At 40.8% G+C, this 72,089-nt stretch overlaps 1 protein-coding gene and 3 long non-coding RNA genes across 4 annotated transcripts; 1 reads left to right on the top strand and 3 right to left on the bottom strand.

The window, feature by feature from the left end:
* The first annotated feature begins 4,855 nt into the window (after window positions 1-4,855).
* LOC141612754 (uncharacterized) lies at window positions 4,856-9,640 on the top strand. The gene is made up of 2 exons (XR_012529187.1): window positions 4,856-4,976; window positions 8,515-9,640. It is a non-coding gene; the product is annotated as an uncharacterized LOC141612754 (long non-coding RNA).
* LOC141612753 (uncharacterized) lies at window positions 8,354-12,088 on the bottom strand. Its single transcript, XM_074431524.1, has 12 exons — window positions 11,690-12,088; window positions 11,089-11,226; window positions 10,852-10,933; window positions 10,504-10,580; window positions 10,189-10,289; window positions 9,953-10,076; window positions 9,652-9,768; window positions 9,487-9,569; window positions 9,335-9,401; window positions 9,055-9,225; window positions 8,837-8,980; window positions 8,354-8,716 (listed from the first exon to the last, which is right to left on the bottom strand). The coding sequence occupies exons 1-12, from the start codon at window positions 11,849-11,851 to the stop codon at window positions 8,681-8,683; spliced, it is 1,302 nt and encodes a 433-aa protein (XP_074287625.1). The 5' UTR covers window positions 11,852-12,088; the 3' UTR covers window positions 8,354-8,680.
* Window positions 12,089-51,033: 38,945 nt separating this feature from the next.
* Window positions 51,034-54,393, bottom strand: LOC141612752 (uncharacterized). The gene is made up of 4 exons (XR_012529186.1): window positions 54,217-54,393; window positions 54,051-54,118; window positions 52,865-52,951; window positions 51,034-51,442 (listed from the first exon to the last, which is right to left on the bottom strand). It is a non-coding gene; the product is annotated as an uncharacterized LOC141612752 (long non-coding RNA).
* Window positions 54,394-55,667: 1,274 nt separating this feature from the next.
* Window positions 55,668-60,257, bottom strand: LOC141612751 (uncharacterized). The gene is made up of 4 exons (XR_012529185.1): window positions 60,081-60,257; window positions 59,915-59,982; window positions 58,733-58,819; window positions 55,668-57,308 (listed from the first exon to the last, which is right to left on the bottom strand). It is a non-coding gene; the product is annotated as an uncharacterized LOC141612751 (long non-coding RNA).
* Window positions 60,258-72,089: the final 11,832 nt, after the last annotated feature.

Raw genomic sequence — 72,089 nt, 5'->3', positions numbered from 1 at the left:
GGTTATCTGAGCTCTAATGGCAATGGTTCTCGAAGCAGAGAAATACTTCTTATAAAACGCCAATGCTAGCGAATTCCAATCTGTTATGCCGTGAGCAGCTTTGTCTAAATCCCTGTACCACTCCCTCGCAAAGATCGCGGAGTGAGAAGATGAACATAGTTTCTTTGATCGATCAGCTGTCACGCCAGTGGGAGGAGGTATGGAGCAGCGATGAGTCAATAAAAGTCTCCATATCCGAGTGCATCTTCCTTCGCACTCCCGAACCGATTTTTCTCGACCATGCTAATGTAAGAAGGCTTAGGCTCGAACTTCCTAGCATCTCCCTGCATTCGAACCCTTTATAAAGATTGTCAGTGGGCTCGGAGTGACTAGCAATGGTAGCTTCCTCGGCCATTTCGGGAAAATCTGGGAAAGTGATAGATTCAACGGATGAATTGGAAACTGGAGAAGATGGTGGGTTGTCTTCGACAAGCTCGTTCTCGTAAAAGTTACCACGAGAACTAGGCTCTTCCTCTGCCTGTTGTTCGAATAAAAGTCTCCTTTTTACGCGTAGAGATCTCTCAATCTCGGGATCAAAAGGTAGTAGTGGACCACCTTGCGACCTGCGCATAAGAAGAAACTATAGACAAGAATGAGAATAGTCCAAGGAACTGATGTCCCTTAGACCGAAAAAAGGAATTAAAACTAAACAGCTAGTAAATTGAACAATTGCCTCCCCGGCAACGGCGCCAAAATTTGACACGTCTGTCGCGTACCTGTCAAAAATAAAACCTAACGGTCTCAACTAAAAATGTAGCAGAGGCAGTCGAGTATCGAATCCTCAGGGAGGTAATGCAACTACAGCTGTCTATTCTAATCCTACGGTAACAATGGGGGTTGATTGAATTTTTGGTTTCTAAACTACGGAGTTGAAAGGAAAGAGAAATAAAACAGAGAGCAGTAAAGGCAATGAAAATGATTTTAAACTATCAATGAGAGAGGAACATGCCGGGAATTCGGTTCACTACGGTAGTTCAACAACTTAGCAAATAAATGACTCGCACGTAACTAACGCGAGACGGATATTAGAAGGTCCTTTCGGTCCACTTCCCACCCTAAAATACCACTAACTTAACTTTCGTCCTCATTAGGGTAGTCTACTGTTTATAGCAGGCCTATTTAGTCCAATCTTTCGATCCAGGATTAATTGTAGCCAGATTAATGGGTGACATAGAAGCGTGCACTCAACTAGGTCGGTGATTACAGTTATATTGCTATAGTGATGTGGTCTCTTAGTCAATTCGTCTAATTCATTTACTACGTCGTCATTATTCTACCGCAGATCCCCTAATCCCAACATGAAGGGGTTTAGCTACTCATACTCATAACTAATCTAACAGCAAATAATTTCCCAGCAGATATCATGACGAAATAACAATAAAATGCAATAATAGAAATTAGGGCAGGAAGAATAATAACAAAAACAAGAATTAAAAAGCAATAGAAGGTTAATTATTATTAAAGAAGGAAGAAGATTACAATCTAAGCAATTCCGGCGTAAAGAACTCGAAATCCGACCAACCAATCCGAAACGAAAGTGTAAGAGAAGGTTTAAGCAACGTAACTAGTTCTCCAGTGAAGGGAGGTAAAAAGATAGGTAAAAAGATTAAGTAAAAGATGATCCCTAATTAACCTAGTAAACACAGGTTAAATAGCCAAAACCCCTAAGTGTTTATGCGGAAATACTAAAACACGGACTAATTAAGCCCACGAAGTCAAAAGCCTCTCGATCGAGTAGATTAGACTACTCGATCGACCATCAGCTCAGCAGAAATTCCTCGATCGACCTTCAGGGGACTCGATCGAGGACTGGTCATGTGTGGATCACTCGATCGAGTAAGCAGTAGCTCGATCGAGTCTTGGGAAGCTTAGGAATCACTCGATAGACCACAAAACAACTCGATGGACCACTTGACAGCTCGATAGACCACCTGGGTCTTCAATTCAGCTCGCGTCTTCACCAAAATACCTCGTAATGCGTGCACGACACTTCTAAGTGCAACATCTCACTCTGGGACAATCCCGTCTCCTCTAAATGCATGCAAAAAGGGTGGAAAAGAGTATGGTTCCGCTACTTTCGCGATCATTCCTACAAAAAGGACAAAATACACCAAAGTAGCCAATTCGGGGCAAAATACTATAAAAACAGTATAGATAAGCATAGAAATACGTGCTGAAATAGGCTAAAAAGACTATACATTAGGCACGTATCAGAACTGTTGCTCCAACAGGACGGCCCGAGAGTGTTTGTTATCATTGAATATATCCTTGAGACGATCCCACGCGGCTTGAGTAGTGAAGCCGGGTTCAAGGATCGTGTGAAGGAGATCCACCGATATCGTGCTATAAATCCATTGCTTAACAATGGCGTCGAGACGGGTCCAAGTGGCATCCTTGTTGATCACCGTGTCTTTGGGAGGGACAAGGTGATCGAGGACAGCGAAAGCGCTAGCCGTGTTCAAGAACAACTCGGCCCAAGATGCGTAGTGGACATTTTCCGTCTCAAGGGTAATTTGCATGAAGTTTTTGATATTTGAAACGGAATAGGCAGAGGGTGAAAAGAGGATTTGGAAGAGGTGGGTATGTTGTCATGATTGCAAATAGAGGCAATGAAGAAGACGAGTAAGATAGCGGAAGAGAAGAGATCAAAATGTGGCTGATACCATATAAGAATTGATAATGATTGAAATATATTGTCTGCCTTACGTCAATTACAATTAGCCTATATATACAAAACTAACCCTAAGATATTAACCATATACATAGGATATTAGTTACTAGAATTAAGGAACTATGACTAGGTAAATTATACACATGACTAAATAAGGCTAACTAATTACAACAAATAAGGAGAGAATATTGGCATATTCTAATAGTTATCATTCACTTATGCAACATTTTTAATTTTACGCAAGTTAAGCTATTTAGTCTGTATCGTTTTAATGTTCTACGAGGTATAACTTATAATAAGTTTAGTTCAGACAAATAGACAACAAGAAGAAGATTAGTTTAATAATAAACTATTTAATGTGTATTCTGTATCGTTCTAATGTTCACTCCCTTCTATTTTCTATGTTTTCTACTTTTGTTTTTGGGTAGAATTTAGTGGGATCCTGATATGTGGATGTAAATAAAAGTATGAAAGAGAATGTGAGGTCAAAAGTCATTATAACCACAAAAGAAAAACAAATCGGGACTCTTGCCCTTGTTATGCACCAAAAAAAAAAAAAAGATAAACAAATAAGGAAAGTGGAAAATCTTTATAAATTTACTGTTTTAAGAAAAAAGAAATGTGGAAGATGTTAGAGAATAGGAGGAAATACTGTATAACTTACGATAAGTTTAGTTCAGACAAGAATTGAAATAGTGAAAGTGGTAGTTAACTTGAGACTGTAATCCATAATGTTCACTAATCACAACTCAATACAAAATTTGGTGTCCTCCCACCGGCCAAAATTTATAAAAAAGTTTCATCCTTTTTCTAGTTGTCCTATCTTCACCCCCAAAAAAACACATCCCTATTTGGTAATAAAAGAATTACTTAGCTTAGTGACTTTGTTATTAAATTTTCTTAATTTGGTAACCTAAAACATAACTAATAAAAAAGATAATCACCAAATTATTGACTTTTTAAAGCATAACAAGTAAACAATGTATGAAAACTATTAAATAAATAGACCGCTATACCAAAAAGATATTAGGCTAGTGGTTGAGACGGATGTATTGTCACAGGTTCGAATCCCTCTTCCCATATATTGTACTGACCTTGCGCCTCATTTGACACCTAGAAAAAATAAATTAAAGATACCTCTATTATACCTAAAAAAAAAAAAGATTTCATTATATAAATTTCAGGAAAGTCAAGTGAGACATACATTTATTGAACTTAATATACGTATTTAATTTCACAGACACACATATATTAAAGCTTAATATACACATTTAATTTCACATACATACATTTATTAAAGCTTAATATACACATTTAATTTCACAACTTGATTCAAAATATTGCTTACAAAAGTAGTCAAAATTTTAAGAACGCAGTAAGATAACATACAATATAACGATTGACAGTATTTAATATTGGGAAAATATTTATATATCTTCATTTACAGTAGTAAAATTTTAAATAAGTTGTATAATCTACTACTCCCTCCACTTTTTTATATATGACGTTTTGCATTTATGAGGTAAGCCTTTGACTTTAATATTTACAAAAATATATTTGTTCAAAAAATATAAAAATGGTACCATTAAATTCCTTACGAAAAACTCTTTCATATGAGTATACATATCATAATATTTAGTCTTATATTTTAAGAGATATTGAAGAGAGAAGGGAGTGTCTCGAAATGTGAGAAAGTCATATATAAAAAAATAGAGGGAGTATAAACTATAATTAGTGCATGATAGTAGTCATAATATAGACAATTATGTCAGTTGATCAAAATAAATTAATGAGATTAATAAGCACGCATATTGAGATACATATTAGTAATATATATTTATGAACTTTTATATCTATTTTAAGCAACTTAAAACAGGTCATTACAAAAGGATAACCCGACAATCTGTGTCATTCCTGATTTTATGGATCAGCTAATCAGCCAATGCATGGCATTATTTTCCGTCCAGCCAGTTCCTTGCGACAACCACTGAAATATTACAGAACGATCGGAAGAGGGTCATAACTTATTCAACTTGTAGTCAATTAGGCATTTCGTTGAAAGGGCTTTTTTTGGATCTAAAAGAAGTTATAAGGGTAATTTTAATACGGATGTAATTTAAATCCATGGCATGAGCACCACCACCTATAATCAACTCTGTTGAAAGAGTTGAAAAGTTATTGTTTGAAATTGGGTATGGTTAAATTAACTTGGCCTTAGACGAAAGCTAAGGCCAATTACTATGCAAGGATTTGCCGGCAGAGTAAGGTAACATTGGGCATTATCCAGTTCATTTATTTACCTATTTCAGTTTTGATCGAGTGTCTCATTCATTTAGTTACCTTTCTATATTAGACATCATTGTTGTCAGAATCAATGTTGTTAGGATCGGGATTCTACTTTGGATCGATCGATGGAAGGGGTAGGATCAATTCGGTAGAATCGGATCGTAGAATATTAAAATTCTACAAACCCGCTAAATACCTTTTTTTATTTGGTAAAAACATATAATTGAATATCAAAATACTTATTTATCCACAAAATATTGATAATAATGATTTTATATCATTTCATGAACATGTTTTTACAAATTACACGAAATTTGGGTTTTATGATGTCGTTATATAAAAATATATAAATATTAAAATTTTTAACATGGAATCGGATCGTAGGATCGTAAGATCGCGGGATCGTATTATGATCCTACCTTTAGAAATTTTTAAATGAATAGGATCGTAAAGTCATAGAATCATACGATCGAATCGGGATTCTAACCGTCAGAATCCCGATTCGATCCTACGATTTTACGATCTAAAAATGCCTGACCGATCCCAGATCTTACGATTCTATCATGGTTGTAGAATCTTACGATCCTATTTATAGGAAAATTTCTAGAGATGGGATCATAATATGATCCTACGATTTTTCGATCCTACGATCCGATTCCATATTAAAAATATTAATATATATTCTTATAAAATGATATCGTAAAACCCAAATTTTGGTGCAAGTTGTTGAATCATGTTCATACAACGATACTAAAATCATTAATTATTAATATTTCATGGATAAATTATTAATAAATAAGTTTTTTGATATTCGATTATATGTTTTTACTAAATATAACTATACTTAGTGAGTTTGTAGAATCTTACGATTCTACAATCCGATTCTACCGATTCGATCCTACCCTCTTCATCGATCCAAAGTAGAATCCCGATCCTAACAACATTGTTCGACATGTTCCGGTAATTTGATCTTGCACATCCATTATTGTCAATTTGTCATCTAATAACAATAACCTCAATGGTTGTCTCATCTCGCCTTGATCTGTGTACCAAAAGTAAAGATAAATAAATAATCGAGATGTAGACAATACTAATCAAGTAATCATTGAGATATCATAAAACAATAGTGGTCCAATTTCGTACTGTTAAATAAAGCATATCCCATTTGTGTTGGTCTATACTCCCTCCATTCAACTCCACACTACCACTTTCTTTTTTCACGTTTGCCAACGCATTTTTTACGCGCTAAATATCGTTAGCTACGTATTTTCAAAAAATATAAAAGTTAGATATTTTTAATGTCTCGTAACGATTTAATAAAACAAGATCTCACATGAATATATTTTCATTTATGTATTGAGAGAAAATTGAAATTGAATGTTTAACTATGAATAGTGTGCAAAATAGATAATGGTAGTGTGGAGTTGAATGGAGGGAGTATATTCAAGTTGTCACCCAACAATTACGGAGTATTTGGTTAAACCAAGAACGACATTTAATTATAACCAATTTTAGCAGATTATAATCATTCAAGAGTCGTTGTAATTAACCCAAAATGGATGTAGATTGTCCAGGACGTTATAAGGTGGGGATCACAGTGTCGAGAGAACGTTTTCAACCTAATTTAAAATTCACAAATTCTCATTTGTGAATGGTCAAATAAAATTCATATGGTGATATTTGACCCGTCAGAAGCTTGTGACGGTCTGACGGATATATCCATCACAAAGAAGACTTACCAAATTTAGTAATTACTTCGTAATAGCGATTTTTGGATAAGAAAACTGAGTAGAACAAGGCCGGTCTATACCAGCCCGTCTTCAATACATGTAAAGTGAGAATTGGAGAAACGGGCTCGCGCCCAATGATGGGACTTGGACAATATTGTGCGCTTGAGGCCAAGCTCTAATAGAACTCCTTACGTAACAATGTGTGGCTCTGGTCGAAACTTCGAACTTATAGAAAGTATCTTAAAACATGTGATTATAATCTTTTAGAAGATACGGAGTATGTCACAAAGTCATCTCCCAATGTAAACGTTAGTTCCACAGAAGATGGACGGTGGTTCATAATCCCCCTACTACTAAGAGAATAAGGAATTCTCAAAGTTTTCCCGCCTAAAACACTACCTCTATTTTGATATAATCTTTTATACTTTCCTATTTTGATATAATCTCCTATTTAAGATTTGTCTCCAAGATTTCTGGTGATAAAAAATCCATTCTTTGTAGGATAAATCGTAGTTAAAACATACTCTCTTCTATTATTATGATGTTCCACATTGGTTTTTGAGGAGTTTTTAAGAGGAATGAGATTTGTGGGGGGAAATGGAGGAAATGGAAAGTATGAGTGAAAATGTGGGATCACAAGTCTTAAGAATCACAAATTATGTACTAATAAGGAAAGTGGAAGATCTTAGTGAATTTGTCGTTTTAGGAAATGTGGAAGATGTTAGAGAATAGGAGAAAGTATTCTATTAAAAAATTATAAAACAATGTCATTAACTTTTTGTAAAAAAAATATTTTTATTAAGATACACACTTTAAATCATTACTTAAATCTATTTGTTATTTTTTTACTCAAATCTAAATATAATATAAGAATCGTTAAAATAATGAAATGTTACAATCTATAAATAATATACTAGAAGGTACAACTCTATAAATACCGTGCATCCATTGCACGGGATCTATACTAGTTGTATTCAACAATAGAATATTTGTGTTGTTCTACATTCGTTTACTGCCAGACTGCCGCAAGATATACTATCTCCAAATAAATGACAGGGTAATCTTTGTTGTAACTGTAGGGCCGAGCACGGGTCCAAAACCGGACCGGACCGGAATCGGGATCGTCAAAAATCTCAGACCGGATTATAAAAATTCCGGACTGGACCTGAAAAATTCCGGTCTAAGACCGGACCGAAAACCGGAATCTTAAAAAATGATGGCCTGGGGACCGGACCGGTCTATTTTTCCGGTCCGATCGGATGTTGCCCACCCCTACTTGTAAGCATGTCTACTAGAGTACTAGCCTTGGTCAACATTAGGACCAATCCAGCCTGCCCGAACCCGACCCGCATGATCACCCTGACCGGCACAACCCTGTCCGTCAAAAACTATGGCCAACTCCGGCCGAACAAATCCAACCCGACCCGCCCCTCGACCCGAAATGGGCTAGTTCCATCTCCATCAGGCGCGGCCCGATCCGTGCTGGCCCACCCTCAACCGGGCCGCTTCCGGGTTCGCTTAGCCAATCCCGGCCCAGCCCGAATGTTTGACCACCCCTAACATGTTGCGTAACAGTCAATTGAGTAGATTAAGAAGGTAACAAATAACGAGTGAATGTAAAATCGGATGATGGCAGAGCGAACTGTGAAAGCTATATTCACGCGTGTTATGCGTAGTTGATTACATATATGATATACCGAGTATATACATACAAATAAATAACTACAGAGTAATTAACTACTATATACAGATACAGATAAATAATATACCTGTCTATAACCATACCAGATGGCCTCAACGGACTGTACACACTCTGCCGCGACAGGTTCATATAATGCCTGATTGGCTGATTCGGACCTCAAAAAACATGAGTAGAGCTCAAAACTGCATTCCTCTTTAGTTTTCAGTGTTGCATTATGATCGAGAATGAGGATGTTGACTGTCGAAACAATTGTCATTGATGTATGAAACAGCTTATAATACCGTGGATCTGTTCAGCATCAAAGTAGACAGTCATACATACAACAGTAGGCTTCCTACTGAGAAACTTGGAAACACAAAATGACTGCTTTTGATGACCCTAAGAAGCGGAGGACCTAGCGAAGCTTACAATATTATTGTTAGGTGCTTGTAAATAGAACCCTTGGAGTAGAACAATAGCAATATTTGAGGTCACGAGGATGAAAATGCTGAGCGAATGAACTCCCATCCACTCCAATATCGACATTAGCCGTCTGTAATCCCATACGTCTACCTACAGAGGTGTAGCAGTCAAGAATGTCATTGATTGTTAAAGTAACTCGTACTGATTGACAATATCCAACTTACCAATAAATATAAAGCGCTAAACGTGAATCCGGCACTGCCTGATGTAACTAGCGCGTAACTGATTGTATACAGCGATTTATTCAAAGGCACCCCTAAAATAGCGAGGAGCACCCCAGGCAAGGAACAATAGATTGAAAGCATCAACCACCAGTGCAGCCGCTCCTTGTGATCCTAAATATTAGGGAATAAAGCGATATACAACAAATGAATACACAAATATTCGACAGACAGAAAGCTTTACAAAAAATCAAAGAGAATATAAGGCGTAAAGAGTCCAGACCTGCATGTGTACAAGAATATGACCAAACTGAAGTCCAATGATGCAAGTCACTGCAGCTGTAAGTGACCTGCAGTCACAGATATATTACAGCATCAAGAACTCGCAAGTCACAACACTTTGGTATGCAAGAAACATAAAAAAATTCATGTTACCCCAAAATTCCTTCCGGATCAAACGGAGCATGACACCATGAAGGTGAACTCTCAGGAATTCCGATCTTGGTTTTATTGCATTCCTGTGATGTAGACAATTATTATGTTTGTAGATACATCTAGTTCCGATATATTCAAAGAATCCTGGAGATCTTGAAAAGATACCTTCAAGTTTCCGTAAGCAGGTTTGGTATAGAGGTGACTAACACCAAGCACATAACGATCAATCATTCCCGCTGCATTGCAGGCAGGGCTAAGGTCACCTCTCGATCCACATTTTACCTAAAATTCAAATTGCTATAACTGTAAAATAAAACTGAATTAAGAGAACGACATACAAGACATCAGTCTGCAAGAGTTATTGTCTTATTGATACGGAGTACTTGTTATAACTCATTCTAAGGTTTCGCTGAAAGTTCAGGATCAACATATAATTATTTGTAAAGAAGTCGTTAGCAGTATTCACCTTGAGCAACACGGTACTATTTGATGAGGAAAAAGATGAACTTGAGTTTGATATATGCCAATCAGGAACAAATAAGCCATAAATAAGTCCACTGTATACGGCACAAAGGATCCCAACTACACACCTACATAACAACATTGCATCAGCATACACTGCACACATGGAAGAAAATTTCAGTCTTTAATAGTGAACAAATTCTATAACGCTGCAATTCATGTGTCGGAGTCAAAACTCACCAGTGCATGAAGTTGAATCTCATAATTCCGAATCTTTTCCATTTCCGACAAGGAAGCCAAATCTCACATAATGCAGCCGCTAAGTATGCAATCGATATCCTCTGGACATATGAAAGAAAATCTTAGTCTATATATGCAACTTATGTACAACTTCCGACCTCAGACTCAGGGAAAGCATCAAATACTGTAACAAAGTCGGAGTTAGATCTCAAACTGCTAAGGAGTCTTATAGATTTGAATTAAAGTTTCCACAGACCACAGCTAACGCTGATACGGTGTGATCTATACACTGATAGTCTGATGCAGTAGACATACCTGCAAAATGCCCATCCAACGTATTCGTAAAATATCAACACCATAGGTCAATGACTTGGCCCCATGAAGATAACCACCTGTATGTGATGCATCCAGCAAGACGTGATTTGTAAGAAATACATAATTGTGACATACATTAACCATGAGTATGCACCTTAAAAGTAACAAGCAAGAAAATGACTCGGATAAAGGTAACAACTTGTCAAGTCGAAGTCATAGGATACAATTCTCCGCGCAAATTTCATTATGTTGACATAAATGAATCATAAAGAGCAACAGAATGAACAAATGATTGAGACGGATTGAGTAATAAACCCGTAACAAAAAAGTTAAAATTAAAAACCTAACCTTGAAGAAAAACACCAAGGAGAAATAATTTGACTGCTCTTACAATTGCCTTCTTTGTTGCATCCCTTCTGTTTCCGATTTTCTGCATAATTTCCAAAAAAACACAACTTTACCTATTAAAAACGCGCTATTTGTTAAATTTGTTTTTTCCGCATTCCATTTGATTGTGTATGTGTTTAGAAAACGTATACAATCAAATGCAACGGAGAAAGTAGTACAAAACAATTCAATGAAAACCTTGTAAGCGATGGCTAGAGAAAGTCCGGCAATGAAGAGAAAAAACGGCATGACAAAATCAGCCAAGTGTAGTCCATTCCATGGCGCATGCGCAATCGTCGGAAAAATCGAGCCTCCATAATCCACAACCATCATTAACTTCAACATCATATATAGCAACACATGACTTAGTCATGACACGAAGTAACACGTCGCAACTCGCAAGCTGTTTCATTTGATTGTTTACGTTTTTCAAAATCTCTCACGTAATTTAAAAGAAACTTGTGCTCTCGTTGCATTGAGAGCTACTTATACAATTTATGTGACTTTAAACATGGATTATAATAGCAACATAAGCTATAATGTAACTTCAGGAAATTAAGTTACACAATTAAGTGTCAAATCCAAACCGTGCGTCTTAGGGCACAAGTTAGAAAAATTCATTATTTTAAAGAATTGCATATAATCAATTCAAAATAAGTGATTTAGATTTTGAAAAACGTATACAATTAATTGAAATAGATACAGTAAATAACAACAAAATCGCAATACTTCTGAAACGACGATCAAACAATAATAGTTGTATTGGAATTAAACAAAGTGTGATACGTAGGGGACTTACGAAGACACAGAGACCGCGGAAAACATCAAGGGAGACGACACGATTAGTTTTAGTTGTTTCTCCCTCGATGTTCATAGGAGAAATCAACGGTGGCGGCGGTGAAGGTAGTGGAGGGAGAGGAGGTTGTTCTTCGTCGATGTGGAGAGGGGTGTATGCCGCCATTGTTGGTGATGGTGGGATAATGGAGGGAAGTTTTTTTTTTTTGTTTTTGAAGTGTTCAACTAAGGGATATATATATGAAAAAAACAGAGAATTGGTTAAGTATATGTAACACGAATATTCTCATTGTTTAATCTTGGTTTCGTTTGTTTTTTAATTTTTCAAATAATAACCTCCTATAGGTTTATCTTAGTGGTTCCTTCATGGATGTTTGGAATGTTATGTCCTCTTATCTATGGGTTGTCTGTTTTAGTTAATTTGCTTTTAGTTATAATAAATCTCAATTATGAGACTTTAGTGAAAGATTTGTGTCTGGTCTGGGTTGGATTTGTCACAAGACGGTGCTTCGTAGCAAAAATGGACAGAAGATTGGTTGACAGTGGTCCTTTGATATGGTCTTTGTGCTCGCTGAATGTTTTGATCCGTCGTCGAATGTGTGACTGTAGAGTTCCATTACCAAGGTGTAGGAGTTCATTCTCCTTTGGATGCAAGCCGTTGAAATGGTCTACAATCCACCTTTCCTTTCTACGCTCTTGTTGCATAAGTACACCTGGTCTTTGCCTCTCCGCAACTCACATGTATCGACGACATTCTGAAGATGCTAGCTGTGTGCAAGATGTTGACAACGATGACTGCAACTTCTATTTCGTACTCCACCAACTTGATTATACTATCCGACATTATCTTTCTCCAGTGTTTAGTTATTAGATCCGTTGTGAAGTTAAATTACGAATGTATATATTAAGGGCTTAGTATGCTCTAACATTATGTAATTGCGTCTTTTCCTACTGTAAAAAAAAAAAAAAATTCTCATTGTTTAGGCTATTGTTATCCTAGGTAGCATACCAGCATGGACACTCCTCTTAATCAGCGTAATTGTATTTTATACTGTTTTCTACGGTGATACTTGTAGGACACGTGTCAAAATGTGTCGGACACCTATAAAGCTGTGTCTGATTATTTATTTGGACACATTTTAGACACGCCTTCAAACAGAATCAAATTAAATTTAAGGAGAATGATGTGTGTGTTTTATGGTAGAACTTGGTGGGAAAATGAGTTGAATTTGGATGAATGGTGTTTTTTAGACGATGAATGAGAGGTCGAAAGAGATTGTCGATTAGAAGATGGATTTTAGTGGGAAATGAGATTGAGTTAATTTAAATTTAATATCAATTTTTTTTACAAAAATAAAATCATACGTTTATAATTATAAAATATATACTCTACTAAATTTAAATAACGTATCTCGTATACTAATTTCATGGGATGCCGGTTATGGGTATGTGTCCTAAAACGTGTCCACTTCAGTGCTACCTAGTTTATTACATGAGGTAATTTTCAATATCAGTGGTTGTTCATCAACACAAAAACTTTGGAGAGACAGTCTCTCATTAAGTTATTGAGAGATCAGTTTATCGTACCCCCTTATATATGTTTCGTACCCCTTTTGTTATTTTTTTTTTTTTTTTTTTTTTTTTTTTTTTTTTTTTTTTTGATGACGAGGAGGTTGGATACTCCCCGGATACAGGACCCCACCCTGCTAGGCGCCTGTACCATGTGAGTTCTTTCCCGCGGGGATTATTCCCTCTCCGGGCGTCAGGTCCCCAGGAAAGTGTTCATCTAGGGAATCGAACCCAGGACCTCGCAATTCCTCCTTAGGAGGCTTTGAGGTTACCCTGGACTTCCACTAGACTCACACATCTTGGGTCCCTTTTGTTATTGATTGTGCCATAAATTGTCTATTTCATTTTGCACATAATTTGATCGTACCTATTTTATCATACATTGTAACCATTTTTATTAATACCTCATTTTATAGTATACGTACCCATTTTATTTCTTTTCGTACCCATTTTCCATCAATTTGTAATTAATCTCTCAATAAGAGAGACCGTCTCTCAAAAGCCCTATTGAGTTTAAACAAGTCTCATGAGAGACCGTCTCCCACTAATTTAGTGAGAGACATAATAGGGAAAAAAGAAATTCAGTGGGTCCCTCACCCCATTATGTGAGAGGTCTCTCAATAACGCTATTGAGAGTCCGTCTCATTTAAAAGATAAAGCGTGGACGGATGAAGAAAATTTAATTATAGGATTGGATAAGAAAAAAAAAATCGTGGAGTGGAAGGAACTTGCATTGTTGTTGATATTTTCGTTTCATGTGGCCAGTTTATTTTTGTGTATTAGTTGTGGTACCAAGCATGGTGGTGCCTTATTTTTTGTGGAGAGTAACTTACTTGTAATTTTTTTTGGTCTAAAGGAAAGCTACCAGAGCAATTTTAATGTTAACGAGATTTAGATCTAAATCGTTAGTATTATTTCTCATAACTTTATCAATTAAACTAGTTAACATCGGCATAATAAGTAATTTGAAAGGGAAAATAACATGTATTTTTATGGGCAAAGTAGTGATTTTTGTAACAAATATTAAACAAGTTGTAACAGCAAATTTTGTATAACGATAACTGAAATACAAAACAAGGAAACAATTATATTTTATTAATAAATATCAAAAGTACGTGTACAATCTCTAATGTATCCTCTGATTCTAATATCTTTGTAAGAGGGGTACGTGTACGGGGTACACGTGAGGGGTGCGCGTGTAGACAAATTTAATTGCTCTCCGCGCGATGTAAATTTGATTTCTTGAGAGGGTCGCGATGACTTGAATCTCTCTTGAAGGTTTGAACTTGTGATTGAATCTTCAACGCAGCGCACGATTTGATGTGCTTGTTGACGCTTGCAATGATTTTGACAGAGAGGATTTGTAGGAATTTATACCTTGTTCTCTCTAGCTCCTTTGCAATTATGAATTTCCAACCCTTTGAATGAAATGAGAAGCTCTATTTATAGAGTTTCAATTCCCCTTGTTGGACTTTGATGGTCACAGGCCCATTTGTGGGTTTATAAGCAACCTTGGCCCAAATTTGATTCTTTCTGGGTTTAGTGATCCGAATAACTCCTTTTGTAATCCGAATCGACCCACATTTCATTTAATCGGGACAAATTAATTAAATTAAGTTAAAATTTAGTATTAACTCAAAATAATTAATTTATTTTATTTATTCGGCACTTTAATAAATTTTCCGTGCCTACAAATTGCCCCCTCGGGACCTTGTCACGTGCGCCTTTTTTGGTGTCTTGACGTGGCGAGGTCTCGATACATTTTGCTTTGACTTGGAAGTCGATGATGAGCGCCCTAACTTATCACGAAGGGCTCCTCCACTTGGCTTGACTTGGAAGTCGATACTGAGCACCCTAACTTGTCGTAAGGATAACCTTTTATCTTGTAATGTCACCCTGTCATTATCTAACTTGGCGGGTGAATTTGTGTTCGATTTGGAAGTCGAGTCATACCCACACTCGTCGTAAGGGTAGTCGCTTATAGAATTCTTTCGACGTTACCCTGTCATTATTTGACTTCCAGTCGTGAGAGAGAGCTCATTTGAATTTTTTTCTTGACTTGGAAGTCGAATGGCGTACCCGAACTTATCGTAAGGGTAGTAGCTTCATTTTAATTTGTATGACTTGGAAATCACCGACAATCAAAATTTACTGTAAAGTTAACCCGTCATTTCAGAGTCACAATTATTATCTGACTTGACGGATGGATTTTTTTTGTTTAACAATTTGAACATCGTTGTCAACTTACAACTTAACAACTCCAGCCCAAATAGTAATTATAGGCTCAAAATCCATTCTAGTAGCCAAATATACGTCAAATTCCATGTGTAGTTGTGAACTACTCCGTATTTAGGAAACACGGATCAAGTGTCGGCCTCTTTTTTTTAATTACTCCTTTGTCAGCAAGCTAAGTAGGGTTAGAGAAGAAACCCAATTTTATATATACAACGACAAACAAGTCTCCATGCTTACCAAAGCAACTTCGTTATCTCTGCTCAAAGTTTAGAAGAACACAGGTATGCTTGATGTTTGTTTATTCCTTCTTCTTTTTCTTGTATCATTGGTATAAAACCATCCTTCTTCTAAGCTTAAAGATTTGAACTTTTATCAAATAGAGCATGTTATTCTTTGCCCATCGCTAAATTTTCTAGCAGCACATGACACCATACTCTTAACTTCTTTGCCTTTCTTTATATATATGACACAGTTCCATTGTTATCGAACATCGTCTTGCATTAAATCCTCCATGTTCATCTTCATCGTTTGACAGACCCAATTGATGATACAAGTAAATTTTACGCCTTTCCTCTAATTTCCTTATTTGTGTCATGTTTCAGTTTGGCCATGGTATGTGGTTTTGCAATATACTTACGATAATTTTTGCCGAATTTCTTACACGGCTAACTATTTCCTGGATTTTCGAATTTTGCGACGATCCGAATTAAGAACCGTTGATATGCTCATCTCGTTCTTTTCGCCATTACTTAGACCGCGGTTCTTTTCTCTAGCAATATGGTCTATTTTGTCGGTCTGTAATTTGATCTTTGATGATATGGAAACAAGTGAAATCTTGTCCAGTTCCCATCGCTACATAAACACGACTGAAAATAGACGATTGCTTGACTGTTTGTCCTCTTTTTCTTTGTCGCAGTTAAGTGCCAGGCGGAGCCACCGAGTTGATCCTCATCAAAGAGGGTCCTTGATCTAATCCCCTTTACTGGAGCGGCGGTGGCACTGGTGAAGGCGGCGTCGGAATGAGAAACGATATGGCTGATTGCATCAAAGAGGGTGAAAACTATGACCACGATGGTGATTATGGGCCTTGGCTGCGATGATGAAGTCATACTTTTCATTTAATTTGTTTTAACAAAGCTTGAGTTTTGCCAACATCCGACAGTTATATGAATTTATTCATTTTGCAGATCAATTGACAAATAGGTTGTATCGTGTCAACTAGCCAAATAAGTTAAAACACTAATCTTCTATGGCTTTTTTTTTTGGCTTTTCTTAATTTATACTTTGTCAGACTAATGCTAGGAAGAATTCAAAGGTCAACCGTCAAGAGCATTTGTTTCGTTTGCTTCCATTTTGTTTCGTTAGGATATACTATTTCTTGCTTGTGTGCTTCTTTGCTGGTAGTATTGCGTGCAGGTTATATTGTCACTTCATATCCAGCTTATCAACTAATGTGGATTTACTCCGGTCGGATCATTTCGACTCTCTTCGGAGTTGTCACGCAATGTACCCGATCCGTCGACCGCATGACGATTTGTTATTTCAGACAATATTTCAGCCTCCAGTCGAGTTGTCAGGGTGAACCCATTCGGGTCATCGCGACACACTTTTGAAGATTTATTGCTTGTTAGGGTGAACCCATTTTTCGGGTCATCGTGACAGGTTGTGTCAGGGTGAACCCATTCGGGTCATCGCGACACACTTTTGAAGACTTATTGCTTGTTAGGGTGAACCCATTTTTGGGTCATCGTGACAGTTGTGTCGGGTGAACCCATTCGGGTCATCGCGACACGAGTTTTGAAGACTTATTGCTGTTAGGGTGAACCCATTTTTGGGTCATCGCGACGAGTTGTGTCGTGGTGAACCCATTCGGGTCATCGCGACACGTTTTGAAGACTTATTGCTGTTAGGGTGAACCCATTTTTGGGTCATCGCGACGAGTTGTGTCGGTGAACCCATTCGGGTCATCGCGACACGGTTTTGAAGACTCATGCAATGAACCTCCTTATGAAGACTATTATTTTATTACCCTCTCCTCATGAGACTGCTTGGGATGAATGCACTTCTTGACTTGATGTCCCTCCTACTTGCAAAAGACTTCCGCATATTCTCTATATTAACTTGTACTTGTCCTTTTTTTTGCAGGGCTGCAACTCGCAATGGACTTGACTTGTAGACTCCAAGAGAGTACGAGCTACTCCTGGATGGGTCATCTTTGGTTCCCTTTGGAGTTACCATGCAATGAACTCGCTCGTCGATTGTAAGGAAGTTTCAAGCCTTTATGTGCCAGACTGCCACACCATTTCATTACATGTATGCGATGTGTCCCCTTTTTTTTTTAAGAGCCATCCAAGGTTAATCGTAAAGCAAAGAGTGTGAAAACCAAGCTCAAGCGGAACTCATCATCAATTAACATGGTCTTGGTCTTTTACAAACTTGGTTGATGATTGAGTGTAATTTTAGCCGTACACAGTTTAAACTCTTGCGGGCCAGGAGTAATTTTGTTGTTTTTTTTTTTTGTATATTTTTTTTTGGTGTGGCTGCACTTGAACAAAGTGTTTGCTCAAACTGCCTACGTACTTGCAAAGCTACCAAGATGACAACTTGCAAGATCAAGCCAACGTAGTTCAAGAGAGGGATTTTTTTTTGTTTGGAGGTGTGGCTGCACTTGAGCTACATGTTCACCCAAGCTGCCTACGTACCTGTGAAGTACAAAGTGTATTTCACAAGATCAAGCCGACGTAGTTCATAAAGGAAGAAAGGAGTATTTTTTTTTTTTTTTTTTGTGGAGATTTTTTTTTTTTGTTTTTTTTTTTTTTTTTGTATACAGTTTAACCTCTTGCTTAGGAGCTTGGACTTGCAGTTTACGCTCTTGCTTAGGAGCCTTCACTGTTGGGATTTAAGAATAGTAACGCTTCAAAAACTTCCCATTGATTGGGCCTACCCGAACGCCGTCTTCATCCACGATTTTGTAAGCACCATTTGTATAGACCTCCTGTACCACGTATGGACCATCCCACTTAGAAGTTAACTTGCCAACTGGCTTGTGAGAGGTGATGATTGGTCTTCGTACTGCAAGGACGAGGTCTCCTACTTGGAAAGAACGAGGGCGCACCTTTTTGTTGAATGCGCGTGACAACCTTGCTTGATAGCACTGGAGCTTTTGTTGAGCCTCTAATCTCTTTTCATCGAGAGCTTCCAACTCTGCTAATCGCAATTTGTCATTCTCATCATCTGTGAGTCCCTCCTGAATACCAATGCGTAAGGAAGGGATCTGCAACTCCAAAGGCAACACGGCCTCCACTCCATATACCAACGCGTACGGGGTTGCCTGAGTAGGTGTTTTGTATGTGGTACGATATGCCCACAACGCCTCACCAATTATTTCATGCCAATCTCGCTTTGACTTTGCTACTACTTTTCTCAACAAGTTGCAAAGAGTTTTATTAAAGGCTTGACCAAACCATTTGCGAGAGGCATTGTACATGGATGACTTGTATTGTTTGAACTTGAATTTTTCTCCCAGACTTGTCATCGGATGGTTGAAGAATTGTTTCCCATTGTCGTGTGATACGTTGAGGTACACCATATCTGTAGATGATTTGGGTTCTAATGAAGTCCACAACATTTTCTTTCTTCACTTCCCGTAGTGTGATGGCTTCTGCCCATTTTGAGAAGTAGTCAGTGGCAGCGAGGATATACTCGTGTCCATTTGAGGCCTTTGGAGTAAGAAGTCCCACAACATCAAGTCCCCAAGCTTCAAAGGGCCATAAAGAAACAGTAGGATGTAACGGCTCCGGCGGTTGGTGTATGAAGTTTGCGTAGAACTGACAGGGTTCACATTTTTTTGCAAAGTCCATACAATCTTGCACCATGGTTGGCCAGTAATACCCCATTCTCTTTACGCGATCATGAAGTTTAGGCCCAGATTGATGAGCACCACAAATGCCAGAATGAGCTTCATGCATTGCTTGAGCTTCGTCCTTGCTTAGACACCTCAACCATTGGCCGAGAAAGAACGTCGTAGAGTGTCCCTTTATAGTGAATGAACTTTGGAGCACGTCGACGTATTTCTACCTTGTGTCTGGGATCATCGGGTAGTTTTTGGTGGTCCAAAAAATCAATGATAGGTTGACGCCAGTCATCTTCATCAACTGTGTAGACGCATATCATGTTGGTTGTATCTACATTTTCCTCTTCTTCAAGCAATGATACTACCCAACGATTGCAGATCGGGACTTGCATAGACTCTTCGCCCCCGAGTGCCAAAGTGGTGCAAGATTAGCAAGCGCGTCACCCAACTTATTGGCACTCCTTGGCACATGACCAACATGGATGTCCTCAAGTTGATTCAACAGTTGTAATGCCCGTTGATGGTAGGGAATCAAGTCTTCTTTTTTTACTTCATATTCACCAAGGACTTGGTTGACCCGACTTCGAGTCGCCGTAGATGTCCATATCTCTAACACCTATTTCGATCGCCATTTGGAGGCCGAGTATGAGAGCTTGGTATTCTGCCATATTATTTGAGCACAAGCGAGTGGGCGTAAAGGAGTATGGCATGAGATGATTTTGTGGAGTTACGAATACAACTCCGGCTCCAGCTCCGTCCTTCCTTGCAAAGACCGTCAAAGTACATTTGCCATGGAGGTAGGACGTCCACATAGAAAATTTCTTCTCCTGGGAGGTCATCTGAAATTTCCCACTCTGCCGGCACCTTTGGATGATCGCAAAGAAGTCGGCGATAGCTTGGCCTTTAATGACCTTTTGAGGCACGAACACCAAGTCATACCGCTTAAGTAACATTGCCCATTTCGCAAGTCTTCCAGACAAGACTGGTCTTGAGAGTATGTACTTGATTGGATCAACTTTTGAGACCACGTGTATGGTATGCGCCTGCATGTAGTGTCTCAACTTCTGGATGGCGAACACCAAAGCAAGACATATCTTCTCTATGGGCAAGTAATTCAACTCGGCTCCAACCAAGGTACGACTCAAGTAATAGAGTGCTCTCTCTTTACGGTCTTCAATTTCTTGAGCACACATTGCTCCCGGTGAGCGTCTTGTCTTTGCGATGTAGAGGACAAGTGGCTTTCCGGAATTGGTGCCCCAAAGACTTTGGTGCATCGGCCAAGTACTTCTTGATGCTATCAAAAGCATTTTTGCATTTTTCATCCCATTGGAATGCAGCATCCTTTTTCATGAGATGGCTGAATGGTTGGCAACGTCCTGCTAGGTTAGATATGAACCTTCGAATGTATGCCAAACGTCCTTGCAATCCGCGCAACTCTTTTAACGTCTTTGGTTCCGGCATTTCGTTGATGGCTTTAATTTTTGTTTGGTCAATTTCAATGCCTCTATGCCTAACCACAAACCCCAAGAACTTCCCAGATGTGACACCGAACGCACACTTGAGTGGATTCATCTTGAGTTGACATTTTCTAAGTCTTTCAAAGACGGTTCGAAGGTCTTTGATATGGTCTTCTCTTTTCTTTGATTTGACAACCACGTCATCAACATAACACTCTATTATTTTATGCAGCATGTCATCAAAGATCTTTTGCATTGCGCGTTGGTACGTAGCGCCAACATTCTTCAATCCAAACGGCATGACTGCAGCGAGAAGATCCCTTTTGGGGTTCGAAAACTGTTGCTTCTTGATCTTCGGGTGCCATATGTATTTGATTGTAACCAGCAGTACAATCCATGAATGAGAGGGCTTCATGACTAGTGGTTGCGTCAATCATCAACTCAGAATCGGCAAAGGGAAGTCATCCTCGGGCATGCATCATTAAGGTCTCGAAGTCGACACATATGCGCAGTTCTCCATTCTTCTTTCGATCGGGACAATGTTTGCTATCCAAGTAGAATATTTGACTTCTCGAATGAAACCTGCTTCAATGAGTTTATTGACTTCCTTTTCAATTTCAGGTACAAGCTCCGGCCTGAAACGACGTTGAGGTTGCTTTTTGGGACTGGTGCCTTTCTTGATTGCTAGACGATGAACTGCAATTTTTGGGCTGAGTCCAGGCATCTCTTTATAGCTCCAAGCGAAGATATCCTTGTACTCGACCAACAACTTGTAGTACTCCTCTTCTTCTTCTTCTTTAGTCAGCAGAGCACTAATATAAATGGGGCGAGGATCTTCCGTAGTTCCCAAGTTGAGCTCCTTGAGTTCATCCACAGTCGATTGCCCCCTGTCTTCAAGTGTTTCCGGGGCCTCATCGGCCTCAACCTCTTCACTCTCATCAGGTATCTCTTCTACTGTGATGTGATATGACGACGTTGTAACTTCTAAATCTCCTGGCTTCTTTACACCAGAAGGACGTGAAGATGAAGGAATAGGCTCAACATTTTTTGACTGGCCTGTGAGGACTAGTACGCGCCTCCTTGCTTTGAGTGGCTCATGCTGGATGATATCCACTACTTGCATACGCTTCATGCGAGATGGTATTGCACTTCTCAAGTCATCGCTTACTCTTACTTCTTCTTCATTTTGTGTTGTAGGAGTTGAGAGAGGACGACCCTCACCGCTATTCTTCTTGGGAGCCCCTAGTCGACTGAAGACTGTTTTTGATGGACCGCCCAAGCGTTCATGTATTGCACCCTTCTTGTTTGTGCGTAACGAAAGTGTTGATACTTTGACTTTACTTTCTCCTTGATTGTCGAGCCTGGTAAAGACAGAAATGTGTTTGGTTGAAGCATTTGGTCTCCCTAGCCTTGTAAATATAGAAGGACGACACTTCTCCGCGGGTGGACTTATTCGATCGAAGACTGAAGATGGATGCATCTTTTCCTCTCCTTCTTCATTTTCTTCGACCTCTTCTACTGTGATGTGCTGAGAAGATGCAGTAGCCCCTTTTCTACGAGCACCAATCTTCACAGGCGCAGGAGACTCATATCCGAGGCCGGACCTGGTCACCATGAAGCTCCCATCTTGCTTGAACACTTCATGTTGCGCTTTGTTAAGACCGTACGGCTCAACTTCTATAACTTTGCCGAGAGGAGTCGGATTTGTAAAGTCATATCCAGCCTTCGCAAGTAGCTTGTAAGCATTGAAATCAAATATCCCCTTATTTTCCTCACTTGATGATTGACTGGATGAACAGACGAAACCATTCGGAGGAGGTCTCACAATCTTCATTTGAGATGAACTTGGTAGAGGTGTAACGACTTTGGCCACCCATTCCTGCTTGAACACCAGACTTGATTTTTTATCCTTAGGCTCTATCTTTGGTGTTAGACACTCTGCAAAAGGACTCTCTCCATCTTTGCGGCGAGATTTTGGGATGTATCGTAATACTGGTGGTGTAGTTTTCTGCGGCGTCTCTTGCTTCTTGGGTGATGCAACAGGAGTATCTGTTTTGCTGGCCTTGTCTACATCTTTCTTAACATCATTTTCTTTAGTAGGACTTGCAGCTTCATCCTCTTTGATGATGTTCTTTTCCCGCTTACCTCCTTTTCCTGTTGAAGAGATGGTGGTTGGCATGAACTCACTGGAAGTACCGTTCTCTTCAAAGAATTTTGCATCAGCGAAGAAAGAGTCGACCTTAGAGAAAGGTTTGGCGTCTCCGTCTATTTTCCTTTCGCCACCACGATAATATTTCAAGCATTGATGGAGGGTTGAGGCGACAACTCCGTTTTCGTGCTTCCAAGGTCGTCCCAGCAATAGTTTGAACGATGTCTTGCCATCCATGACATGGAACAACGTGTCGGAAGAAAGATCACCCATGGTAAGGTTCACGCGGATCATGCCAACTGCGCGCTCCCTATTCAAGTTGAAACCATGAATCATTGTTCGACTACTGGAGAGTTCATCCATCGTGATCCCTAATTCATTCATAGTGGCTTTTGGCATGAGATTGACTCCTGAGCCTCCATCTATTAAGATGCGCTTGACCTTTTGACCCCGGATGTACCCGGACACATAAAGTGGCCTGTTGTGAGGTTTGGATCCAAGAAGTAAATCCTCATCTGAAAAACTCAAGGCTGCGTTGCAGGAGACACATCCAGTTGATTGCTCAAGAGGCTCAATTTTTTCTTTCATCTTGCCCGCATACAACTCAGGCTTCTCAAGTCCTTGAATTATCAGCTGACGCTTCTCTTTAGGTAAATGAAAGATTTGCTTCCATCCCATGTTTGTAGGAAGGGCGTGAAGAGCAGCCACTATTTCGTTCTCCTTTTCAGAACGCAACTGTTGAGGCAATACCGTATCATCTGGGCCTCCTTCCTCTATATTCTTTTTATCATCACCACCTTCCGTAGCTGAGACGGTGCACACGGTAACCTTGTTTAAGAAGTCTTGTGGGATAAATTCTTTTAAGGTGACGGGACTCGGTGGTTCTTGCTCAAGTATATCGATAGGCAAGACATGTGGTTTGACCACTGTTTTGGACTTTCTCTTTCCCTTCGTCTTGCGAGATTTCGTCCTTTTTGATTGTTTTCTTCGACGATGAACAGGTTGCGCTGTCTGTCTTATTTGTTTCTTTGACTTCTTGCGCGTAACCAAAGTCCAACCTTCATCGTCATCTTCATGCTTCTTTTCCTCATTCTTATCCTGAGGAGGTAGTCTTTCTTCCAATGGCATTGGAGGTAGTGACGACAATGACCCTTGGATCCGTAATGCCACATGCTCAAAACTCCCGAATCGCAATATATAGACACACCTTTGTCCTTGTCGTATAATTGGGTCGTCGGGTTGCTCCAAGACTACGGTAGTTTGATTTGTAGTTCTTGTGTCATCCAAGTCAAGAATGATCTTCCCTTCCTTGGAGAGCTGCATGATCTTCTCCTTGAGTGTTATACACTTTTCAATAGGGTGACTCACCAGCCTGTGATAACGACAGTAGTTGGGATCGTTTGTCTTGTTTGCTTGCTCAGGCGCTTCGACTCTGGCAATTGTATAACCTTCTTCTCTAAGAGGTCATCGAGCATTCCGGACAAGTCGAGAATCTGGGAATGGGTATTTCTTAGCCCGCAACTCTTTCAATGTAGGCCTGTCTCGTTGGTAGTTGTAAGAGAATGACTCTTTCTTCTTTTCATACTTAGGCTTTGACGATATTTTCACAGTGCACTTGCTTTGGTTTCGACGACCATTGTTTCCTTTGTCGACGATTTGGAGTTCTTATCAGTTTTCTTGAACTCCTTCTTTTCACTTGGCACCTTAGAAGAACTTGGTCGAGCACTACCATGTTCTTTGATTGTGATCTCCATGTCATGGGCGCGGGTAGCCAGGTCTTGGAAGCTCTTTGGCATGATCCCTTTCAGGATGTAAAGAATGTCCCATTTCATCCCGTTGACGCACATTTCAACTGCTGACGCTTCACTTAAACGATCCTTGCATTCCAAACTCGCGCACGCCACTTTTTGTTGATGTAATCGACGACAGGCTCATCTTGCCATTGAGTTGTCTTTGTCAATTCGCTCATGCTGACGACACGTCTGGTGCTGTAGAATCTGTTGAGGAATTCATCTTCCATGTGACCCAGTGTCAATTGACTCGAGTCCGGATCGTGTACCGGTCGAATGCGATCCCTTTGAGCGAACGAACGAATCGCTTCACCAAACGATCATCACCTTCTGTTCTAGCATTGTTGCATGTCTCGACGAAGTGGGCGATGTGTTGCTTTGGGTTCCCCTTCCCGTCGAACTGTTGAAATTTTGGAGGCTGATAGCCAGATGGCATGCGCAGACTGTCAATCCTCTTAGTGTAAGGCTTGATGTAGCGTCCACTACTTGTCGAGCTATCATCCAACTGACACTTGATCGTCTTGGCTATTAACTCCTGCAGCTTCTCTTCAGTGAAGTTGTTGATCTCATTCTTTGGCTTTTCCCTATCTTCGCCAACTTCTCTATCGCTATCAACATCCCTATCGGTGTCACCATGCTCGCTCTCGGCCTTCCTGTCACGGAGTGCCACCACCTCTTTTTGGAGCTCATCAATTTTTTTGTTCTTTTCTTCATTCTCCTTCATCATCTTCTCAAGGAGTTCATTCATTTTCTGCATTCGATCCTCAAGAGTATCACCACTTATCACCATCGAAGCGACGCTAGGAGTTGATGTTTCTTTCTTCTTTGGCGACGCCTTGGATTTGCAGGGGAAGCCTTTTTGTCGCCCTTAACACTTCTACCCTCCTCGCGTGAAGGAGATGAGGCGACCAAGAGTCTTTAGCGGCAGCAGCTATGGAGGCGACAGAGAACTTGCGCGGCCTAGTTGGGACGTGTGCAGAGCGTAGACTGGCAGCAGCAGCATTGACAGCAGCCTTCTTCGCCATTCTTCTTGTGGAGATGCCAACTGACTGCGTAGCAGCCATGGGAGTACCCTGCAGGATATCTGCGTAGGTCTTTTTGGATGGACTGGAGGAGGTGCTTTGCTTGGTAGACATCTTCTTGTTTTGGTAGACTTGAATAAAACAGCAGTAGAGATGAGAGGTAGAGATTTTCACGTCGGGTTCACCAAAATTTGTAACAGCAAATTTTGTATAACGATAACTGAAATACAAAACAAGGAAACAATTATATTTTATTAATAAATATCAAAAGTACGTGTACAATCTCTAATGTATCTCTCCGATTCTAATATCTTTGTAAGGGGTACGTGTACGGGGTACACGTGAGGGGTGCGCGTGTAGACAAATTTAATTGCTCTACGCGCGATGTAAATTTGATTTCTTGAGAGGGTCGCGATGACTTGAATCTCTCTTGAAGGTTTGAACTTGTGATTGAATCTTCAACGCAGGCGGCACGATTTGATGTGCTTGTTGACTGCTTGCAATGATTTTGACAGAGAGGATTTGTAGGAATTTGTACCTTGTTCTCTCTAGCTCCTTTGCAATTATGAATTTCCAACCCTTTGAATGAATGAGGAGAGCTCTATTTATAGAGTTTCAATTCCCCTTGTTGGACTTTGATGGTCACAGGCCCATTTGTGGGTTTATAAGCAACCTTGGCCCAAATTTGATTCTTTCTGGGTTTAGTGATCCGAATAACTCCTTTTGTAATCCGAATCAACCCACATTTCATTTAATCGGGACAAATTAATTAAATTAAGTTAAAATTTAGTATTAACTCAAAATAATTAATTTATTTTATTTATTCGGCACTTTAATAAATTTTCCGTGCCTACACAAGTGAATTTGATTTCATTGTTTTTGTGTATCTTAAGCTATTAAAATTTATATCATTAAGGAGAGTTACTAATGGGAGATGAAGAACATATTTGATTAAATTAAATGATTGTAAAATATGAAATAAATTGAATAAAACATCCAAATTTTGAAAATAAAAGTTTCATCGTAGACTCGTAGATATACACATGATATCATCGCTAAATTAAAGAATATTAACTAGTTCAGCGAATAAAGTTATAGGATGTCATACTTATATGAGTTTAGATCCTATCAGTATTACATTGGTCCTCGTGTCTCCGTTTACACACAAAAATCATTACATCACTAAAATAAGATTATGTAGCCCCTAAAAAGGGTTATTTAACACCCTATTATACTCCGTATTATATTTAGGGGAACCTAACTAGTAAGCAAAGAGTAACACTCGCTACCTCAAATTTCCAAAAAAAAAAAAAATAGTCTTGTAATTAATAGGGATTATTACTAAAACACATTAAGAAACAAAGAAAAAAACCAATGTAGAATTAGTTCTTCATTTTTTTCCATGGGACTCTCAATAAAAGGTGTCGGAAATTACTTCGCAAAGTATGTACTCTATATTTACTTAACACAAAGTATGTCACTGTAAAACTTAAAAACTATAAATTATTTATCTAACTAAATAAAAAAATTCATGAAGTATGTTAGTTTTTGTGTAATACGCTAATAACGCGTTAGCTTGCGAGATGTGAAGAAAAGCACGAAGGTTGACAACATACGACTTTTTTTTTGTTCAAATGAACGCATTATGTCATGAGTGAAAATCGAACCCCAATTTCATTATTGGGATTAGAAAATTGTTATCACATGAGCTAACTCTTATTTTCTGACGACATACTGTATGACTTAACAACGATCATATTCAATTTATTCATTACTCAAGTTATCTGATTGTTACTAAGTTTACTAGCAATTGACCAAGTACATGCGCACGTATCGAATTTATGTACAAAAACAACGTGGATTTTCATGTGCTAACGGCTAAGTCCACTGGATCAGATATACCCCATATACGGACATGCACGATAACTTCTTGGAATCTTTGTATTTGTTGGAAGAAAGGTTTATTAGTTGAGAAATAGAAATATACATCAATTGAAGATGTCTTATTCTAGTGGTTAAGACGGAGACATTCTGGACAATAGGTCTCAGGTTCGATTCGCTCTCCCTTATTGTAATGAGACTAAGTGCGCGCTTTGTTGAACAAAAAAAAATATATATATATATATCGGCCAGCTCTCCCCTTATTGTAATGAGACTAAGTGCGCGCTTTGTTGAACAAAAAAAAAAAAAATATATATCGGTCAGCGAAATACTAAGCTTACTATATTTAATTGTACTTTTATATGTTTTATACGACCGAGAGTTATTCCTCTTCCGCTATCACCATCCACCACCCTTACTCCACAAGAATTGTACCAAACACACTATTAATATTACACAAACGCCACAAGTCCACAACCCCTTCGATCAAACCGGCCACCACCAATTTAAATTATAAGTCACCACCCTCTCGACCAAATTACCACCAAAATTGCACCATTACACTACATAAATTCAACCACCATTCTTTTGGTCACCACTAAACTTCGGCCACAACCCCTTAGAATAGATTTTGTTCCGCGTAAAATCCATCAACCCTCTTCCGTTGTACTACCCTCTTCCAATGTACTAAATAATTGCATTAAGCTCACTTCCAATTATGAACACTATCCTTCGCTAAGGATCCTCTCCATTTCCTCAAGAGAAATGGAGATCCATTACTTTTGAAGGGTCGGGATCTAATTTTAGATAGATCCGGTGGTTGTAAATACACTTGAGTAAAAAAGGGTAAATAAATAAAAATGAAATATATTATATAATATGTGTATTAGAGAGGAAATGGAGAGAGAAATAAAGAGGATACAAATTGCTAAATTTGGCCACCATAAAAAAAAGTTGTTATCCTTTGGCCACTACCATCTTTGTTTTCACTATCTACAATCTACCATAGGTAAACAACGTATTTTAAATAAAATTGATATCTATATTATAGATAAAATTACTATACGTTGTATTGTTTTTATAAGAGGTTCAATTTACACTTTTGCCTAGGGTTTTAGAAAACTCAGAACCGGACCTAATATGAGTTTACAACATAATCCATTATGAAGTACTACAAACATTGACATGATCAAGTACGGAATATGAATTGGTACAACATAATCCATTATGAAGTACTACAAACATTGACATGATCAAGTACGGAATATGAATTGGTCACCGAAAGTTGTATTTGGTGGTCCTAGGCGTGAATTGGTAAAATAAGCGCAATTTGATTCATTGTAGAATCAAACTTTGTAGAAGTTGACATATTCCACAAAACTACGTCAACCTCAATTGTAGAGAGTAGAGACATGCATTGATGCATTGCGGTGCACGAGTAGCCCTCAAGAGTCAAGATGTAACTTTTGAAACCCACTCTAATTTGGTATTTACGTTTCAATCATTTCTTTACCTTTTATACTTCCGCTATATCATGTTCTTTTAGAAAATTTTTAGTTATATGTTAGGTTTATACGAACTATGATCAAATCAGATCATAGTGATCAAACAGTATTGATACGGATGATTGTGAGAGAGATGAGAAGCGAGAGAGAAAGAAGAGTGATGGTTCAAAGTTAACCTCGCAAGCGCACGATTATCATTGCACAATATGAGGGTCGAATCCACAAGGAGCATGGGAGATTATTAATCGTTTTTAGTCTCTTTATTTAGCTAAGTCGGCGCAAATTGAGTTGAGAATTTAGACTAAACAACTAAACTAAATAAAATAAAATGAACTAAAAATGGAAATTGAGCAAGTGAGATTGTAAAAGATGTAATCAATATTAAGGAAGGTCTAGGACCCGACTTCTCCTCCGACCATTGCTCCTACAAGCTTAATTTCTCGTTAAGTGGTCTATTAGGTAGTGTTAAAGAGGATGACGGCTCTAGGTCGCCAAACACCTCCCTTTCGGTCTCGTGAGTGGACACTAGTAAGCCCTTCCAACCCCCCTCTCGAGTTCGAAGGCAGGGTACCTAATTCCGAGTTTCAACTCCCCCAAAATCATGCATTATCTCAAGGGTGGTTTAAACTAGACTTAGGTTCATTAAGCTCGCGTCACAAATCCGGGTCATCCCACTCCCTCTCTCGAGGGTCGATTTCGAACACAAAATTAGGGGTGTTCTCCCAAGGTTCTCCCTTTCGGTCTCAACCAAGGTTAACGAAAGACAAGCTAAAATCACACCATCCTCCACCTAATTGATTTTCACCAATGGTCAAGGGTCATGGACAAAAAGAAAATTCCAACAAGTCAATAACACAAATCAATCCCCTTAATTCTCCTTTACCACCACCTAAAATGACCAATTAAATCGGTCTTAACCAAGTAGGAAACTCATGTCGGGGATAATCGAGTCCTAGTAAAAGGACTACTCACTAATCATGGTTATTAAGACAAAATAATTGATAAAGATGGATTCTTTAACCATAGACATGATATGAAATTGAATACTACAATTAAACAAGCAATAAACCAACAAAACTATGAGAAGAGACAAATTAAACTAGGATGGAAGAGGATTAATGCAAAAAGGGACAAATTTTGACACAACAACTCAAAAGATTCAAACTTTTATGAGAAATATCAACTACAAACATGAAGAAGATGAACAAGAGAGAGAAAATTATAATCTAACAACTAATAAGAGAGATTCAAGTGCAAACAATTGATATAAAACTTAAGAGAAAGTAAATATAAACAAATGAGCATAAAGGAAAGAATTATACCAACTTAATTGTAAAAGAAGGAAACTTGGATTGAACAAGAATGGAGAAATCTTCAATTCAATTACAACCTAATTTCTAAGACTAAGATTATGCTAATTATTGAAAGATTTGAGAGTAATTAGGGAAAGATTAACAAAGTTTGAAACTTGGTAATATGGGAGAACTAGATTTAGGGTTGTGCGTCGCAAAAATTACAAAGTGGGGGTATATATAGTGTTTGCAAAACAAATAGAGGTGAACCGGAAGAAAAAGGGGCGAAGTGAACCGTCCCTTAGGGACAAAATCTGTGCCGACTGGTACAAGTGTCTGTCCCGGTGGTATGGATTTAGGGACGGACTCTAGCACTTGCCTCTTATTTTGCTTTTTCCATACCAGTCATTGTCCCAAAGGGATGTGTGGACAATGGGCCCACGGGGGCGCTTGGGAGAGAGAACAAGCGTTTGCATTTTGTGGAGTCGCCACCAATTTTTATGGGAAATTGGAACCGTTCGAATACCTCGTGCCATGTCAAGACACAAAGTAGAGACATGAACACCAAGCAATCGTTACCCTTAGCATTCTATGTCTAGAATGACTCTCGTGGATGCCAATGAACACGGGTGTTCACAGAGATCTGGAGTAAGGGGCGAGGGTACGTATTAGAAAGCTCTTTTGATCGAACACCTAATCCCGCCCGCCTCGATAGCCGCCTCTACTAATGATTAGGGACATCATCTATACTCGATATATCGTCGATTATATGCATGCAATGCAACATCCAAGTTTTGATCCTAGCATGTGAAGATTAGACTAAGTCGGTGAACAATTAGTTTAACATGCAATTAATGTCAAAGTAAGATTTAAGTTTGAATTACATGTGAAGGAATGTAAATAAATCACACAAATGCGATAAATATTACAATGATAGAAAATTACAATAATAAAATTACAATAATTACACTGGGTTTATTGATTTATGTCGAAAATACCTTTAAAACGGATAATTTGAGAAAAGAATAAAAGAATGAATTAACGAACAGAGATTAAGGCGATAATACGATTAATAGTTAATTATACGTAAGCTAATTAAACTAGGTCAAGGCAGAACGGGAGTTCAGAGACAGAAATCAACCTGGAACAGGCGCAGCAGGACTGCGCCCTTTGGAAGAGGCGCAGCAGTTGCTGCGTCTGTTCCAAGGGTGAGTTCTGGCTGTGAAGCCGGAACTGCAAATCGTTATTTATTAATTGGTGAATTTGATGATCGATTAATATATTTACTCGGATGGAAGTGATTAACAGGTTATTTACATGTGAATGATGGTCATAAAAACGATAAACATGGATGAGACGAATGTGAGCGAATTAATTACATGAATGAACGATTGATTAATGACATGAGTGAACAAAATAGGCTAAACATGCCGAATTAATGACAAATCGATGACGAATATGACAATAGATAGATGAAAATATATCAAAGGTCGAATTCCAGAAACCTGATATGAACGAATCGAATTTCTACAACCCGGGTTGAGTTTAATGACGAAAACCCGCAAATATGAGATTATAAGGGATTTAAGTCGGATTTAAATGATGAATTAAACGTGTTAATGATGATGATTAATATACATGTGAAATTAACGTGCTATTGTGTCAAAGAATTAAAGGAAACAAACGAAAACAAATAAAAGTTGATGAACTACAGAGGACGAAGGAAGAAGAAAGGAAGCAGGAACTGCGGCAGCCTCACGAAGAGGCGCAGCAGATACTGCGCTCCTTTGAAGAGGCGCAGCAGTTGCTGCGTCCTTTCTCGACGGTTTGTCTTCTGGAAATCCGTAAAAAGAGGTTTTAAACGAGGTTTTAGAAATCGGTTTTAAGAGGTATTTTCGACGTAAACCTTACATTAATGATACAAAAAAGGTAAAAAACAATAATAAAAGAGAGATTTACACCCTCAGACTTACATGTTTGACGAAACGAGATGAACTAAGTTATCGATTAGTGATGCTCGACTCGAATGTAGACGAAAGTGCCCTCGTAGGAGGAAAACGATTAGATTAATTAAGTTGATTGATGTGGAGTTGGTCAAATTGGTCGGTCATGCAAACGAGGCTGGTACTCAGAAGGATCCGAGCTTACGTGGTCGAATGTTCAAGCACGTAGACGCCAAAAAGTAAGAACAAAGGTCTAGAATGCAAAGGGAGAAGAGAAGGGCGGACACTCGCGTGAGAAATATGAGGAGCGAAGGCTCCTATTTATACTAATCACGTGAAGAAATAGGGTTTTCGGAGAGACTTTGGAAGTGAATCTCGGAAAGATATGAAAAAGATACGAAAAACACGCAGAATAGGACTTGGGAAGAGGCGCAGCAGTCACTGCGTCTCTTGGAAGAGGCGCAACACCTGCTGCGTCTGTTCCCAGGTGGTTTCCTTCTGCGGAAGAAAGATTTCCGTGTTTAAATTATGGAATAAAGGGATAATTTGGTTTTCTTTAATATTTTGTATGAATATTACGGGAAATTGTTTACCAAAGAATAAAGATTGTGAAATATTTATAAAATATGGAATAGAAATATTCGGAACATTCCAGAACATTATGACTCGGGATTTAACGGTTATCAGAAAATGAAGACGGTTTTAGGCCCGGACTCCAAATGTACTCTAATTACTGTCAAAACGACCGTATCGGAGCGTAGATGACAACTAAGAGGTAGACATTAGTGTTTGAGCAATCACTTGACGATAAATTTACGAACTGTCACAAATCGTTCCGCGTACCAAACATGCGGCTCAATCATCACCGGGTGGTTTGCGAGAGGTGCAGAAATGAGGTATCTACAGAGCCCCCACTTTGACTGAGGCTTGGACAAGGCGAAAGTCAAAGTATAGCCATCAGGTCAATCGAAGATTACAACCTGACGACTATGGCAACGTGAGGCGGTTCAAGGGGTCTGAACCAAGGACCTGTCGTCGGGAACATTTTAGAGTCTGTCGACTTCCGGGGAGGGTTGTTTAAAGTCCATTAGACTACGTAAGGAGGCTCGCCAGCCATAAAAAGAGATCATACCTGAGACTTCTTCTTGAGATGCTTCCGGAGGTGCATAGGAGCTAAGGTTAGGCATAGGAGCTAAGGTTAAGACCTAAAGGTTATGTAAGGATTGGTGCTAGGGTGTGGGGCCCTAAAGGAAAGCATCGGCGGGAAAGAGACCCAAATATAAGTTCAACTAAGGTAAAAAAAATCTAAAGAAAAGCGATCCTAAATGATGTGATCCTAAAGGGAGTTTGGGAACTTAAAGAACTAGGCGTATGAACCTAAAAGGACGGCTGGTATGGGAACTTCGGGAGGACGACACCTTTTTCGCACTCCGCGGGGAAACAGAAAATGTTGTGAGTAGCAGGACACAGGCGGGAACTGCTGGGAGAAATCTGCTTGGGTCGTCTTCAAACAAACTTCGGAAGAACTTGAGAAGGACGATTGTATGTTGTGAACTCTCGTGTTGGGGAGCTTTATCAGGAATGTATCTCCATGTCTCGAGAAGGATTGTCGATCCGCTTACTCTTGCTGGGAACATAATGAAGGAATTTATCTCCATGTCCCGAGAGGGATTGTCGATCCGCTTACTCTCGCTGGGGGAATATAATGAAGGCGTGTCGAAACACCTGTGAAGGAATAACCGCTCGTTGTGACAAGCAAAGTCTTGGAAGCGATAAATAAAATATGATAGTCTGCTGTTGGCTTGGAAATGTGGGTCTGAACGAAGAATGATCGTCAAACGGACCAAAAAGACATAACGGCATCGGGGAAGAGGCGCACCAAAGATGGGCCCACAAATAACGAACTCATAACGAATTTTTGAAAATTCGTATGGAGGGAACCTCAGGAAGAGGCGCAGCAAGAGCTGCGTCTCTTGGAAGAGGTGCAGCGCCTGCTGCATCTGTTCCTGGAGGTGTCTTTTCTGCGTAAAAAACACGATAAGCAGAGGGTTTTAAATCATTTTTTCGAAACACAAATTCCTTAAATTCTCTCTCAAATCTTAACCATTTCCGCCAAAATTTGATCCAAAATCTTGCATTCATCATGACTAATCGAGGTATGTATATCATTCTTGCATTAATCTTCTATATTTGCTTGATTTGGATTGAAAAAATTAGGGTTTTTAACCCAATTAACTCGAAAATTTGGGGCTTTTCCCCCAAATGGATTTGCCTTGTACAATTGGTATTAGAAACGGATAATTGGTAATATAAGGAACATAACCATGTATTTGTTTCGAATTTTCGTTGAGTTTTGAGCATTTGAGTGAATTTGAGACGGTTTCACAGCTAAACCGTAAATTGCTTCGAAAATAGCCTTAGGATTGCCCATTTTCGATGAAAATTGATATTTGGGATCCTTGGATGATGGGTAAACTTCCTACCATCTCGGAATTTTGGTTTGTGACGGCTTTTTCAGGACACTTTTCTAGGGCATAATCGCCGTTATAACGAAATGCTGTCGAAATTTCGACTCGAACCCGGAACTGGGCTTCAACTTAGGCTTGACTTAACCCTAATTACCACATGAGCGATCGGGTTTGTGAGAATACGGCCAAATATGGCGAGAAAAGAGCGATTTCAGGGCTTCCGAAGGCTCGAAAATCCCTTAACTAAAGCTTGTCGTCACGTGACGCGGCCTAAAATTACTTTAACGTTGCAGGTGATGAGGCTTCTACTTCTGGGAGAGCTCCCATGGAGATAGATGTTGTTGTTGATCCTTCCCGTGTCATCGAGGAGGCTTTGGAGGAGGCTTTCACCGCCGCGGTGACGGCTGCTGGGGACGAGGTCCACGAGGAGGAGGCTGTTGAGAAGGAGGAGGCCCCGAGGCGGGCCAACGTCGGACGAGGAGGTCGTCAGCTGAGGGGAGAACCCGCGTGGGCCGAGACCTGGGACAGCAGGCACTTGCTTTGGGCAACGGAGGGTCACCTGTCCTACAGGACGGTGAAGAGCTTGGTAACCTTGAATTCATTACTCATCACTCATCCTCTTTCATTTAATTTGCTCATATCTTTTCCAACTTTCATTCAAAACTAAAGATAGCTTTTTGTTTCAAACCATAATAGGAGGCCGGGAACATCAGGTCGTTCTCGGGTTACACGACGGTGATGGAGTGCTACGAGCGGCTGTCGGCGGAGGAGCGCGCCATGATCGAGCGTGGAGCGTTTGGTGCCTTGGTGCAGGCTTGGAGGGATATCGCGAAGAGGAAGCTGCGGGCTAACCTTAGCCTTGTCCGCTCTTTCTTGGACCGATTCTGGGACACGACTTCCACGTTTCACATGCCTTTTGGTGAGGTGGGAGTCACGTTGGAGGACTACGACATGATCTCTGGTCTGCCGTGTGGGGACCGAGGGCGTGGAGTGGCGGAGAGCGCCATGAGGGTGGACTCGGCCGAGGCTAGGAGGTTGATCGGGTGGAACTTGTCGCCGAAGGTGTTCTGATGCCTGGTTTGGTGCCCAGTTCCTATGTTCGAGACTACTTTGCGGGGAAGACCCCGGCCGGTGACGATTGATCGACGGAGAGAGACGGCTCCTCCTCCCTGTACAGCTGAGCAGAGGGCTCGTTTGTGGCTTTGGTGGTTTCTGTCTTCGATCTACCTCGGAGACAAGGGAGAGAGGCTGTCGACGAAGCTTCTTCCCTTCCTTTCTAACCTGAGCTCCCTAGGGCGTTGGGACTGGGTCACTGCTGGTTTTGCGGTCCTCATCCGCTTCATGAGGGCCATGGTTCGTCCGGAGTTGGTGGAGAAGGGGACTTCTCCTGGTGCTGTCGGCCCTGGACTACTGCTGGAGGTATGAACCTTCATTTAGACTAAAATCAATTCTTTTCCTTATTAAATTACAAAAGATCGTCATTGACTATCTCGCTTTGCAGGCGTGGGTGTACTCCTACTTTCCGAGCCTCTCGCCCAAGAGGACGGAGCCGCTGGAGAAGGCCTATCCCGTCGTGAGGTATTCGGTGATGTGCAGGACGAGGAGCAAGCGCTCCTCTCACGGTGTTTACCGGCGGGACGTGAACGCTCTTCAGCTGGACAGCGTGAGCATCTCACTTATATTCACTTTGCTTCTACATTGCTTTTAATCGATCATAAGAATGATTCCTTGTTTGTCTTGTCCCAGTGGGTGCCTAGGCCTTGGGCGGAGTACGCTGGAGCGCCTCCTTTTGTGGCTGAGGTCCTTCGACCTAGGAGCTCGAGCCGGCTGCTGTTGAGGACGTCGATGGGTCCTGTGTGGTACTTGGGCGAGCGCTTGGCTCGTCAGTGCTCTCGGGATGTGTTGACGGTTCCCATCGATCCTCATATGACGATGTTCAGGGAGCCTTCTGAGGCTGAGAGGGAGGCCGACTTGGCTGGCGTTGGTGGCGACGCCCTCCTTCTTCTTGGTGAGGACTACTCGGCGTTCCTCTACGGGAGGTTAGCGTACTGGACGGTTGTGGTGAGCATTCTTACTCTCCTTTATTCTTGATTTTAAGAATATGATGAAAGATCATCGATTAATGAGAAACATTTGACTTTGCAGGAGGTTGAGGCGGCGGGCATCGAGCCCCCAGAGTACCCCGAGACCCTCGAGTACACTGACACGACCGGGAGGACGACGATCTCCGAGCTGCGTGACTTTGACGTGCCGTGACGGATCTTGGCTTGGACGATTGCAAGCGATCATCGATTCGGAGGGTGAGCCTCTAACTTGCATGATTTTTGTGTAAGAACACATTTGGTTGAATTTATTCAATTATTGAGAACTTCTTTTTGAAAATGCAGGTTGCGCCGTCTCGGTTCGTGGCGTTATGGAGGGTGGCCAACCGGCTGCGAGCTACTGCCATCGAGGCACTTGTCGGCGGTCGGCGGTCGAGGTCGTCAGGTATGAACCTTGTGTCTATTTCATTTTTGAATTTTGATTTTCCAACTTCTCTTGTAGCTGTTTGAAACGATTGACATGAGCCAATTTTGTTGTTTACAGGGGGACCGTGAGCTGGAGCGAGAGTTGGCCCAGTCTCGGGAGGAGACAGCTCGCTTGTTGAGGGAGCTCGAGGTTCGCGACGCCGAGGTTGCTGCTCTCGCGGCAAGAGTTGCGGAGCTGGAGGGCGACCGACAGGGTTTTGTTGTTGTTTGTTTTGCACATTCGTACATTTTGGACCTTCATTTTGGACATTTGGACTTAGCTTGGGGCTCGAGCCCCCAGTTTGTTGTACATTTCCCTTTTTTGTTGTATATATGATGGCCTGAGTGCCTTTGTTGCTGGGTTGCGTTGCTTGTACCTGCAGGTTAGCTTTGAACAGGTTTGGTAGATGACGGTTTATGCCGTTATGCTGCCGAAATTTACATAGAAATCACGTAGAACATACATTTGTATACACACATGGCCTGAATTAGCGCAAAACGAATGACCCAAAAGAATGCAAAAATGCAAGAGAAAATGCAAAGATGCAAAAAATTTGCCGTAAACGACCGGACGGTAGGGAGGGTTACCCCTAAAAAAAGAAAAAAAAATAGAAACCTATAAGTTAGAAATGAAATGATTAAAATAAGAAATAAAATAAATATATATATGAAATAAATATATAAATTTTGAAATGAATTAAATTAAAATGAAAATTATTTCCTAAAATGAATTACATTAAAGTGAAAATTATTTCCTAAAACGAAAATATACAAGTGTGGTAAAATGACGAAAATGTTGATATCGCCTCGAAACGCGTGCCCGTGGATTTAGGAAACATGGAATATGGTAATTTCCACGGATTTACCAAAATAATAACCCGTAGGAATAGGAAATTATTCGTTAAGGAATTTAAGAAAGATCCAACGCGGAAAATCACAGAGACCTTGCTGAGGAAGAGGCGCAGCATGAGCTGCGTCCCTTTTAAGAGGCGCAGCTGGTGCTGAGCCTGTTCCTAAGTGTGTCTGTTCTGGCGGATTTTAGGAAACAGAGTTTTAGTATAAATAGAGATGTCGATAGAGCTTTTATTCACACAATTCTTCCATCTCTTCTTCGTCTTATCACATAAAATTCTCAATACAAGCACTCATCATGAATACTTTGGAGATTCGCCTGAAAGAGTGGACCAACGAGTTTTCCAACATGGAGAAGCATGACATGGGTGCCTATAATCTTGGATCTTTGTTGAGTTTGAAGCTTATCAAGGTTGTCAAACCATTCTTGGATGCTTGTCTTGATTACTGGGACCCGAATTATCATGTTTTTGCGTTCCCCGGAGGCGACATTTGCCCGTTTCCTGAAGAAATTGCCGCGATCGGTGGATGGGACCCAGAACACTTGCCTGCCATTCCTTCTACTTCGCAAGGGTATAAGAGCAAATTTAGAGACTTGCTTGGATTGACTAGGCTTGAGGTGGACCGTTTAGTGACCTCGAATGGAGTGCGAATGTTGGACTTTATTGACCGATTTATTAACAGGGCCGACCCCACCGTTTCTTATGTTGCCAGGCGAAGGGCATTTGGATTTTGCTTGTTGCATGTGTATGCCTTCCAAGGGCATGTTGATGAAGACTTGAGAGGTGATCCCCGTCTTCTGGGCCTAGTTGAGCAAATGGAGCTGCGCAGAGCCCAGCTTGTTTATGCTTAGGAGAGATCCTGTTGGGCTTGGATAATAGGAAAGCCAATCGCGACCTACCGTACTTGGGAAGTCCCATTATCTTGCAGGTAAAAGAACATTTTCTTTTCTTTTTCTTTCTTTTCTTTTTTTTTTCGTTCGTTTTTTTTTTTTCGATTTTTTTGCTTTTTTGTCTCGTTTCTTTTCGTTTTTTTGTTTCGTTTTTTTTTTTTGTTTTTTGTTTTTTTGTTTTTTTTTTGTTCTAATACCCGCTTTTGGTAGGTTTGGCTTATGGAGCGTCTTCGATTGATCGAGCCCCCAGTTCAAGTTCCTTCTTATCATGCTAGTTCGATTGCAATGAGGACCAGGCTTTACATGGTGGACTTCACTCGAGTTTGCAATTATTGGGAGAACAAATTGAAGAGTGATGATGGACCCTTGATTAGGTGGATTGTACCATGGTGGCACCTCAAATCTGTCACTGGAGTGTCTTCCTTGGATCCTACTCGATCTGTGCGCATCCCTGGGTTGGAATTCATGGTGTGCATCTTCCCGGAAAGGCTGATGAGACAGTTTGGACTAAAGCAGACGATCCCGAAGCTTGACACTGTCCCGCAGACTGCCGTGGCGCTTACTACTGAGAGTCGAAGGGAGTGGGCCATTAAATGGGCCCAAAGAAACGTGCGGTTCTTGAACTCTTCTGCTAATGCCTTGTGGGTGTCGGATTCCTATCTGCGATGGAGGTAAGCTACTACTCCGAAAGAGCGCGAGAGATTGAGGAAGCGCGAGCCCGTTGACTACAAGGTGCGCGGGGTGGAAAAGGAGAAAGAGAAGCATCTGACTGAAGGAGAGGAGGAAGCCGGGTTTCGAGTTGTTCATCCTTCGAAGAAACCGAAGACCTCTCCTGTCGTGGATAAAGTGATTGATAAGAATGGGAAGTCTAGGCCTCGAGAAATACCGTTGGTGATTAGGTCCGAAGTGGTGCAAGAGCGTCCGGCTCGAGTTCGTGACAAGAAGTATGACAAGAATGACAAGGGCAAAGGGAAGATGGAGGAATAGCCCAAGTCTTTATTATTATTATTATTGTTGTAATAAAAAGGTGGGGTTTTTAGAATCCTAGCCTATTTTTATTTTTATTATATAACGTATTATTATTAGAAAATAAATGAAATAAAAAAAGGTTAAATGGTTATGAAACCGTTGTGATTTTCTATTTATTATTCTTGTCGAATTCCAAATGCAATGCAAATGTCCTTCTATTTACATTTTGAAATAATGGGTTGTATCCTGTGAAGGATTGCCTACGTATTCATTTAGAAAATGAAATCAAACCCTTGCGCGTAGTTCGAGTAAATGTAAAAGAATAATTGTTCTAAGCAAGAGCTTGTAATGAACTTAGAAAATAAGCATGAGCTTTTTGCTTACTCTGAAGGTGCAGTTTAGTTTATTCGACGATATGAGGATGACAATTTTGTCAAAATGCAAGAGCAGAGTGACATTAGCTTATTTCAGCTTGGCCAGGGGTCGTCTATTCAGTGCCACAAGAGCAACACGAGAGGTTACGCGAGGCGCGTTTTTGTTCCTATTCTAGGCATAATACCTTTTTAGTTGGTCGAGGTTTGTCGGATTGGCAAATTCATTCCCATCTAGGTCTGTGATTCTAACCGCGCCCCCTAGAAGTATGGACTTGACTAGAAATGGTCCGGCCCAATTAGGTTTGAATTTTCCCCGTGGGTCGACAGGTAAAATAGCTCTAACCGACTTGAGTACTAAGTCTCCTTCCTTGATATGTCTTGGTTTAACCCTTTTGTTGAAGGCTCGTTTGATACGTGCTTGATACGTTTGGACATTATGCAAGGCGCGTAGCCTACGTTCATCCAGGAGGATGAGTTCTTCATATCTATCCCTCTTCCAATCGGCTTCCGGGATTTGACTTTCAAGTAAAATACGTAAGGATGGTATCTCTAGCTCTACTGGCTGTACAACTTCCATGTCGTACGTCAAATAGAAAGGAGTGGCCCCAGTGGGCGTCCTAACAGATGTGCGATATCCCCATAAAGCAAAGGGTATCTTGCTGGGCCAATCTCGATAGTTGTCAATCATTTTCTTGAGAATTGTGACAATGTTCTTGTTTGCTGCCTCTACCGCGCCATTAGTCTGTGGTCTATAGGGCGAAGAGTGGTGATGTCTAATTTTGTACTTGGCTAGCAGTTGCTTAGTCTCAGCTTGAAAATGTGATCCATTATCACTAATGATCTCATGTGGGCAACCGTATCGACAGATGATGTTATTTTGTATGAACTTTGCTACGTTTTTAGCCGCGAGACTAGTGTAGGAAGCCGCTTCTACCCATTTGGTGAAGTAGTCAATTGCCACTAGGATGAAACAGTGACCTCCTGTTCCGGCTGGGGTTATCTTCCCGATTATATCAATTCCCTAGGCAGAAAATGGCCAAGGAGATGTCATCGTATAGAGCAATGAAGGAGGGACATGTTGTACATTCCCGAAGATTTGGCAATTGTGGCAATGTCTTACATATTTGATGCAATCGGATTCCATTGTGGTCCAATAATACCCCGAACGTGTGATTTTCTTTGCCATCATGGGCCCACTCATGTGAGGACCGCATTCTCTATCATGGACTTCTTCCATCACTTTCCGTGCCTGTGAATGATCAAGGCAACGTAGGATTACACCAAGAGGTGTTCTTTTGTATAACTCTCCTTGCATGAGAACGTATTGGGAAGCTAGTAGGCGTATAGCGCGTTGCCCCCTTTTGTCCATATCCGGTGGGTAGGTACCGTTGAGCTTGAAATTTAGGATTGCTTGGAACTAGAGTTCCTGTGCGATTTCCTCTTCGTCGGTGATTTGGTGGACATAAGCTGGCTCTGACCGTCGTTCGATGCATAAAGGCATTTCCACCATGTCATATGGCATATTAATCAAAGATGCGAGTTTTGCAAGAGCATCTGAAAATTGATTTTCTTCCCGAGGTAGGTGTAGATAGGTCACGTGATCAAAGAATTGGGCAACTTGGTCTATTCTAGCTTGATAAGGTGCTAGGCTTTCGCTTCGGATTTTCCAAGATCCCGTAACTTTATTGACGATCAGGGATGAATCCCCATGTACTCGGAGGTTTTTGATGCCTAAGCTCACTGCCGCTTGTAGTCCAATGAGACAAGCCTCGTATTCTGCAGCATTGTTTGTCACCTCGAAGTTGAGTTTGACAGAGATTGGTGTATGCTCACCTTCAGGAGAAATGAGCAACACTCATATTCCAAATCCTCTTAAGTTTGATGCTCCATCAAAGTAAAGGTCCCAGGAGTCTACATCGGTTTGGAGTATATTCTCGTCTGGAAATGACCAAGTGTCTATCGTTTGTGCATCATTGATGGGATTCTCTGCAAAGAATTCGGCAACGACGCGCCCTTTTATAACTTTCAGAGGCACGTATTTGAGATCGAACTCTGAGAGCATCAAAGTCCATCTTGCTAGACGTCCGTTGAGGACGGGTTTTTCGAAGAGGTATTTGACTGGGTCCATTTTGGAGTATATTTTGACGGAGTAGCTAAGCATGTAATGGCGTAGCTTCTTCGTTGCCCACACAAGAGCGAGGCATGTCTTTTCGAGTTGTGAGTATTTGCACTCGTACTCCAAGAACTTCTTACTAAGGTAGTAGATAGCCCTTTCTTCCGTTCCTACGGTTTGAGCTAGCATGGCACCCATGGCTGTTTTGGTCACTGTGAGATACAAACCAAGAGGTTGATCTCGTTGAGGTGGCATGAGCACTGGTGGCTTAGCCAATATCTCCTTGATTCGGTCAAATGCCTTTTGAAAATCATCATCCCACATGGTGTGATCCGTTTTCTTGAGCTTCTTGAAGATAGGCTCACAAATCATGGTGAGTTTCGATATGAACCGACTTATATATTGCACTTTCCCTAGGAATCCTCTGACTTCTTTTTCTGTTTGAGGTTGTGGCATTTCGATCAGACCCTTGATCTTGGAAGGGTCTATTTTTATACCTCGTTGGCTAACGACGTATCCCAGGAGTTTGCCAGATGTTACTCCGAACGCGCACTTCTGAGGATTGAGCCTCATGTTGTACTTTCGTAGCCTTGCGAAAAATTTGCGAAGGTTCGCAATATGCCCCTCTCTATCCTTGGACTTGACAATCATGTCGTCTACGTACACCTCAAATTCTTTGTGCATCATGTCATGTAAGAGTGTAGTTGCGGTGCGTTGATATGTAGCTCCGGCGTTGATTAACCCAAACGGCATTACCGTATAGCAATAGGTTCCCCATTGAGTGACAAAGGCGGTCTTATGCATGTCTTCCATGACCATCTTGATTTGGTTATAACCCACATACCCATCCATGAAGGATAGTAATGCGTGGTCTGCAGTATTGTCCACCAATATGTCGATGTGAGGTAGAGGGAAGTCATCTTTAGGACTTGCTTTGTTTAAGTCCCTAAAATCAACACAAACACGGATTCTCCCATCCTTTTTGGGTACAGGTACTATGTTGGCTACCCAGTCAGAATACTCGGAAACTTTGATGAACCCGACCTTGAATTGCTTATCGACTTCTTCCTTAATCTTGAGAGCCCATTCTGTTCTCATTCGACGAAGCTTCTGTTTTACAGGCTTGAAACCTGGCTTAATTGGGATTCTATGTTCGGCGATATCTCTGTCGATCCCTGGCATGTTTTTGTAGGACCACGCGAAAATGTCTTTGAACTCGTGTAGGAGGTCTATGAAGTCGGTCCTTTCGGTAGAGCTCAAGGTAGTCCCTATCCTAAGTTCTTGGGGTTCTAGTTCGGTTCCTACATTGATGGGTTCGGTGTTCTCTATTACTGGTCCCCCTTCCCCTTCCTGTAGTATTTCTTTGGCTATGTAGGGAGGTATTTCGATCGAGTCTGGGTCTTGGTCATCCTCGTATCATCGTAAAATGTAATTGCACTCAAGATAACACAAAGAGTAAGCGTAACCCGATTTATTCATATTAAAGTTTGAGAAAAGTTGAAACAAAGAAGCCATCTGATCTGTGGTTAGTGGCGGTAAAGGGACAGTTGTTGGGACATTTCCCGAACTACTGTTACTATTCGAGGCTAAGCTAGGAGAAACAAAGGGAATGGGGATGACGACAGGAGGAGACTCCTTAGTGACTTCTCTAGACTCCGACTCTGACCCCGACCCCGACTCTGACTCGAATTCATCATCTTCTGGTTCTCCTTTGAACATATCTCCTTCTCTAGTGGTGAGCTTGAAGAGTCTTCCTTGATTGTTGGTCCACTTGATTAATTTTCTCCATCCTTTCTGCCGGTTCGCGTTAGCTTCTGTGATTAACGCGGTAGGGTTGAAGTGATCGTCTTGAAGTATCATGGTAATGATCTCATCCTGCGCGGCTCTAACAAATCGATCCTCTCCAAATAGTAGACTAACAGCTTGTTCGTCTAAGCAAGGTGCTTGACGGGTTTTGACGGTAGGAACCGTTTCTGGAGGGATGAAGTAGCAATCGTGAAAGATCTCGATTCCGGCTAGCTTCCTCTTGAGATAATGCCAAGGCTCGGTAAATCCATGAAAGAGTTCTTGATCTCCTTCCCTAACAAAGTATCCGTTTAGGGTAGGGAAGTATGGTCGCATTTGGACTCCTACGTACTTACGGTTTTGAACTTGAGCAAGCATCTCGAGAACTTCCTCTTTAGTGGGCTTGTACCCTAGTCCAGGTGGTATCCTTTTTGAGTTGCCTTCCTTGTATGGTGCGAAGGTGTTTCTTCGGATGGGGTTTAAAGGCATTCCAGGGAAGTATCCCTGGGTTTTGAGTATGTGGTTGACCACCAAGTTGGAGTAGGGATTGTAGTATAAGGGTGCCAATTCGCTTTCTATGACACTTATGCTTTGGAAGCCCCCAAGTTCATGTACTGGATCGGCAAGGACTTGATTGTTCGACTTCTTTTCGATTATTGCCTTGATGGGTCACGAAGTGATCGTCACCACTTTGCCATTTAGTGGAATCTTGATCTTTTGATGAAGGGTGGATGTCACCGCTTTGGAAGCGTGAATCCAAGGTCTTCCTAGAAGTATGTTGAAGGAAGCTTCAATGTCCACTATTTGGAAGTTAACCTTTCGTTCGATTGGCCCTGTGGCTATGGTTAGGTTAACGAGTCCTACTACCTTTCATCGTGTACCATCATATGCGCGAACACCTTGATTGGTAGGGGTCCAATCCAACTCTTTCATGCCTAATTTGTATGCCGTTTTGAGGGGTATGACGTTGACCGCGGAGCCATCATCAACCAAGGTCATTGGCACATTCTTCTTTAGAAAAATGACAGTGATGTAGAGAGCCAAGTTGTGACTAGCGCCAAAAGGTGGCAAATCTTCATCTGAGAAAGTAATAGGATTACTTAGCTTCGGTGATTCTTGGAAGACCAAGTTGACTACATCTTCTGGTGTGGAGTTATGTGTTACATTTAGTTTGGCCAAGGCTTGCAGCAAAGCTTGGCGATGTGGGAATGAGCTTGCTACTAGTTGCCAGACTGAAAGATCAGCCTTTGTCTTCTGTAATTGCTTGAGCAAATGATCAGTGGATTCATCTTCGTTATCGTTTGGTGTGACAACGTTGGTTGGACCGTTTTGTGTAGTGTTTTGATATGGACGCCCCGAACGAGTTAGGTGGTCCACATCTAGGTCTTCACCATTTTGGACTATCTCCTTGACCAGGGAGTGTTCAATGAGATACTCGTCTTCATCGTCATCGGCCCATACTCCATTGATTGTAGCTAGTTCCCTCATTCTCATGATTTCGTCTTCTAATTGCGTGATTTGGTTGACTAGTTTATCAACCACGGCGACTATTTCTTGCATAGTAGTATTTTGAGAGAAGATTAGTGGCACATGCTCTTTAGGTGTCGCGTTGGGGTCATGTAAAGTTGTCACCACATTTTCCAATTCCCAAACTTGCCTATCCACACTCCTTGCCCATGTGATGAAGTCGGAAATGGTAGGGGAGATGGTAGAGTACAACCCTTCATTCTCGATCGCGTAGATCTCATCTTCAACTGGAGAAATAAGGTGTGAACAATCTAAGGTAGATTCTTCACTTGTGATCACTAGAATCCCAAGAGGGTTCTGAGTGTTGTTGGGTTTATCTCCTGGCGGTATTGGCAGTCGACCATCTTCAATCATGTCTTGAAGCACATTTTTCAGTTTGTAGCATTTTTCTGTGTCATGCCCCTTGCCCCTATGGTATTCACAATACGAGTTCTCGTCCCAGAATTTGGATTTCTTTTCGGGTTCGGGAGTAAGTCCTATTGGTTGGAGTTTGCCTTGTTTCATTAACCTCTTAAGAGCGTTGGAGTAAGTGTCTCCAAGGTTTGTGAATTTTCTTGGTGGGGTACTTTTCTTGGATGGCTCGAGAAGGTTAAATTCATCGGTCTTGCTAGTGGAGCCATATGAACGACTTGTTGAGCCTTGATATCCTCGACCTACCGTTTTGGACAAGAGCCCTTTACGGATGTCATCTTCAATTCTTGTTCCTAGTACGGTTAAGTCCTTGAAAGTTTTGATGTTTTGGTATCTCAAATGATTGGCATAGATGGGTTTGAGATTGTCCACGAACTTCTCCACAAGGGTAGCCTCATCCGGGCGTTCGACTAGTTGGGTACTAGTCTTCCTCCACCTATTTAGGAAGTCGGTGAATCCTTCTTTGTCATTTTGGGTAAGAACCTCTAGAGTGCGCATGTTAACTTGGATCTCGGCATTATCCGCATATTGGTTAGCAAACTCGATCGCGGCATCTTCCCAAGTAGCGATCTTCTTGTGTTCTAAAGAGTAGAACCATTGCTTTGGGATGGTGTCGAGAGATGAAGGAAAGATCCTTAAGAACATCTCGGGTTTGATGCCTTTGATAGACATGTAATCCTTAAAAGCACGGATGTGGTTCAAAGGGTTTTCGTGCCCCTTGAACTTAGGGATATCCGTCATGTTGAAGTTGGTTGGCAATTTGGAATTTACGGCCTCATACTAGCGATTATTCTCCCTATAAATGTCATCCCCTTTAAGATACATCAATTGCTCCTCTAAGTATTGGAGTCTTTTCTCGGCTACAGTCATTCCCATGGGAGGATTTTCGTCCTTGGATTCACTCGCGAAGTCACCCACTACTTCACTTTCTTGAGGAGGCAACCTCCCCTCTACGGCGTAGATCCGGCCCTCGATGGTGTCAAGGCGATCATACACTTGGTCTTGGGTAACTTGGATTTGGGCTAGCGCGGCTAGGATTCGATCATTACCATCTTGAAGTTGGTTGAAGTTCACGTCACTTGTTTCAAGCATCTTGAAAACTGGATTAGAGATCGATGACGAATCAAAACACGATCGACCATTCTAACACACTTGCTAAGAGAAGAAATGTTTTGACTCGTGAAGTGGGTGTGTGCCACTTGTGTTGAGTGAGCTTTGAAGAAAAGACAAAGTTTTGAAAATGTGTTTCCTAGTAAACTATAGTGTAGTTGTAGGAGTGGACTCGAAGTGAGGTTTTGAAATGGGCTTGGGCCCGAAATTTGACTCGACAAACGGACAAAGTTTTGACTGAGTTTTGCGCTAATCAAAGGCCCTCTTTTTCGAAATTTTTCATTTAAAAAGGATTTTGATTTTTCAAAAAATCGTCATGGTTTCGTTTAGGAATGGTGATCACGTAAGGTGCAAACATTTATATAAGCATTATAACGGGATGCTGAGTGCATTTAAAAAAGGTTTTGGTTTAAAGGGTGGGTTGCCATACCGAACAATCAAACCCGAAGTCTGTGGAGAGGCTCGTACCAAACAAGAGTAAGGCCGATTCCTAGTCCATTTCCTCAAGTAGTGAAGGTCCTTGATACAAACAAGAGTAAGCATCATGGTATGGATGGCGTCAATCGCTATCCATCCTTAGGCCCAAATAAGAATTAAGACCGTTTAGACGGGATGATTGGTCGAATGGGTTGGGTTGGGCCTAGGAAGGCCGAATAAAACGGTCTAGGAAGACCGAGTTATGAAAACCGACAATTGTCTTGTACAAACTATTCCCTAACCTTGTTCAAGTTTCACCCTTGGCAACACGTAAGTGTATTATCCCCAGCGGAGTCGCCAAACTGTGGACAATGGGCTTACGGGGGCGGTTGGGAGAGAGAACAAGCGTTTTCATTTTGTGGAGTCGCCACCAATTTTTATGGGAAATTGGAACCGTTCGAATACCTCGTGCCATGTCAAGACACAAAGTAGAGATATGAACACCAAGCAATCGTTACCCTTAGCATTCTATGTCTAGAATGACTCTAGTGGATGCCAATGAACACGGGTGTTCACAGAGATCTGGAGTAAGGGGTGAGGGTACGTATTAGGAAGCTCTTTTGATCGAACACCTAATCCCGCCCGCCTCGATAGCGGCCTCTACTAATGATTAGGGACATCATCTATACTCGATATATCGTCGATTATATGCATGCAATGCAACATCCAAGTTTTGATCCTAGCATGTGAAGATTAGACTAAGTCGGTGAAAAATTAGTTTAACATGCAATTAATATCAAACCGGCCACCACCAATTTAAATTATAAGTCACCACTCTCTCGACCAAATTACCACCAAAATTGCACCATTACACTACATAAATTCAACCACCATTCTTTTGGTCACCACTAAACTTCGGCCACAACCCCTTAGAATAGATTTTGTTCCGCGTAAAATCCATCAACCCTCTTCCGTTGTACTACCCTCTTCCAATGTACTAAATAATTGCATTAAGCTCACTTCCAATTATGAACACTATCCTTCGCTAAGGATCCTCTCCATTTCCTCAAGAGAAATGGAGATCCATTACTTTTGAAGGGTCGGGATCTAATTCTAGATAGATCCGGTGGTTGTAAATACACTTGAGTAAAAAAGGGTAAATAAATAAAAATGAAATATATTATATAATATGTGTATTAGAGAGGAAATGGAGAGAGAAATAAAGAGGATACAAATTGCTAAATTTGGCCACCATAAAAAAAAAAGTTGTTATCCTTTGGCCACTACCATCTTTGTTTTCACTATCTACAATCTACCATAGGTAAACAACGTATTTTAAATAAAATTGATATCTATATTATAGATAAAATTACTATACGTTGTATTGTTTTTATAAGAGGTTCAATTTACACTTTTGCCTAGGGTTTCAGAAAACTCAGAACCGGACCTAATATGAGTTTACAACATAATCCATTATGAAGTACTACAAACATTGACATGATCAAGTACGGAATATGAATTGGTACAACATAATCCATTATGAAGTACTACAAACATTGGCATGATCAAGTACGGAATATGAATTGGTCACCGAAAGTTGTATTTGGTGGTCCTAGGCGTGAATTGGTAAAATAAGCGCAATTTGATTCATTGTAGAATCAAACTTTGTAGAAGTTGACATATTCCACAAAACTACGTCAACCTCAATTGTAGAGAGTAGAGACATGCATTGATGCATTGCGGTGCACGAGTAGCCCTCAAGAGTCAAGATGTAACTTTTGAAACCCACTCTAATTTGGTATTTACGTTTCAATCATTTCTTTACCTTTTATACTTCCGCTTATATAATGTTCTTTTAGAAAAATTTTAGTTATATGTTAGGTTTATACGAACTATGATCAAATCAGATCATAGTGATCAAACAAAGATTGATACGGATGATTGTGAGAGAGATGAGAAGCGAGAGAGAAAGAAGAGTGATGGTTCAAAGTTAACCTCGCAAGCGCACGATTATCATTGCACAATATGAGGGTCGAATCCACAAGGAGCATGGGAGATTATTAATCGTTTTTAGTCTCTTTATTTAGCTAAGTCGGCGCAAATTGAGTTGAGAATTTAGACTAAACAACTAAACTAAATAAAATAAAATGAACTAAAAATGGAAATTGAGCAAGTGAGATTGTAAAAGATGTAATCAATATTAAGGAAGGTCTAGGACCCGACTTCTCCTCCGACCATTGCTCCTACAAGCTTAATTTCTCGTTAAGTGGTCTATTAGGTAGTGTTAAAGAGGATGACGGCTCTAGGTCGCCAAACACCTCCCTTTCGGTCTCGTGAGTGGACACTAGTAAGCCCTTCCAACCCCCCTCTCGAGTTCGAAGGCAGGGTACCTAATTCCGAGTTTCAACTCCCCCAAAATCATGCATTATCTCAAGGGTGGTTTAAACTAGACTTAGGTTCATTAAGCTCGCGTCACAAATCCGGGTCATCCCACTCCCTCTCTCGAGGGTCGATTTCGAACACAAAATTAGGGGTGTTCTCCCAAGGTTCTCCCTTTCGGTCTCAACCAAGGTTAACGAAAGACAAGCTAAAATCACACCATCCTCCACCTAATTGATTTTCACTAATCATGGTTATTAAGACAAAATAATTGATAAAGATGGATTCTTTAACCATAGACATGATATGAAATTGAATACTACAATTAAACAAGCAATAAACCAACAAAACTATGAGAAGAGACAAATTAAACTAGGATGGAAGAGGATTAATGCAAAAAGGGACAAATTTTGACACAACTCAAAAGATTCAAACTTTTATGAGAAATATCAACTACAAACATGAAGAAGATGAACAAGAGAGAGAAAATTATAATCTAACAACTAATAAGAGAGATTCAAGTGCAAACAATTGATATAAAACTTAAGAGAAAGTAAATATAAACAAATGAGCATAAAGGAAAGAATTATACCAACTTAATTGTAAAAGAAGGAAACTTGGATTGAACAAGAATGGAGAAATCTTCAATTCAATTACAACCTAATTTCTAAGACTAAGATTATGCTAATTATTGAAAGATTTGAGAGTAATTAGGGAAAGATTAACAAAGTTTGAAACTTGGTAATATGGGAGAACTAGATTTAGGGTTGTGCGTCGCAAAAATTACAAAGTGGGGGTATATATAGTGTTTGCAAAACAAATAGAGGTGAACCGGAAGAAAAAGGGGCGAAGTGAACCGTCCCTTAGGGACAAAATTTGTGCCGACTGGTACAAGTGTGACACCCTCATTTATTGCGGAAAAGTAAACACGTAATTCTACAGAAAAACTGGTAGGATATGTTTGTAACTGGTTCAACTAGCCAAAAACCTGTAATTTCAAAAATTTTCTAAACCAATCACAACATTTCCAGAAGGAGGATGCCAACACCTGCAAATTCTAACAGACTAATTTACATAACTATGCTAAAGCTGCGAGAATAAAGTGATACAAACCAAAGAAAAAGAGGAAGACATATGTCCCTAAAATGTATGTGACACAAAAAGGGTTTAAGGGTCACAGTGAAATAAAACCAGTCTAGGTCCCAAGGTTACTTTGCTCGCTAGCTCGTCCATGTACCCCATATATGCATCACCTACCTGTCATTCGCATTTTATACAAATACGAAAGCCACAGTCAGTGGGGAGTAACTCCGAGTTCTCCCAGCCACGAAATGTCATAATTAATATAACATGTAAACATAAGAATATGAATACGAATCACACAATGCCTTAGCATATAGATGCTAGACAATCGTGCTTATCATGTGAACAACAATATAACAACACATAGTCCTAGCATGTGAATACTAGACCGACTCATACTACACTATCATGTGAATCAGATAACAAATAGTAATCCAAACTTTATCAATCAGAATCGCTTACATCTCACCTATTACAGATTCATAAAATCACCATACAAGAAAGGGCAATATATCAAAGACAGGCATAAGTTCTTAGTACGGTCAATAGTCACTTTGTAACTTAAGTCTATACCACGAGGTAGGGAAGGTAATCGAACCGGTATCTTGGCTCAGCGGTTACTATTAAGAAAACATGGCCAAGAGACAACACAACCCTAGCCTAAAATCTGCGCAGACCTAGACATGCGGATACACACCACCGCACCCAAGACTCACAACTTTTTTTTAAAACAAAGTGAAGTGAGTACCCTAAGGACACCACCGAAGGGTCGGCTAGTACTTAAGTCGACCCCATACTATCAAAATTAGTACCGAGGTCATGCCCCAACTTGGATAAACATCCACTAGTCAGGAACACAAAGGCTATCAAGCGGTGAACATATACTCGTCAAAGACTATAAAGACCTATCTATGATGGAGGCCGAAATACTCACCTAGGACCTAGTCACAGCTAGTCCCAGCTTGAATACTTTAGCCCACACCACTCAAGACTCACCACACAAGTCAAGTAAGACACCCACTTAACCTTAAGAGGGCAAAAGTCCTACTTACCAACCTAAATACTAATATTCTATCATGTGAAAGGCTATATAAATGTCTATTTACAGCATACAATCCCAACAGTTCCTCAATAAGTATTCAATACAAATTTCCAATCCTAGCAATTATAACAATATAAAAGGCTTTAGGGGAAACTAGGGCCATTTCTACAATATAAGATACTATTAAATACAATCAACTGTACATGTGAACCTAAGATATAATAAATGGCCTAAAACAAGAAAAAGGCCGATTATCTAATTCATTCAACCGAATTTTTACCCGCAACCCCACCCCCTGCGACAGTACGGGTCAAATTGCGGTGACCAATCACTCAATTAATCGACATCGCATCGGTCAAAGGGACTAAGGCTCGGTTTTCAGACAATCAACAAAACATTACAATTATCACCATAAAATTCATTTGAGCCTATTAATTACAATTTCATTTTGTAAACGATCCTAACATTATTCATTCACCTAAACACTTATCAAACAACAAAGCACATTAACTACTAATGTGACATTAATTCGTCGAGTAACTCGGAATAGTTACCTTACGCTAGCAAAGAGACAAGTAAAAACTTGAGAAAGCTTCTAAAACCCCAAAATTAATCTTCATCTTCAACCCCATATGAGCCACCTAAAATAATTATGTGAAAGGACGATATTAACGAATTATCTTTATATAAAATATGAGACGTAAATTAATTTAATTATATTTTAAATAAACCAAACTAGCGTCTTAGCCAAAGGCCCATCGCCTAGGCCACGGCCAAAGCCATCGCCTAGGCCACGGCCAGGCCACGGCCAGCACACGGCTAGCTATCGCTAGGTCTGCAAAGCTACAAAGAAAGCCACGGCTAGGTGCGCAGAGGCCACGGCCGAGCTACACCCCCTCGTCCGGCCTGTCTTAGGACGGTTTCTAGGCCAAACCACGACGGATACCACCCAAACAAAAGACCCAAACCCAACATGTACATGTACTTGAGACGTTAGCAAAGAGGTTGGTTCAAATTAACATAAAGAAACCCGTCAAAACAGCCCGCTAAAACTGCTCGACAAAACCCATTTTCACTATTAAAGAAGCTCATTTGTGACCGTCTTAAGACGAAATTTTAAGCATTAAAATAATAGTATTCACCCAATTAAATTACCCAACATAATCACCCACTTCACCATGAATCCAAAGGTACCAACTTTTCTCAAAATGGATAAATAAAACTTGTATAAAACCGTCTCAAACCAACACCACATGAACATTCAATTATGAAAATTTCTCCAAATTATGACCATACGAGTCTTAGTCAAAGAAATCGACAAATTAAACACAATACTAAAACAATTCACGAACTATTCCTTGCTCAAGTTACCAATCCAATTCTCGTACACTACTCAAATCAAATAACATTCGAATGCATCTACGGACTGCATCATAAACACCACCTTCGTTCTTTAGCCATCATTATCATCTATCTATACGTTGAACTTCCTTAATGCCCATAGTACTAATTAACAAATAGTCAACATCATTCCATCCTTGATCTTAAATAATGACAAGACTAAACACCTCGACTACAATAAGCACAAAGATTTTTCTAACCAAAGCCATGACATTAATTCTCAGATCCTCTAAGCCCATCTCCCACACAAAATTAATTTAAACAAAAGTAATATAACTACTAGTATATATACAACCCCGAACAATAATAAATTTATTAAGGACGGTAGAACCGTGTTACCTTAAACGCCCCTTATTCTTCGAATAAATGGTCCACAAGGCACGAGCCTCACCCCGGATCTTCGAATCCTTCATAAAAGGGCAAGAAAACGGAACAAAGAAGCTAAAAGACAACACTTTTATAGACGGCGAAAGACGAAACCACTATAAAAAGGAGATTTTCTTACCTTAAAAGGAGGAGGAAGGAAAGGGGAAGAGAATGGTACAAAAATTACGGAATTGGGTTGAGAATGGAGGCGGGATCTGGGGTTTGAATGATCGGAAAATAGTGTACGGTTGAATGTTGTTGTTGCTGCTGATTCCCTTCAACGAAAAAGAAAGAAAGAATGAAGGGGGGGTGGGGACGTGGGATTTTAATAATAATAATAATAATGAGACACCAGCTAGCTTGCTAGCTTCTAATTATACGTACGTTTCTTCATCGTTAAGTAATTTCGTTCGTTTTTAAAACCGTCTCGAGTTAATAAAAATCGGTTTTTAATAAAAGTTTCAGTAATAAAACGGAATTAATAATAAATAAATTTAATGAGTGAAAATATAATAAACTCAGCCAGCTAACGGAAATAATAGGAATTCGATTCGAATCGGAGTTATTAACGATTTTTACTAAATTAGCGGATATTAATAAAAATTGCTAATTTAGTGAAATAAGTTCAAAATAGCTAATTGGACGGTTTTGTTCCCAAAATCCATCTCGGGTTTACTTAAAACAACTTTCATAAGGACTCGTAAAGAAACGGAAATTATTAAATAAATAAACCCGAACTAACTTCAATAAATTCGAACTAACTTTAAATAAACTTATTAATGATTATTAAAATTAACGTATCGAATTATGATGAAATTAATTAATTAGCTAAGCATATATATATAAATCGTTAAATGATGTAATTAAATTCAAAATAGCAATTAAAAGAATTTTATTCAACTTAATAAAATACGGGGTGTTACAATCACCCCATCTTTTAAAAAGTTTCGTCCTCGAAACTTGAAAGTAGAAATGGAAGGTTATGAAAATAAAACTGGAATTGAGATCGGTAACTAAAACATTTAAAAGGTCACTTATTGTAAGAATCAAAATTTTTTTCAAGAATTTCAACTAAAATTTTTCGTTGTAACTGGACTCTCATCGAGGAACGGATGTGTTCTCGTTACGTATTCAAGAACATCACATTCCAAATCAAAGATAAGGTCAAAAGGCAAATCATTTGTATAAATTAAAAATCAAAATACCTTCAAAAACATTAATGAAGAGTTTTCAAAAATATAAGTCTCATTCATGGAACGGAATTGCCCTTGTCGTGCACACAAGAGCGCTAACTTTCCAAGTCAAAGACAAATTTAAAACCGAAAATCACTCGTCGACAAGAGTAGAACAAGTTATTAAACGTTTCTAATAACGAGCTCTAACATCCGATCAACGTTAAAATCAAAAGAAAAGGTAATTTACCCAAAATTTCTTTTACAAAAAGTCAAAATAGAAATAAAGGTTTCACTTTTAAACTAAAAGGGGAGTTAAATTCCGGAAATATAATATTAAACTTTGACAAAGAAGTCATAAATAGATCAAGGTTAATAGAAATTGGATAAAATTTAAAGAAATTTCGGGTTTAGTAATTAAAATTACGATAAATGAGTTTATATTCAAGAAATGAATAGGGAACTAAATCAAATTTTCATTTTCAAATCTTTAAAAATAGGTTAGGTTTGCAGAAGTGACATAAACTTTTAAGAATGAATCGAAACTGGTAGCTTGAAAGTTTAAAATTTGTACCAAAAAGGAAAGTAACTTAGATAGCATAGAAACAAAGTATGTTAAGAGAGCTCAAACTTAAGCCACAAGAGAGCTATAATGACTTTCATAGGGTAAAAATTGAAGTCAAAATTACAAGGATGTCAAAGATAGAGTTTCACAAGATACGAGTGTCAAACTTAAAGGAGGAGCAAGATGAAGCGAGAAAATGAGGTATGAACGGTAACGCTTATGATCGAGGAGAAAGGGAATTTAGACAACAAGGAAACTTAAGCAACATGTCAGGGTGTGAGACTAAAAGAGTCGAATCATAAAGATAACTAGTTAACAACCAGTAAGAGATATTAGAATTAGGGAGGTATTCAAGACAAGGAAATAACGAGTAAACTTTTATACTTAAGAATCAAATCCAACCAAGGTTAACACCCCACAAAAGAAAGAGAACTATCTAAAAGGCGTTAAGGGAGGATTAGCAAGGGTGAAAGGACAAGTTGGGAGGATACAAATGTAACTTCCTAGGAAGAAGAATAGAGAGTTTAGAAGAAGGATAGGCACCAAGAGATTAAGAATAAGGCGAGATACAAAAAGAACGAGAAACATCTTCAAGGAAGTAGAAGCATTCTTCAAAGGTTGAACAATTCTTCAATCTTCAGCATTAGGCACCAAATCTTGATCTTCGTAAAATATAAGTGTCCTTTCAATGGAACGGAGATACTCTTGGCGATCACTCAAGAACATCAATATTCCAATTCAAAGACATAAAAATATATTTTTACACCAACAAATGATAAAACTAATTATCAGACGTCTCCAATAACAAGCTTTAACACTAATTGACGTTAAAACCAGTGAAAAACATTAAAATATTTTCAAAACCTTTAGTTCAAATTTTTTTTTTTAATAAAGGTAATAACTCCATTAGCTATAGATAAGCTTACGGTCATTGATCCAAGAACGCAACAATTATAGAATCACAATCAACAAACATGTTAGTACCTAACAAAGAACAAACACAAAGAGACTACAACATAAGATCCTAAATCTACCCATCCTACCCGTCTCTCAAGTTTATTATTTTAAGGTCAAGTTATTTATTTTGGGGTGCACAAACGTGCGTCGGGAGCAAATATGCTCTGATACCAACTGTGACACCCTCATTTATTGCGGAAAAGTAAACACGTAATTCTACAGAAAAACTGGTAGGATATGTTTGTAACTGGTTCAACTAGCCAAAAACCTGTAATTTCAAAAATTTTCTAAACCAATCACAACATTTCCAGAAGGAGGATGCCAACACCTGCAAATTCTAACAGACTAATTTACATAACTATGCTAAAGCTGCGAGAATAAAGTGATACAAACCAAAGAAAAAGAGGAAGACATATGTCCCTAAAATGTATGTGACACAAAAAGGGTTTAAGGGTCACAGTGAAATAAAACCAGTCTAGGTCCCAAGGTTACTTTGCTCGCTAGCTCGTCCATGTACCCCATATATGCATCACCTACCTGTCATTCGCATTTTATACAAATACGAAAGCCACAGTCAGTGGGGAGTAACTCCGAGTTCTCCCAGCCACGAAATGTCATAATTAATATAACATGTAAACATAAGAATATGAATACGAATCACACAATGCCTTAGCATATAGATGCTAGACAATCGTGCTTATCATGTGAACAACAATATAACAACACATAGTCCTAGCATGTGAATACTAGACCGACTCATACTACACTATCATGTGAATCAGATAACAAATAGTAATCCAAACTTTATCAACTGTAACCGGCTTACATCTCACCTATTACAGTTCATAAAATCACCATACAAGAAAGGGCAATATATCAAAGACAGGCATAAGTTCTTAGTACGGTCAATAGTCACTTTGTAACTTAAGTCTATACCACGAGGTAGGGAAGGTAATCGAACCGGTATCTTGGCTCAGCGGTTACTATTAAGAAAACATGGCCAAGAGACAACACAACCCTAGCCTAAAATCAAGAGACCTAGACATGCGGATACACACCACCGCACCCAAGACTCACAACTTTTTTTTAAAACAAAGTGAAGTGAGTACCCTAAGGACACCACCGAAGGGTCGGCTAGTACTTAAGCTGACCCCATACTATCAAAATTAGTACCTGAGGTCATGCCCCAACTTGGATAAACATCCACTAGTCAGGAACACAAAGGCTATCAAGCAGTGAACATATACTCGTCAAAGACTATAAAGACCTATCTATGATGGAGGCCGAAATACTCACCTAGGACCTAGTCACAGCTAGTCCCAGCTTGAATACTTTAGCCCACACCACTCAAGACTCACCACACAAGTCAAGTAAGACACCCACTTAACCTTAAGAGGGCAAAAGTCCTACTTACCAACCTAAATACTAATATTCTATCATGTGAAAGGCTATATAAATGTCTATTTACAGCATACAATCCCAACAGTTCCTCAATAAGTATTCAATACAAATTTCCAATCCTAGCAATTATAACAATATAAAAGGCTTTAGGGGAAACTAGGGCCATTTCTACAATATAAGATACTATTAAATACAATCAACTGTACATGTGAACCTAAGATATAATAAATGGCCTAAAACAAGAAAAAGGCCGATTATCTAATTCATTCAACCGAATTTTTACCCGCAACCCCAGCCCTGCGACAGGTACGGGTCAAATTGCGGCTGACCAATCACTCAATTAACTGACATCGCATCAGTCAAAGGGACTAAGGCTCAGTTTTCGGCACAATCAACAAAACATTACAATTATCACCATAAAATTCATTTGAGCCTATTAATTACAATTTCATTTTGTAAACGATCCTAACATTATTCATTCACCTAAACACTTATCAAACAACAGGCGCACATTAACTACTAATGTGACATTAATTCGTCGAGTAACTCGGAATAGTTACCTTACGCTAGCAAAGAGACAAGTAAAAACTTGAGAAAGCTTCTAAAACCCCAAAATTAATCTTCATCTTCAACCCCATATGAGCCACCTAAAATAATTATGTGAAAGGACGATATTAACGAATTATCTTTATATAAAATATGAGACGTAAATTAATTTAATTATATTTTAAATAAACCAAACTAGCGTCTTAGCCAGGCCACTGCCTAGGCCACGGCCAGGCCACTGCCTAGGCCACGGCCAGGCCACAGCCAGGCCACAGCTAGCTACTGCTAGGCTGCTGCCAGGCTACAGCAGGCCACGGCTAGGCTGCAGTAGGCCACGGCCAGGCTACACCCTACTGTCCAGCCGTCTTAGGACGGTTTCCTAGGCCAAACCACGACGGATACCACCCAAACAAAAGACCCAAACCCAACATGTACATGTACTTGAGACGTTAGCAAAGAGGTTGGTTCAAATTAACATAAAGAAACCCGTCAAAACAGCCCGCTAAAACTGCTCGACAAAACCCATTTTCACTATTAAAGAAGCTCATTTGTGACCGTCTTAAGACGAAATTTTAAGCATTAAAATAATAGTATTCACCCAATTAAATTACCCAACATAATCACCCACTTCACCATGAATCCAAAGGTACCAACTTTTCTCAAAATGGATAAATAAAACTTGTATAAAACCGTCTCAAACCAACACCACATGAACATTCAATTATGAAAATTTCTCCAAATTATGACCATACGAGTCTTAGTCAAAGAAATCGACAAATTAAACACAATACTAAAACAATTCACGAACTATTCCTTGCTCAAGTTACCAATCCAATTCTCGTACACGGCTCAAATCAAATAACATTCTGAATGCATCTACGGACTGCATCATAAACACCACCTTCGTTCTTTAGCCATCATTATCATCTATCTATACGTTGAACTTCCTTAATGCCCATAGTACTAATTAACAAATAGTCAACATCATTCCATCCTTGATCTTAAATAATGACAAGACTAAACACCTCTGACTACAGCGCACAAAGATTTTTCTAACCAAAGCCATGACATTAATTCTCAGATCCTCTAAGCCCATCTCCCACACAAAATTAATTTAAACAAAAGTAATATAACTACTAGTATATATACAACCCCGAACAATAATAAATTTATTAAGGACGGTAGAACCGTGTTACCTTAAACGCCCCTTATTCTTCGAATAAATGGTCCACAAGGCACGAGCCTCACCCCGGATCTTCGAATCCTTCATAAAAGGGCAAGAAAACGGAACAAAGAAGCTAAAAGACAACACTTTTATAGACGGCGAAAGACGAAACCACTATAAAAAGGAGATTTTCTTACCTTAAAAGGAGGAGGAAGGAAAGGGGAAGAGAATGGTACAAAAATTACGGAATTGGGTTGAGAATGGAGGCGGGATCTGGGGTTTGAATGATCGGAAAATAGTGTACGGTTGAATGTTGTTGTTGCTGCTGATTCCCTTCAACGAAAAAGAAAGAAAGAATGAAGGGGGGGTGGGGACGTGGGATTTTAATAATAATAATAATAATGAGACACCAGCTAGCTTGCTAGCTTCTAATTATACGTACGTTTCTTCATCGTTAAGTAATTTCGTTCGTTTTTAAAACCGTCTCGAGTTAATAAAAATCGGTTTTTAATAAAAGTTTCAGTAATAAAACGGAATTAATAATAAATAAATTTAATGAGTGAAAATATAATAAACTCAGCCAGCTAACGGAAATAATAGGAATTCGATTCGAATCGGAGTTATTAACGATTTTTACTAAATTAGCGGATATTAATAAAAATTGCTAATTTAGTGAAATAAGTTCAAAATAGCTAATTGGACGGTTTTGTTCCCAAAATCCATCTCGGGTTTACTTAAAACAACTTTCATAAGGACTCGTAAAGAAACGGAAATTATTAAATAAATAAACCCGAACTAACTTCAATAAATTCGAACTAACTTTAAATAAACTTATTAATGATTATTAAAATTAACGTATCGAATTATGATGAAATTAATTAATTAGCTAAGCATATATATATAAATCGTTAAATGATGTAATTAAATTCAAAATAGCAATTAAAAGAATTTTATTCAACTTAATAAAATACGGGGTGTTACAACAAGTGTCTGTCCCGGTGGTATGGATTTAGGGACGGACTCTAGCACTTGCCTCTTATTTTGCTTTTTCCATACCAGTCATTGTCCCACAGGGATGTGTGGACAATGGGCCCACGGGGGCGCTTGGGAGAGAGAAAAAGCGTTTGCATTTTGTGGAGTCGCCACCAATTTTTATGGGAAATTGGAACCGTTCGAATACCTCGTGCCATGTCAAGACACAAAGTAGAGACATGAACACCAAGCAATCGTTACCCTTAGCATTCTATGTCTAGAATGACTCTCGTGGATGCCAATGAACACGGGTGTTCACAGAGATCTGGAGTAAGGGGCGAGGGTACGTATTAGAAAGCTCTTTTGATCGAACACCTAATCCCGCCCGCCTCGATAGCCGCCTCTACTAATGATTAGGGACATCATCTATACTCGATATATCGTCGATTATATGCATGCAATGCAACATCCAAGTTTTGATCCTAACATGTGAAGATTAGACTAAGTCGGTGAACAATTAGTTTAACATGCAATTAATGTCAAAGTAAGATTTAAGTTTGAATTACATGTGAAGGAATGTAAATAAATCACACAAATGCGATAAATATTACAATGATAGAAAATTACAATAATAAAATTACAATAATTACACTGGGTTTATTGATTTATGTCGAAAATACCTTTAAAACGGATAATTTGAGAAAAGAATACAAGAATGAATTAACGAACAGAGATTAAGGCGATAATACGATTAATAGTTAATTATACGTAAGCTAATTAAACTAGGTCAAGGCAGAACGGGAATTCAGAGACAGAAATCAACCTGGAACAGGCGCAGCAGGACTGCGCCCTTTGGAAGAGGCGCAACAGTTGCTGCGTCTGTTCCAAGGGTGAGTTCTGGCTGTGAAGCCGGAACTGCAAATCGTTATTTATTAATTGGTGAATTTGATGATCGATTAATATATTTACTCGGATGGAAGTGATTAACAGGTTATTTACATGTGAATGATGGTCATAAAAACGATAAACATGGATGAGACGAATGTGAGCGAATTAATTACATGAATGAACGATTGATTAATGACATGAGTGAACAAAATAGGCTAAACATGGCGAATTAATGACAAATCGATGACGAATATGACAATAGATAGATGAAAATATATCAAAGGTCGAATTCCAGAAACCTGATATGAACGAATCGAATTTCTACAACCCGGGTTGAGTTTAATGACGAAAACCCGCAAATATGAGATTATAAGGGATTTAAGTCGGATTTTGATGGGGCATATTCTGCACCGCTGACCAAGTCAACATATTGACCAAGGTCAAAGATATCCACAGCAAGTCAAACGACTTAGACAGCCTAGCCGATGCAGTCCATCGGCCTGTCACCTGGGTCTCGGCATGGCAACCCGCCAACCGGGACACATATCCGCGTACTCATATCCAAGGCCCCTCGGCCGGTCTGCCATAGGTCCATCGGCCGAGGGTAGAACGGTCTTTCCACCTACTAGCCACTTGGCCACTTGGCCACTACGTGACAAAAGGTGAAAGTCTATAAATACTCCTCAACCCTCATTGAGGAAAGGATCGACAACTGAACCTAATAATCACTATTCATCTGGTAATATCTTCCTTATCTCTCTACAATATATACCACGCCAAGTTATAACAACTTCTCTCTAAGTCCACTGACTTGGGCGTCGGAGTGAGTACGCTTGGCACAAAGCCAAGCCCTCAGTTCGTTCATTGTTGCAGGAGAGGCCGAGAGGAACGATAGAGACAAGCAGGATTCGACCCAAGACATCATTCTACAAGCCACGGGTGGTAACGATACTTGCTCTGGAATTACACCCCCGGAACAATTGGCGCCGTCTGTGGGGAATAGACACTAGAAGCTAGTCACATTCATTCCCAAACAAAAAAAAAAAAAACACAAACACAAAACCCACCCAAAAAGCTAAGGAGATGTCAAAACAACAAGAGGTATTCGTGACCGACGAAACCGCACTCTACCAAGATGATACCTTCAACAATTCTGGAGTCGTGCAGCCCTCCACCGGCGGAGTAATCCAACCGGAATTCGGGATGCCGATAATACCAGACACGCAGCTGCCCGTCAACCAGGTCACCATAATGGGACAGGTGGTTGACGTAGCAAAACTGAAAATGCTCCTGGACCTAATTGGTAGTACGCCTGCTCACACTGTCACGCCGACAAGAGCGGCGGAAACCGTCCAGGAGACCAGGGTCCAAAATGTGACTCCGAGAAATTTGAACGGAGCACTAGAGGAAGCTGACCCAGTCAAGACGCAGGGGCAGCCCAAAGTGAGCGTGGTAGACCTAAGTCCTTCCCGCACTCATGGGAGGATAGCGTCGCCGCTGCACGAACGAGGCTTACCCCAAAGGAGCCAGAGGAGTCCGACTCAGCAGAGTCGGAGAAGAAGCCCGAGTCGAAGAAGGAGTCCTTCCCGCTACGAGGGGAGGAGCCGGACTAGGAACGCTAGGAGCCGATCGCCGCGTGTCGTTCGACACGTGGTCAGACAGCCCCTCAGCGCCTACGTCCTAGAAGTCCAGGTGCCAACTAAGCTCAAGCTGCCACCCATATCATACAAAGGAGATAGTGATCCAACCGACCACGCCGAGGCTTTCGAGTCTTACATGTCGGTATGGGAGCAGCCCGACGAGGTCTGGTGCCGAGTTTTCCCAACAACTTTGCATGGGATGGCTCAAAATTGGTACAAGGGGCTTCCCGACGGCTCGGTATACTATTACGCCGACCTAAGGGACGCCTTTCTAGCCCAGTACTCTTGCAATAAGAGAAGGGCCGTGGAGACGTCGGACCTCCTAACTATCAAACAGGAGGGGGGCGAGTCTCTACGAAGCTATGTGAAGAGGTTCGACGGCAACGTCCAGCAGATTCGAGAAATTAATCCCGAACTGGCGGCCTTCGCGCGGATGAAAGGCCTCCCAAGGGGAGACTTAAAAAATGAGCTCATCAAGTGCGGAGGCCTGGGCTTGGACGCCGCTAGGAAGATGGCCGACCAGGCCATCAAGGTAGAGGACTATCACAAGACCTGGGTAGGCCCCAGCGAGGCCGAGCACTCAGAAAAGAAGAGCCACCGGGAGGACAACCCGGATGAAAGACGCCGTGACAATAATATGTCACGGTCTGATAAGTCTGCCAGAAAACAGAGCTCGGCGGATGCCGGGGGGAGCTCGGAACCGTACTACCGAAAACGGTACGATAGTCACACCCCCCTAGTCGTATCGGCCGCCGAGGTCTTCGCTCTGAGCAAGAACGAGGGTCAGAAGTGGGAAAGGCCCCCTAGGCCGAGGAGTGACGGTGACACGAGCCAGTACTGCGAGTACCACGGCCACACCGGCCACTTAACCAACGACTGCCGACACCTGAAGAATGCCATTGAAGAACTGATCCGGAAGGGGAGCCTCGGCAAATATGTTGCCGGAGGCCAAAAACCAGATATCGGCAGGTCGAATAGCAAGTCCGTCTTTGAACGGGTAGGAGTAATCCATGTTGTCATCGGGGGCAACGAGAACGATGGGTCCGCTCATGGGCACAAACGGCACCTGAATAAACCATATCAGGCCATCAACTTTGTGACCAACACAGCCACCCCCGCTTCCAACATCCCCGATATGACCATTGGGAAGGAGGACTACGAGGGAGTCATCGCTCTTCACAGCGGCCCACTTACAGTCCACCTGAACATAGCCAACCACTTGGTGAAGAGGTGCCTGATTGACACAGGCGCCTACACGAACATTATGTACCGAGAATGCTTTCTCAACCTCGGTCTGAAGGTTGAAGACTTGAGCCCCTGCACCAACCCGTTGTATAGCTTTTCTGGGACCGGCCTGATACCCCTGGGGTCAGTCAGACTGCCGGTAAGGTTCGGCGAGGGAAGTGCAGCCAAGAATGTTATGTCTGAATTCGTGGTCATCGACGGCACGTCTGCCCACAACGTTCTCATAGGCCGGATTACTTTGAGTGAAACCGACGCTGTAATATCCGTCCGGGCCCTGACATTGATATACGTCTCGGACCGGGGGGAGGCACATAAGCTCATCTCGAAGAACGATAAGGATCCCGGCGTGTGGGAGGTACACACTAACGGCCCTTCCACGACGGATAGCTCGAAGGCCAGCATTGTTATTATTAGCCCAAACGGAGACGTGTTTGAGCACGCCTTGAAGCTTACCTCCTTGGCCTCAAACAACGAATCCAAGTACGAGGCAGTGATAACCGGAGTCGAGCTAGCTAAAACCGCCGGGGCGGAGCATGTCGTGGTGAAAACAGATTCGCTCTTGGTGACCAACCAGATCAAAGGAGAGTACGAGGCTCGCGGCTATAGAACGATAAGGTATCTAGAGAGGGTGAAAGCTGTCGCTTTAAAATTAAAATCCTTCCAGATACAGCACACTCCCAGGTCCGAGAACGACCGAACCATCAGCATGGTTGGAGGAGCAGAGACCGAGGAGGTGGAGATTGATCCAGGCCGCACCGTAACCGTCGGTGTCAACCTGGAACCAAAATTCAGGGCCGCTCTCCTGGACCTGCTGGGAAAGAACAAGGACGTCTTCGCCTACTCCGCGGCGGAAATGCCAGGCGTGAGCCGGGAGGTAATTATTCACAAGATAAACGTACTCCCCACCGCTCGCCCTGTCAAGCAAAGAATGAGGAATTCCTCAGCCGAGAAAGATGAAGCCATCAAAGCCGAGGTAGATAAACTACTTACGGCGGGCTTTATTATGCCTTGCACTTATCCTGAGTGGTTAGCCAATGTTGTGATGGTGAGGAAATCATCGGGGGCATGGAGAATGTGCGTAGATTTTACCAATCTTAACAAAGCATGCCCCAAAGATTGTTACCCTTTGCCTCGGATAGACAGCTTAATCGACGCCACGGCAGGCTACACCATGCTGAGCCTGCTAGACGCCTTCTCAGGGTATCACCAGGTATTCATGGCGGAGGAGGACATGCCTAAATGCGCATTCATCACCGCTAATGGCACATACATGTACAAAATGATGCCGTTTGGTTTGAAGAACGCCGGTGCAATGTATACAAGACTGGTGGACAAAGTGTTCCAAAATAAAAAAGGGCGAAACATTGAGGCTTACGTCGACGATGCTATTGTGAAAAGCAAGTCGACGGCAACAGCACTGGCCGATTTACACGAGACATTTTGTTCACTAAGGAAATACAAGATGAAGCTCAACCCAATGAAATGCAACTTCGGTGTCGGGCGGGTAAATTCCTCGGTGTACTTGTCGGTGCGGAGGCATCGATGCCAACCCGGACAAAGTCCAAGCAATCCTAGATCTGCTAGGAACCAAGGAATCGAAAAGAGGTTATGATGCGACCGGGAGAATGGCGCTCTCGCTCGTTTCATCTCTCGGTCACCGACAAGAGCACCCCATTCTTCAAAGTGTTGAAGGGGAATAAAGACTTCACTGGGGAGGAACAGAGCACGACTTTCAAGCAATCGAAAGCTCATCTTCGAGACTCTCCCAAACTGTCCTGGCCGACATCGGGGGAGACGCTATACCTGTACATAGCGATTACCTCGGCCACGGTCGGTCCGTGATCATCGTGGGAAGAAGACAAACAAAGAACACCCAATCTACTTTGTCAGCCATACGCTGTTGCCCGCCGAGAGAAATTACCCACTAATTGAAAAAGCTGCTTTCGCCGTCGTCGTTGCCGCGAGGAAGTTAAAACCCTACTTCGACGCACACCCCGTGACGGTCCTAACCGACCAGCCATTGGAGAAAGCTTTGGAAAAATTCGAACAATCCGGTAGGCTCATCAAATGGGCAGTGGAACTCTCTGGCTTCGGCATTCAATACAAACCAAGGCCTTCGATAAAGGGGCAAGCACTTGCAGATTTCCTGGCCGAATGCACATATCAAGAAGAACCAAACCCAGGTGTATGGGAGGTTTACACCGACGGCTCCTCCACGACAAATAGCTCAGGAGCCGGCATCCTTATCATCAGCCCAAACGGGGACGAGTTTAAGTATGCCTTGAAATTCACCTTCTCGGCCTCGAACAACGAATCCGAATACGAGGCGGTGATAACCGGAGTCGAGCTAGCTAGGGCTGCCGGAGCGGAGCACATTGTGTTGAAGACAGACTCACTGTTGGTTACTAACCAGATCAGAGGGGAGTTTGAGGCTCGGGACGATGGAATGGTAAGGTACCTAGAAAGGGTAAAAGCCGACATAGCGAAATTGAAATCTTTCCAAATCCAATGCGTTCCCAGATCTGAGAACAACCGGGCCGACGCTCTCTCAAAACTTGCCAGCTCAATGTAGACACCTCGTTTCTGCACCCCTCGCAAACCACCCGGTGATGATTGGGCCGCATGTTTGATTCGCGGAACGATTAGTGACAGTTCGTAAGTTTATCGTCAAGTGATTGCTCAAATATAAATGTCAACCTCTTAGTTGTCATCTACGTGCCGATACGGTCGTTTTGGCAGTAATTAGAGTACATTCGGAGTCCGGGTCAAAAACCGTCTCCATTTTTCGATAGTGTTAAATCCCGAGTCGAATGTTGGAATGTTAGGATATTTCTATTCCATATTTCTCAAATTTTATCTTTTGGCAAACAATATCCCGTAATATTCAAAAGATAATCAAATTAAATCCGTCCTACCATAACTAAAACGCGGAAATCTTTCTTAGCGGGAGGAAACCTCCTCGGGAACAGACGCAAGCAGTCTGCGCCTCTTCCAAGAGACGATGGGCTGCTGCGCCTCTTCCCAGGCCCTTCTTTGCATGATTTACGTATCTTTTTCATATCTTTCCGAGATTCACTTCCAAAGAGTCTCCGAAACCCTATTCCTTCACGTGATTAGTATAAATAGGAGCTTTCGTTCCTCATATTTCTCACGCGAGTGTCCGCCCTTCTCTTCTCCCTTTGCATTCTAGACTTCGTTCTTACTAATTGGCGCCTACGTGCTTGGACTTCCGACCACGTAAGCTCGGATCTTTCCGGGTACCAGCCTCTCCGTTGCATGACCGACCAATTTGACCACTACACTCAATCAATCTAATTTAATCAACTTGTTAAATCGTTTTCCTCTTACGAGGGCACTCTTTCCTTGCATTCGCGTCGAGCATCACTAATCGATTTTCTTAGTTCTTCTCGTTCCGTCAACATGTAAGTCTGAGGGTGTAATCTCTCCTTTTATTTATTGCACTTTTATTGTATTTTGATTATTGTATAACAATTGTAAGGTTTATGTCGAAAGTACCTCATTAAAACCGATTTCTAAAACCGTCTTTTAAAACCCTTTTTGCGGATTTCAGAGATGGACGTCGAGAAAAGACGCAGCAACTGCTGCGCCTCTTCAAAGGAGCGCAGCACCTGCTGCGCCTCTTCATGAGGCTGCCGCAGTTCCTGCTTCTTTTCTTCTTCTTCGTCCTCTGTAATTCGTCTTTCGTTTTTTTATTTGCTTTCAATTGTTTTCTGTTAATTCGTTCACATGATCATTAATAAATTATTCATTCATCATTAATATGTTTTATTCATTATTATTCCGACTTAAATCCTAGATAATCAATATTTACGGGTTTTTCGTCATTAATGTTCAAACCTGGATTTTTAGGGATTCAATCTGTCCATGTTGAGTTTCTGAGGTTCGTCATTGATATATTTGCATCCATATTCATTGATATTTCGTCATTGTTTAGTTTGTTTCACCGATGTCACTAATTAATCATTCATTAACATCGACCCTTCACATAATTAATTCGCTTAATTCCGTCTCATTCATGTTTTACTGTTTTTTATGACATCATTCATATGTAATTAATGCATTAAATCACTTTCATCCAAGTCTAATATCGAAATCAATCCTTAAAATTAACAAATAACATTAACGGTTTGCGGTTCCGGCTTCACAGCCAGAACTCACCCTTGGAACAGACGCAGCAACTGCTGCGCCTCTTCCAAAGGGCGCAGTGCCTGCTGCGCCTGTTCCAGGGTGAATTTTGTCCCTGAACTCCTGTTCTGCCTTGACGTAGTTTAATTAGTAAGCGTATTAATTAACTAATAACCGTAATATCGCTAATTCCTGTTCGTAATTTTATTCTTTTATTCTTTTTTATCAAATCATTCGTTTTAGCGGTATTTTCGACATAAATCGCCTATTCCATTGTAATTATTGTAATTTTCTTTATTGTAATTGTATTTATTATTGTATTTTGTATCGTTTGTATGTTTTCACATGTAAATGAGCATTAAATCCTACTTCGACCCAATTGTATGCTAATTACGTGTCAACCGACTTAGTCTAATTCTCACATGCTAGGATTAATTTATTGGATGTTGCATTGCATGCATTATAGCCGACGATATATCGAGTACGAATAACTTCCCTAATCATTAGTAGAGGCCGCTATCGAGGCGGGCGGGATTAGGTGTTCGATCAAAAGAGCTTCCTAATACGTACCCTCACCCCTTACCCAGATCTCTGTGAACATCCGTGTTCATTGGCATCCACGAGAGTCATTCTAGACATAGAATGCTAAGGGTAACGATTGCTTAGTGTTCATGTCACTACTTTGTGTCTTGACATGACACGAGGTATTCGAACGGTTCCAATTTCCCATAAAAATTGGTGGCGACTCCATACAAAATGCAAACGCTTGTTTTCGAGCCCCTTCACTCCAAGCGCCCCCGTGGGCGGCCCGCTGTCCACAGTTTGGCGACTCCGCTGGGGACATACACTTACGTGTAGCTAGGGTGAAACTTGAACAAGGTTAGGGAATAAATTTGTGCAAGACAATTGTCGGTTTTCATAACTCGGTCTTCCTAGACCGTTTAATTCGGCCTTCCTAGGCCCAACCCAACCCATTCGACCAATCGTCCCGTCTAAACGGTCCTAATTCTTATTTGGGCCTAAGGATGGATAGCGATTGACGTCATCCATACCATGATGCTTACTCTTGTTTGTATCAAGGACCTTCACTACTTGAGGAAATGGACTAGGAATCGGCCTTACTCTTGTTTGGCACGAGCCTCTCCACAGACTTCGGGTTTGATGGTTCGGTATGGCAACCCACCCTTTAAACCAAAACCCTTCTAAAAGCACTCAGCATCCCGTTATAATGCTTGTATGAATATGTAAACCTTATGTGATCACCATTTCTAAACAAAACCATGACGAATTTTCAAAAAATCAAAACCCGTTTTCAAACAAGAATTTCGAAATAGGGCCTTTAATTAGTACAAAATCCGGTCAAAACTCTGTCCGTTTGTCGTGTCAAAATTCGGGCCACAAGCCCATTTCAAACCTCACCTCGAGTCCACTCCTACAACTACACTACGGTTGACTAGGACACACATTTTCAAAGACCTTGTCTTTCTTCAAAACTCACTCAACACAAGTGGCACACACCCACTTCACGAGTCAAAACTTTTCCTCTTTTAGCAAGTGTGATAGAATGGTCGATCGTGTTTTGATTCGTCGCCGATCTCTTACTCAGTTTTCAAGATGCCTGGGTCAAGTGATGATACGAACCTCCAGCAAATTCAAGAAAGTAATGATCGAATCCTAGCCGCGCTAGCCCAAATGCAAGTTACCCAAAACCAAACCTATGACCGCCTCGAGCTCATCGAAGGCCGTATCTTTGACGTAGAGGGAAGGTTGCCTCCCATTAAAGGTGAAGTACTACAATTTTCCGATGACGAGTCTAAGGATGAGAATCCTCTCATGGGGACGACCTTGGTGAGAAAAGGCTCCAATACCTAGAGGAGCAATTGATGTACCTTAAAGGAGATGACATTTATAGGGAGAACAATCGTAAGTATGAAGCCGTCAATTCCAAATTGCCCACTAACTTTAGCATGACGGATATCCCTAAATTCAAGGGACACGAGAACCCTTTGAACCATATCCGTGCCTTCAAGGATTACATGTCTATCAAAGGCATCAAACCCGAGATGTTCTTAAGGATCTTTCCTTCATCTCTCGACACCATCCCAAAGCAATGGTTCTACACTTTAGATCACAAAAAGGTCGCTACTTGGGAGGACGCCGCGATCGAATTCTCAAAACAATACGCGGATAATGCCGAGATCCAAGTCAATATGCGTACTCTAGAGGTTCTTACCCAGAATGACAAAGAAGGATTCACCGACTTCCTAAGTAGGTGGAGGAAGACTAGTACTCAACTAGTTGAACGCCCGGATGAGGCCACTCTTGTGGAAAAGTTCGTGGACAATCTCAAGCCCATATATGCCAACCATTTGAGATATCAAAACATCAAGACTTTCAAGGACTTAACCGTATTAGGGACACGAATTGAGGATGACATCCGCAAAGGACTCTTGTCCAAAACGGTAGGTCGAGGATACCAAGGGTCCACAAGTCGTTCATACGGCTCTACTAGCAAGACCGACGAAGTTAACCTTCTCGAACCATCCAAGAAAACTAGCCCACCAAGGAAGTTCACAAACCTTGGGGATACATACTCCAATGCTCTAAAAAGGCTAATGAAGCAAGGCAAACTCCAACCCATTGGACCTACTCCCGAACCCGAAAGGAAGTCCAAATTCTGGGACGAAAACTCCTACTGTGAATACCATAGGGGCAAGGGACACGACACCGAAAAATGCTACAAGTTGAAACACGTGCTTCAAGATATGATCGAAGACGGTCGACTTCCAATTCCACCAGGAGGTAAGCCCAATAACACTCAGAATCCTCTTGGAGTTCTAGTGATTACAAGTGATGAATCTACCCTAGATTGCTCACATCTCATTTCTCCCGCCGAGGATGAAATTCATGCAATTGAGAAAGAAAGACTCTACTCTACCATCTCCCCTACCATTTCCGACTTCATCGCCTGGGCAAGGAGTGTAGATAGACAAGTGTGGGAACTAGAAAACATGGTAACAATCTTGCGCAATCCCAATGCAACACCTAAAGAGCGCGTACCATTGATCTTCTCTCAAAATGCTACTATGCAAGAAGTAGTCACCACGGTCGACAAGCTAGTCGATCAAATCATACAACTAGAAAGTGACATCATGAGGATGAGGGAACTAGCCGCAATCAATGGGGTTTGGGCCGATGACGATGAAGATGAATATCTCATTGAAAACTCCTTAGTCAAAGAAATAGTCCAAAATGGCGAAGACCAAGATGTGGATCACCTAACTCGCTCGGGTCGTCCATACCAAAACACTACTC

This window comes from Silene latifolia, chromosome 11 (assembly GCF_048544455.1).
Source record: "Silene latifolia isolate original U9 population chromosome 11, ASM4854445v1, whole genome shotgun sequence".
Taxonomy (NCBI): Eukaryota; Viridiplantae; Streptophyta; class Magnoliopsida; order Caryophyllales; family Caryophyllaceae; genus Silene; species Silene latifolia.
Note: the sequence above shows the minus strand (reverse complement) of the source record. Positions and strands in the feature narration are given on the sequence as shown.

Coding starts and splice junctions, on each gene's coding strand:
- LOC141612753 (XM_074431524.1), bottom strand. CDS start 11,851: ATGGCGGCATACACCCCTCTCCACATCGACGAAGAACAACCTCCTCTC. Junction 11,227..11,689: donor TCCGCGGTCTCTGTGTCTTC/GTAAGTCCCCTA, acceptor ATGATGTTGAAG/TTAATGATGGTTGTGGATTA. Junction 9,570..9,651: donor CTGCTTACGGAAACTTGAAG/GTATCTTTTCAA, acceptor TCTACATCACAG/GAATGCAATAAAACCAAGAT.